General features: G+C 35.7%; 1 protein-coding gene across 2 annotated transcripts; it reads right to left on the reverse strand.

Annotated features, from left to right (window-relative positions):
* Positions 1-4,183: 4,183 nt before the first annotated feature.
* Positions 4,184-43,634, reverse strand: LOC148942003 (uncharacterized). 2 transcript variants are annotated; one of them, XM_089103744.1, is made up of 6 exons: positions 43,550-43,634; positions 22,754-23,384; positions 17,854-17,955; positions 14,547-14,610; positions 10,671-10,841; positions 4,184-6,632 (listed from the first exon to the last, which is right to left on the reverse strand). In XM_089103744.1, the coding sequence occupies exons 2-6, from the start codon at positions 23,342-23,344 to the stop codon at positions 6,157-6,159; spliced, it is 1,404 nt and encodes a 467-aa protein (XP_088959870.1). In that variant the 5' UTR covers positions 23,345-23,384; positions 43,550-43,634; the 3' UTR covers positions 4,184-6,156. The 2 variants fall into 2 exon arrangements, with proteins under 2 accessions (XP_088959870.1, XP_088959869.1); XM_089103743.1 differs by having other exon boundaries at positions 43,389-43,630.
* Positions 43,635-72,089: the final 28,455 nt, after the last annotated feature.

Raw genomic sequence — 72,089 nt, forward strand, 5'->3', positions numbered from 1 at the left:
CAATATCCGGAAGACCGTAAACAGACATGAGATTCCGATTTCTATACCATGGAGGCAGATACAATAGAAAGCGGGAAAACCGGAAATAATATGAATGAAGAGATCTGATGTCTTTTTGGTGAAGAATAGGGTAAATTCCAGACAGAGAAAAAACCAAATGATCTGTAAAAACCAAATATAATTTAGCAAGAGACTATATATTGTATCTACCTCAATTTGCAACAATTTTTGAATAGCATAACTGGATTTTCTTCTGGCAATCAACGACAACGAGCATTCGGAAAGATTTTATTCTTTTACTAACATTGATACCCAGCCACCGGAAAGAAGGAACCGACGGGACAGAAAAAGATCCACAACTAGAGGGGTCATATTATTACTATTAAATGAGAGATATTCACACTTTGAAAGATTAAGAGAAAATCCAATGGTATGAAGTATAGATGCTATTGTTGAGACAGACAGGGAAAGTCCCTTTTTAGTCCTACTGATCAAAAGGATATCATCTGCATCAGCAGGATAAGAGATGTTAACGGAATTAAGAATGCAAGCAGGTGGGATAGAAGAAAGAACAGATGATATACAAAATTTAAAAATAAAAGGAGAAAGGACGGCACCCTGTCGGACCCCACACCGCACTGGAATTTTGCTTTCGGAATAACTCATGTCCGTTTTAATCCGCAAGAAAAGATTGGAATACCAATTTCTTAGAAGAAAAATTACCGAAGTGTTAATACTGTGAGTAAAAAGGGAAAAAAATAGCTCGGGAATGGGCAATGGTATCAAAGGCCTTGGGGAGATCCCAGACGCATAAATGTAACTCGAATCCATTTTTAGTCACCTCAGTAAATACATTCGCCAAAACTCGATGTGCTTGCTGGCAACCTACCCCAGCTGAAAACCCGATCTGGTTTTCACCGAAGCATGCGGAAGAGTTAACTGAAGGGAGGAGAAGATAGTCGAAAATTTTACTTATATTGCATCAGTAGAACTTGACTTGAGCTTCTTTATAGCTAGTATCACCGAAGATAAATAAACTGGAAGGATCTGGTTCTGGCGGAGGTAGGAAGCGCAGAATTAAGAAGCTTCATAAATGTAGCATAAACGAGATGGTTTACGGTATTAAAAGCCTGATCATAATATGTGCACCAAGCAGCAGGGCTAATTGGGGTACTCGTTTAAAAAGAATCATTAACTTTATCCGAATTTACTACCTTTTTCCAATCTAAATTACTTGTCGGAAACTTACAAATTTTAGATTTTGCAGATCGTAAATACTTTTTATACTCTAGTTTAGTGTTCTGTTTAAGCTGAAATACTACGCCATTAAGTGGCCGTCCGCAAAAAAACCATATACACAGCCAAAATTTGGCTTTATTTTTCACTGTTTTTAGACTAGGGTCCCACGACGATTCAGGCTTCCCCTATTAAATTTTACACGGTCCTCGGGAACGGCCACTCTTTCGGCTTCTTTCATACATGATATAATATCAAAATAATATTTGTTCAAAAAATTCTTATCATTTACAAATTTAGATCCAACCTGAAGTAGCTGAAAAGGAACTTTTATAGTAGACAAAAGAGCTGTAAGAGTAGAAATGTAGAGCACCCAATTAGCCTTGTTCCAATTTCGCCTGGTAAACCATCAACAATTGAAATATCTGGTGACAGAGAGATATCAAACGAAAAGGAAATCGGTAGGTGGTCTATATCACTTTCTGTTTCGTGAACAGAAACAACTGAAACCGATAAATTTGGAGAACAAAGAACGTGGTCTATATTAGTATGACTCCCAGAATGATGAATATATGAAAATGAACGATTCTTATCCAGTAGCTTAAACTCGGACAAAGACTGGAAAACCATATCCGACCGGAGGTTTGAATTCAAAAAATCAGCATTAAAATCCCAAGCGACAACAAATTGTTAACCAAAAGATGATGCAGAATCTGCCACTATTTTCAAAACACTACAAGTCTTGGGAAACTTATTCAGTGACTGAACAGATTTACGATCACAAGGAAAATATACATTAATAAAATACAAGATCGGCAATTCGCACGGCCAAGATGTTTTCTTCCCTGTGGAACAGCACTGGCGTCGCGGATGAAAAAGAAGTATGTTTCAAGATACAGGCGAGGGCTCCGGAAGGTCTACCAAACGTAGACCGTGCAGCATTCACAAGCGCAATGTGATTCCCACTCTGTTTCAGCAGATTGGTATTAGCTGATGATAAAAGATGCTCTTGAAGACAGACGATATCGTATTTGCACGAAAGTTCGTCAATAATGTGCTCTTCCCTACGCGTTCCGTTTATATTGTACGAAATAACCGAGAACTTTTGCAACATCATTTTTTTGCAAAGGCCGCAATACGAGATTTGAGCACCGGACACAATAGACAATACGAAGTGTGTGACCCGCCACAGTTCGCACAATAAGGGATGTTAGTACAGGGCGCATCTTTCGAAGAAGAGTGATTGCCTGCACAGTGCGCAAATTTTTCCACTTGACTGTTGCATTTGTTTAGAACGTGATCAGGAGACCTGCACTTAAAGCAACAACGCGGTACACTTATAAAGTCATAAACGCTGAAAATCTCGTATCCGATTTTTACACCATTTTTTATCGCGTCACTTTTACCAAACGAGTCCGAAAAAACAGCTTGATAGTTTGGGACGACCCAAATCGACTTGCGTTCTCGACTCCAGGGTGCATTTTGAATTCACTAGCATTAAATGATAGCGGGATTCCTTTTACTATTCTGAGGTACCGCTTCTGCAAAATCTTCGTGCCATCACCCAAACAACAGACTTCACAGACTCACAGAAATCAGAAGCTACATATTTCTCAATATTCACAAATAATTATCTCTCAACAGCCGAGCACTAGTAATTGAATTATGACCATTTAGTTGGTCGATAAAGTCCTTACGGCTTGTCGGGTCACTAATAGACAGTGGCAATCTAGAGACAACAATAGTAGAGTGGCTATCGGCTGGTTTCGAGGGACTTGCTCCAGACTGTGGTAGTGGCGGAAAATGGTTGGAATATGCCTCGAACTGGTTGGAAATTCTCTTTAATTGGACATGCAGCTCATTCCCTCTCGAAAAAAGAGCAGAATAAGCTGTGGCTGGTATCGATGGCACTTCATTGGGGCTTAGAATAATAAATACTGGGATTTCGAAATCGTTTGTATTACCATTTTTTATAAAGTCCAGAATGTCACCGAGATGGTTCAGTGACGCTTTCGATCCAGTTCGCTTTTGAAATAAAGCTTCTGGATATAGCTTGGTCCCAAGCCATTTCTTCGCCTTCACAATATCATCAACGTCAAAAAAACTCCGAACCAAACTTCTTAATCATTTCATCATCAATTCCTTTCTCAACGTTTTGCTGAACAAAATTGAGCACCGGACAGTAATGCAAAATTTCTTCATCCCTTCCGGACATGATAAACAGGTATAGCGCGCTCACAATAGGTCTTGCTCGTTCAAATGGTAGATGAATATTGAACTAATTAGGGGGAAATCATAGGTGAAAAAATAATTGATGTAATCGGAGTACGGCTGTTAGAATAGGGCCTTCCCAATCCAAAAGAATGGTAAACGCTTGGGAAATTAAGCAAAAGCGCCAGGAACCACTTTAATTAATTGAATATTTTGCAGGTGTTTTCCTTGAGAGAGAAGTAAGGGAAGCGTTGAAGGATGTCTACCTTGTTCCCGCAATTTAAGGGGCAAGCCCAGCGGGTACCACGGCTCTTGTTAACAACTCTCCATCCCTATTCTGCTTATTTTTCTTTCCCCACCTCAATCGTAGCGTAATTGCCTCTAAATATGGGATGTCCTATTTATTTATATTATATTCACACTGATTGATGGCTATTCTCCAATATTATCAATGAAATAATTCGAGTTCAAACCACTTTTACAAAATATAAATAAATGTCCAGGAACTAGGTAAGTAGATTATAACATTTTTAATCCGTATAAAAATGTTTTGAAAAAATGGTCACGCAATTAACACCGGTCACTGAATTAATTTAAGGTTCTACCGAGTTTCAAGTTCATAAAATCCAGAAAAATGTGTTATCACTTTCAAGACTAAATCAAGACAGGCCACAAAGATAAACTTTTAATGAAGAGACTAGAAGACTCATATCCACTATACACAGCAATCTTGTAGCAAAAAGATTTTAATCAGATAAACATAATAACAATTAAACAAGACAATGCTATAAATAACAATACTCAATGGCCTGTAACTTAATTGAACAAAAAAGGAAATAGGTAAAATACAAAATCCTAGATGTATTTTAAGGCATAATCTTGCAATGAATAATTAAAACAAAGGCTCCCTAGCAAGCACACAAAACAATCTCTTACACCTCAAATTATGACTAAAAATCCGGTAACACAATCAGATGAAGGGTACAATTAAGACAGAGCAGAAGAATTAATTGCTTGGAGGGGGGGGGGATGAGAAAGCTTCAAAACCACTGAAATATCCAGAGGGGTTTTACTATTTGTGTGCCTTTGAGTGTAAATTTTCAAGACCAGGCGCATTATTCACAATAATAAAAACATGGTTGCCGTTTCTCCGGATTTTCAGTCTCTGGCATATTTTTTTGTAATAACTTTAACGCCTGATAATCCTTAACTGCGGTGCGCTTAAACGCCCGTTTTATTATGCGCATAATTAGGTCATTTGCTTTAATCTATAAGGTTTTTAGAGCAGATTCATCACCAATTCCTCAGGAGGGTGGAGGTGTATCAGTTATAAGCTTTAAAAACACATACTCGTGTATAATACAGAAGTCCAATTTTGCTCAATTTTTCTCTAGCAACAACCTTCCATGTTCTTTAGTAATACAAAACAGTAAGGATTTGAATACTTTCATTTATTTACGCAATTTAGTGCATTTCAAATGTTTTTAAAGAGGCACATTCTTGAATTCATTAGCTGCTGCATCAACTAAGAGTACTAAGGTGTCGTTTTATATTATTTATTCTAATATATTCTTAATATTTGATAAAGCGGGTGATATTAATATTATGAGCTTGAGAATTGTCTCATTTTTGGTGCTTTTTGTAACTACATTTCTACAATTTACTTCATCTTGCAGTTTTAATTCATCACCGTCAAAACATTCTCACACGGACTGTGATTTACTGTAAAATAAAACACACCTTTCTGTGCTTATTTGATAAGAATGTTGCTATTAAGAAAAAAAAATAATCAAGCTTTACTTAATATTTACCAATTGTAAGTTGGCATTGCTACTTTTGAATGATGATACCGAAATCGTTAAGGAAACTAAACAGAAGATCCATTGCAAAGTGCTCTAGTTTTTGAAGTTTCAAGACAGATCTCTTTTCTTTTTTGTTGTTCACTATTCTTGTTATAGCATTTTTATTCTTTCCACCCCTTTTCTTTAGCATTTTATTCTCTTCGTGTCTTTCTTTTTTTCATCTTTTTCTTGTGATATTATAGGTGTGGACACCTATCCAAGCGTTGCCTTGATTTCCTGGGTAAATTTTTGGATGCTTCGAAATACTGATAATAATTCTTACGACACTGCAGTCTTTAGTTCCTGTTCAAATTGCCTATACAAGAAAATATTTTACTGCAAGATAAACCTTTGGATATTTCATAATCATACAATATTTCTTGTTCTAACTGAGAAGTTTTCATGCAGAAGAATTGCTACGGAGAGCAGTTCAAGTTTACCTCTATGCATCTGATCCTCCATAGCCAGCAGTTCCTCGTAGTGGCCTTCAGTCACATAATATGCCACCTGCTCATGATTTTTATTCAATAGGGCGTCCAAAGGTCTTTTTATACCTCTATTTGGCAGTGACCCTAGATTAGTTATGTTAGTACAAATAACTAGAAAGCCTTTCCAAAACAGCCAATAAAAGGAAATAATTAGAAAAATTAGGAGAAGAGTATAGAGAGAGATAGTGAGAGAACGACAGAGAAAAAGAGAATAAGACAGAAAGAGACATATTTGGAAAAAAATTATCTCTTTCTTGACATTTTTTTTTAGTATAAAATTTTTTTATGTATCTCTTTTTTGTCATTCTTTTAAAATAAAAAATACATTTTTTTTAATCTTTCATACCTCTCCTTGGTATGAACAGCGTTTATAAAACTGTTTATAAACTAGCATGCTTTTTCCTATAATGGGATATTATATGACAATTCAGACTCGATTTATATGAAAATTCTCTTTCGCATAGATCACATTTATATGGTTTCTCACCTGTATGCAGTCTTTGGTGAAGATTCAAAGTGCCTGATTGAGTAAAACACTTTTTGCACAAATGACATTTAAACGGTTTCTCACCTGTGTGCAGTCTTTGATGTGTATTCAAATGAATTAGCTGAGAAAAGCTCTTCTTACATACATCACATTTAAACGGCTTTTCTCCTGTATGAATTCTTTGATGTCTTTCCAATTCTGAATGGAAAGCAAATCTTTTATCACATATTTTGCACTCATTGTCTTTTCTGAACTTTTTCCTAGGCAAGCTAATATTAGAAATTGAAGCTTCCATAAGTGCATTGGTATTACTTGGTGAAGTATCTGTCAAAAGATTCTCACAATTACTTGATGATGTATCTGCAACTCCTACAACAAAATAAATAAAGGGGATGGAAAAAACTAAAACTCTATAATAAGAAATTCTCAATCATATTCCATAGAGTAGGCCTACTGATGCTCAGTAAAAAAAAACGACCAAAACAATAGCAAAAAATCAGATAAATTAAGAAAAAAATATAAAGCAAAACCAGACGCTTGAATAGATTCAAATCTATTACAATAAGCATAAAAAATAACCCTCCCCAATTTTTTATTTACATATTTTACCATTCAAATATTCAAAATATCATTGCAATCTAGTATTAGAATTTGGAGCTTCCGTAAGAGCATTGGTATTACTTGATGATGTATCTGCAACTCCTAAAACAAAATAAATTAAAGGGATGGAAAAATCCTAAAACGCAATAATAAGACATTCCCAATCACATACCATAGAGTAATGATCATAAACGGTTTCAGATATCAACGGAAAAACAATTTCAGATGTCAAGACTGTAGAAAGCAGTGGGAACTTGATTATATTATATACATAAGAATAACTGATCAGCCGATAAGAAATGGGAACAAAGAAAAGGTGATCAGCAGTCAAAATATATGATTTTTAAAGCCTGTAACTTATTGGAAGCAGTTGGAACTTAATTATATATTATATATATATATATATATATATATATATATATATATATATATATATATATATAATGATCAGCAGCCGAAAACGCTTGTAAGCCGTTAGAACTTGATTATATTATGATATTATGTGTAGAAATAAAAACCGACCACTCGACCAGCAGTCGGAATACGTGATTTTTAAAGCTCATAAACCGTTAGAAACAATCGGAACTTGATTCAATTAATGCATATAATAACATCGCTCCTAGGTAGAGAGGGTGTCTTAGCGAGATTAGGCTGTAAATCTGTTTCTGAAAGTTTTATTCACCTACCGAAACAAATTTTCATGAATTAATTACATTTTATTTGCATGTTACGTTCATTGTTTTTTTTTACGTTTTATAGCTTTTATTAAGACTTGACTTGACTTGACTTTTATTTTCAACTAATAATACATCATACTTAACTGGCACTTACAACACATTTTTTGAATAACATTATCAACAAACGTAGAGATGGTAAGAACGTAAAAGATTAAGTATTCTTCTGTCTGCGAAAATCACCATTCTAGAGCAAGTTTTTATTGTAAACTATAAACTAGCAGGCTTTTTCCTGGAATGGATTGTAGGGAGGTGCTTCCTGAGGGGGGGGGGCGCCGCCCCTCCAATGGTTTTGGCATTCGGTAAAATTTTCGTCAAGGCGAAAATTTCAACAGAAATTTAGCAAAATTGCCCGAAATTTAGCAAAATTCTTGATTTCTGCAGAAAATTCTGCATAAATCAGGTAGCGATTCGGTAAAATTTACGAAGATCCCCCCCCCCCAATGAAATGAGTCTCGGGACGTTCCTGATTATAGGATGATATTCAGGTTCGACTGAAAAGAAAATGCTCTTTCGCATAAATCACATTTACGTGGTTTCGCATCAGTGTGAACCCTTCATATATATATATATATATATATATATATATATATATATATATATATATATATATATATATATATATATATATATATATATATATATATATATATATATATATATATATATATATATATATATATATATATATATATATATATATATATATATATATATATATATATATATATATATATATATATATATATATATATATATATATATGATACGATATTTGCACATTAGGGGGGGGGGGTAAAGTATCTGGACAGTGTGAATTTAGAAAAAAATTCTTAGTACATAATATGCATATTGATTGTACCAAACACATTAGGCATGCAGACCCGCTGTACTTTACCCCCACCCCCCCCCCCCCCCCCTAACGTGCAAATATATAGCCCAAATTTGTTTCTAAAGTATTATATTTTTATTGTATTTTGATATATTTCATTAAGATTAAGCGTCAGAGAAACATAATAGAAGAACATTAGGCAGGGCTTTTATCATACAAGTACCTAAAAGTTTACTATACAAGCAGATTTGGCTCCCAATTTTATTTAATTGATGTAATTTTCATATTTGGCTCTTTGGCTGATAAGCTTGCCAACAACTAGCTAAACAGAAAGCAGGTCTTCCGCGGTTAAGATGGGAGGATGTCTTAAAGACAGATTTAAGGGAAATGGGAACTTCATGGGAAGGTGTTAAGAGGAAAACTTTGAATAGATTGGAATGAAGGAGGAGCGTGCGCAGCTGTGTTGGCCCCGGGCGGCTTGGTGCTGAAGTGACTTGCTAGTAGTAGTAGTAGTAGCAGTAGTAGCAGTGTATTGATACAGCTGGTTCGATCCCTGGGCCCCGTATTACCAAGCTGAGGATTGTTACCCTGGCATTTTATGGCCTGAAAAAAAAAAACAAATCTAGATGGGTGAATGAAACAAGAATCAGAAACAAAACAAATTTAATAGCAAATGAAAATGTGACTTAGAAAATAAAAAATAACACAGTAATTATGCTTTTGTAGAGTTTCGATGTTTCAGAAAAATTACGATTGAATAAGGAACGTGTTAAGCAGGATTTACGAAGGAGTTTCTTAATCCAACCGAAATTACTGATTTGCTACCCTATTACTTGAAACTAAAGAACAAAATAATGATTATACCAGTTTAGATATTTCAGAGGGCATAGTCGTTAGATCACCTGATTTTGGATGAATCCGAACAGCTAAAGTAAAGGGAATGAAAATGAAGCGCAAGCGAGATCTGGGGCTAGAAGACAATTGACAACCAATATCACAACGAATATACTCAATCGTAAGTGAAATCTGAAGTTAGAAGAAAAACAACAGTGAGTATCACAAAGATTTCCAGAAGAAAACAAAATCCGAAAAATAGATGATTCTTTGATGCATTAAGAGGAAGGAGGGATTGAATTCACGCCAGACTTTCTTAAATCAATTGTTATTGCTTATTTGATATCTCGTAACTTTAAACAAAAGAATAACAAATCTATATACTCACTTCAAGCAAGCAACGGTGTTTTTTTTAAACATCTTTTTGTTAAAATTAAATGTCTTTTTGGTATTTTTCCAAGGGTGGTTGCATCGAACCTAACCTGAATCCATGACGTCAACAAGGAGACAAGCGACAATCAGAATCAATATATACAAGCCTGCTTCGTGCAAAAGGGCCGTTTTTTAGCACTAAGATCTTACATCTAAGATCTTTCATCTTTCTGCAAAAATTGTAGTTTTTTCAACTCATCTTGTTCTAAGATCTTACAGCTGATGTTAGCAAAAAGCATGAAAGACGCCATCTTTCTGCCATATAGAACAATGATGAGAGAACTTTAATGATATACTCATCATTGTTCTCAGACCGCTGATAAAAGCAGAATGATGAAACAAGTTTGCATAAAAACGACAAAAGATGTAAGATCTTAATTGAAAGATTTCACTTTTAAGCGTTTTCTGACAAAAGATGTAAGATCTTAGCACATTGATGAGTGAAAAACGGCCATAAAGTAGAAGACAAGCGACAATCAAAATCATTCTATGCTAAACATGTATAATAAATATGAGACTCAGTTCTACTGGCTGTGTTAAGAGCACTTATATCAGCAAAAGCGACAAGTCCATCTGCAGAAGACGAGATCTTGTTGAAGGTAGATGCTGGTTGACATAGATGAGAACAAACCGAAAGAGTTGAATTTTCAATTGCATAAATAAGGTAATTAACATAAATTAAAATTAGCATCAAATCAATGACAGATCATTTCTGGTAATTAACTCTATTTCAAAAGATTAACAAAAAAAAGATCAGCCGAAATGACTTTACCAGACAAATAAAAAATAAACTACCTCTTATACAAATTTGTAAATGTTTCAGAAGACAAATCTAGTGCGCTAATGAGTCGAATGCTTTCCGTACATTATGAAAAAGAGCAGCAGGTATCAGACCAGAGTCGAGAGCCGAAAGAAAAAATTCAAAAAAGCTATTCCAAGAAAAGAAAATAAAGAAAAAAAATATTTGAGATGTACCTTGACTGTTAAAAGATGTGGCACCTAATTCTTGGGTGTCAGGTTGAAGTTTACAAGGTCTTGAAAAGCCAGGGAAATTACCCAAAGGAACATCTTCACGTTTAGGAAACAAAAGAAGGTCTGAAACACCAAAGACCTCCTCATTGTGACTTGGTAAAGCATCTTCAAAATCTAAAACAAAATATGAATAAAATTGACATAAAAAAAATTCAACAGTAAAGCTTACTAAACAAATTGAACAAAATGTCTTTTTATTATACGTTAGTCACAAGAATTGATAATAATAATAATAAGCAGCACAATAACAATGTGAGTTTTCAGGCTCTGTGCATTTTTAGTATTTGCTTTTTTTCCCAGCCCACTTCATATGGGAGAAATTGTGGTTGATACTTCGGAGGTGGCTCATTCAAACAGAGAATAATATTTAGAGTGTCCTTTTTAAGAAAAAAAAGCGACAGGTCAACCAGCCGCCCCCTTTAGCTGCTTTTCCTGAAAAGACATCCAAGCAAAACTTTGGATGCAACCATTTTGCTCAAAATGGTAGAACGTTCCTATCACTATGCCTCTACGTGTGAGATATCCCCACCGAAACTTCCGGGCCAAGGCCTAAGAGTTGTACAAGTTGCCCAATGCTTACATATTGGTTTTGTTAATTCGAAAGGAAGGCGGGTGTTATCCTGCTTTCAAAAAGCCAGAATATAATGCGTGCTTTACTAAAAAAAAATTCGAATGAATTTACTGGAAAAAATGTACATTGTCAGTTTAATAAACATATGCTGATATTTATTCCTTAAAATCTTAATTAATCTTTGATTTCTTAAAGTTATAATAAAAATGAAATCATTTAAAAGAATTTTCCTAGTAAAGTACAAATGATATTCTGACTTTAAGAAAGAATAGGGGTTTAGAACCCTACTCATATTAATTTCTGCTCGTTTTGAGTTTGACTCTTATTTGTTTTAATTTTCGTTTGTTTTGGGTTTCATTTATTTATTGATACTGATTTGTGGTAGTTGTATGCTTCGTAGATTATTTGATTCTATTTTTGTTCATTTTTTGTTTAGTGGAGTTCTTTACTTTTTTTTGAAAAATTTATTTTGTGAAAAAAGCTTTTTAATTAATTTCAGTTCGTTTTAAATTGACATAGAAAAAAGACTGAGCTTCTTCTAAAGTTAAACAACCATCCCTTCCATAAAAAACTTAAATACCCCTTGGGCATAACTTACAACCCTTGCCCAATATATCTGGGGTTTGTTTCAACCCTAAAAGCCTTGTTATCTGATATTTAGACTATTTTGAATAGAATAGCTATCTCGAAGTTTCTATTAGATGCATTTTAGGATAATACGACGTGTGTGTGTGAGTGGAGGAGGGGGGGGGGGTAGCTACCTTCCGATTACTTTGACTCCTAAAAAGAGAACTAGAGCGTCTGATTACCAATCCAATGAGCCCCCTCCGATGTTTATATGACCCTACTTTATATGAGGGCTATGGTTGTCATCCTCAAAGACATAATTTCCAGACCTTTCAACTACACTCAAGAAAATGGTCATATCAAAATATTGATTGGAAATGTCTGGGGAAATGATGACGTAGGGGGGGGGGGAGGGCGATTCTCCCCCTGATTACTTTCGACTATTAAAAAGGGCAATAGCCCTCTCAATTTCCATTCGAATGAGTTCTTTTTGAAGTTTTTACGACAACACTTTCTATAAGAACCTTATATGCCTGGGCATAACTTACAACCTTGCCTTGAGGGTTGTGGGGGGGCGGGGAGTTGTCATACTCAAAGACATAATTTCCGTACCCTTCGACTACGTTCAATAAAATGGCTATATCAAAATCTTGAACGCAAGTGTTTGGGGAAATTATGATCACAAAGTTTATGTTTAGAGTATAAAATGTTTAGTTATACATATAATACAGTCAATGTACATGTAACGAGGACAGATACAGAATTCGAACTGGTTCAAATAATCTAAATTGGTAACTTATATTCAGAACACAACGCACATAGACATCAGGACATTTGACAGTACTTCCCTTTTAGTCTGTCAACTTCTAGGAATATATAACAAATATTCAGAATTAATAAAGTCATTAAGGAAATGGGCTTTATCTAGGAAATGTACTTTTGACAGATACTTAGAATTTAATTATAGTTTACAACCCGGAAAAACCTACTCCCAACGCTTACAGGCGTGGTAGGGTGGGGGGGGGGGCATTCACCCTTCGATCGCTTTTGACTATTAATAAGGGCACTAGCCATCTCAATCCCCAATTGAATGAGCCCTTTTTGAAGTTTCTACTATACCACTTTGACTTACAACCTTTGCCCTGAGAGCTGTGGGGGGGGGGGGGGGTTTGTCATCCTCAAAGATATAATTTCCGGACCTTTCAACTACGTTGAACAAAATGTCTATCACAAAATTTTGATTGAACGTTTTCGGGGAAATGGTGGGCGTGAGAGGGGGGTTAGTTGCCGTCCAATCATTTTCGACTAACAAAAAGAGCACTAGCCATTTCAATTTCCCATCGAATGAGCCATTTCTGAAGTTTCTACGACAACACTTTCTATAAGAACCTTATATGCCCCCAGGACATAATTTACAACCCTTGCCCTGAGGGGGGAGGGGGTTGTAATCCTCAAAGATCTAATTTCCAGAAATTTAAACTACGTTGAAGAAATGGCTATCTCAAAACTTTGATTGGATGTGTTTGGGGAAAGGGTGGGCGTGAGAGGGGGGTTAGTTGCCCTCCATTCACTTTCAACTTTTAAAAAGGGCACTAGCCCTTTCAATTTCCAACTGAATGAGCTCTTTTTGAAGTTTGTACGACAACGCTATCCATAAAAACCTTATATACCCCAGGGCATAACTCACAACCCTTGCCCTGAGGACTCTGAGGGGGTTATCATCCTCAAAGACCTAATTTCAAGAACTTTCAACTACGTTGAACAAAATGGATTTTTCAAAATTTTGATTGCATGTGTTTGAGGAAATGATGGGCGTGGAAGGGGTGTTAGTTCCCTTCCAATCACTTTCGGCTATTAAAAAGGACACAAGCCCTTCCAATTTCCAATCGATTGAACCCTTTTCGAAGTTTCTACGACCACTGCTTCGATACGAAGTGCCCTGGTCTAAAAAAAAAATATCGTTCTTTACCTAGGCAGCGCTGTCGTGCTGCCTATGATATTGAACTAAATCAAATGATACGATGTCCTTTAAGTTCGTCAAATGTTTGTATGTCACTCAAGTGTAAAGGATAAATCTTTTATTCGGAAATCATTTTTTCCCAAAAATTTTCAAATTCTAAAGGATTTTGGGATTGTTATCCTGGAAACTAGAAGAATTTTGAGATTTTAAGCAATACACGTGATTCACATAATACATCCAGTGACAATTTTTTGAAGCCCACTAGACGTCATCATTAGGTACATACGTATATAAAAGATATTTTTTGTGAGGGGGAGCCAATAAGGGCCTAGAAGTGTTTAGGCTTTGTTGATTTAGTTCCATTACTATAAAAATACTATCAATAACATCAAGCTTAACAAGAATATTTTAGGAGCTTTAATAAACTGACCAAAGAGTAAAAACCAAATAGGCTATCCTATTTTGTTGTATTTACCCATTTCGTTGACTATTGAATTTTTCTCTTTTTTTTCAGAATTGAAAAACATCAATTAAAATTTTTTTTCAGTAAATTCATTTGCATTTTTTCAGTTTTAAATCAAGTTTAAAAAGAATTTATCAAAACTAAGCACACATCGTTATTCTTATTTCTTATAAAAATCAAAATAAATAAACAAAAAAGGGAAGAACCAACAGTACATTTTGCTTCACCTTACTTTTAATTAAACAACGAAAAACTAACCTGAAAAATTTAAGCTTGCGTTTGGCTTTCTCTCTGTCCTTTCCAAAATTTGATTCTCAATGAGCTAAAAAAAAGGAGAAATAATTACACACGGAAATATGGACATATCTTTAGAGTTGGGATAGACTTGAATTTCCAACACGTAACCACACATTGTTTAGCAATGTCCATTCTGTTATTATTAATGTCAATTTAATTATTATTATTAGAAAACAAACAATATAAAAAACCACAACCCCGAAACTGCCAGGTTATAACACAAAGAAGGGAGGGGGAAATCCATCCATAAAAAAGGTCTTTTTAACACAAAGAAGGGAGGGGCAAATCCATCCATAAAAAAGGTATTTTTTTACTACAGTAGCGACTTCATCAAATAAGTTATTAAAATATCATCAGATGCATTGATTCATTCATACACAGAAAGGGAGAGCTTACCGCCTGTGCACAAATGTGCATGCTGTTGAGGCCCTTCATCATTTATAAACGGAAAGAGGAGAGGAGTATCCTCTTGACTGTGCGTAATTGTGCATGCTTTTTATCCCCTTTCCTTCGGTGAAACACGCTCTAAAGCAGCGGACGCGAACCTGTGCTCCATGAAAATGTTTAGGTGGTATGTAGAAAAGGGGTGGACCATGAAGAAAAGGGATGATTATTAAACCATGTACATTTCGTTGTATTTGAACATAAAAAAGAAGCAAATTTAGGGAAACTTATCATAGATTAAAAATTTTAAAGTTACGTTTAATATTCTAAAGTTTTATTGCGACTCGAAAAGGCTAAAAAAATGCTGTTGTACATTCTTAAATCAACATACATCTATGTAAGGGTATATTTAACTATTTCTAATGCTGTACATTCTTGAATCATCATACATCTATGACTGGATGCATTTCCTTTTGCCTTTTTGTTTCTGCGAACAAAATCTGCGAAAAAATTTCATTCTATTTCAATTTTCAATCCAGTCTCCAGTATTAGTTTGGTTCCTATGAGACTTATACGTTCCTGATTTTCTGTGGCCGGCATAAGCTCCTTGAGCCTTTGAAAGTAAACTAACACTTATGTGAGCTATCAATTTGAAAACTATTTATTTAATGGACTTTACTCAAATTATTTAGTAAGAATAGGCAAGGACCCATAATGAGTGAGAAAAAGCAAGTGAATATCTTCCACTTCTTTGGAAAAAGTAAAGAGAAAGTGATAAAAATAGCAATATTAATCAGCTGATCAGTGAACTAAAAGTACTAGAGCATCCAAAGTCCTCGTCAGACAACATTACAAAAAACATTCAAAAAGGAGGCAAAAAGAAAAACACAAAATATAAAGAAAATATTATTCAGACTTTCTGAAATTTAGATCTATTCAAGAACCTGGTAGTGAGCTGAACCCAAAGCTTCTTTGTGTTATTTATCATGAAACCGTAAAATTATGCCATGAAACCGTCAATACTTAAAATTCACTTGCAATCAAAATTTGGTTGACAAACGACTTGAATATTTTCTAAGAGCACATGAAGGTATGAAAAAGCAAATAGGGGTCTTAAAAAATATGGCTGCTGAAGATAAGTTTTTATTAATGGCTTCCTACTTGATAGCACTCCGAACTGCACAGAATAAAAACCCACATACGATAAGAGAAGACTTAATCAAACTTGCATATTACAAGCCCGTGAAGCTGTTTTGGGAACAGGCTATACGAAAACTGAAGCTGATTCCTATGTCTGCTAACACTTTCAGGAGCAAAATTGAATAACTGCTGAAGATGTTGAAAATCAAGTTATAACAATGGAAAAAAATGAACCGTTTTATCCAATTCAACTTGATGAATCTATAGACGTCAGTAACAAAGTACTTGTCCTTTGTGTTGTAAGGATTGAGTTTCAATTAGAATTACAAGAAGAACTTTTTTTTTCACTGAACTTGCAGGGCAGAGTAACTAAGCTTCGAGATTTTTAAAGCCCTTGATAGTTATTTCCTGAAGCATGACGTTGAGTGGAAAAAAGGTATTGGCATTTGTACAGATGGTGCTACAAACATGACTGGACACTGCTGAGAAGTTGTTGCAAGAGCAGAAAATGTTAGTCACCCAGACTTTTTGTATACCCATTGCATTATACATCGTGAGCAGCTTGTGGTAAAAAAAAAAATGTCACCAGAAATAAGTGAAGTATTATCCAGTGCTATAAAAATTTCGAATGGAATGAGATATAAAGCTCTGAATTCTCGGATGTTTGAAATGCTCTGCGAAGAAATGGGTTTCCAGTACACTCACCTTCTTCTTCATGCTGAGGGGCTATCGAGGGGCTATCGAGGGGCAAAGTACTGAGCCGACTGGCCGTCTTGCCTGAAGAAATTAGATTATTTGTTTCAGCGGCAAAAAAATCAGAAATTTCAAGGAAGATTGTCCGATGATGAGTGGGTAGCCAAGCTGGAATAACCGGCAGATATTTTTCTCTGTTAAATGAGCTAAACATATCTATGCAAGGACGACTTAAGGACGTGTTTACATTACGAGGATAGATAGCCGGTCTTCGAAAGAAAATAACCGTGGGAAACGCGGTTGGCAGATGGGCATCTACAGATGTTTATAAATATTGATGAATATATGGAAGGGAAGGACCCAAACCGTCAAGGGGTATCAAGTCTTCCGAGAAAGTGATATCAAATTTGGTGAAAGTGATCAAAGACAAAGTGAGACTAATTAGAGTAGAGCGAAGACAGATAGTCTCACAAGCAAAGCTGATAGAACTTTTTCAGAGTTGCATAATAATGATTATTTTCACTTTTTCATGACAGTCTATCATTCTAGGTTGAAATTGAGGCAGATACAAAATGCAGTAGGGTAACTACGATAGTCTATCAGATCCATGAGCTATTTGAAGGGTATTGGAGACCAAATATGATTCAAAAATTAATTATGCCCACAGGACTTGCAGGCAAGTGGGCAACTAAGATAAATTCATATCATATAGGCTTTGTCTAATGGGAAAATTCACTGGAATTTGCCACTGCAGCAACAATGATTATTTGCAGCTACAACTAAAAACCTTTTCACTAAATAACTACTTTGTAAAAATAAAAATGTATTTTTTCTTTTTTGATAAGTAGAATAGAATTCTTTTTACAAAGAAGAAAATAAATTAAACAGAAGATAAAAAGTTAGTCATCCTTAACTATTCTTATTGCTGATCTAAAGATAGAAAAAGAACTACCGGTTAGCCAAATGGAGAAACACCTGTTTAAAAAAAAAGCTATGATCAATCTGCACTTTGAAAAAGGCTAAAAAGTAATAAAAGAAAATATATGCTTACTTTTTCACTGCCATAATCAAAATGTTCTTCATCATCTTCAAACTGACTAGAACTGTTCTCCCACCCTTTGTCAATACCTACAGCAAATTCATCTTTGACTTGCTAAAATAAATGAATGTTATCAAAGGATGTTATCATGTTTAATTTTGAATTAAAATCAACTTGGTAGACTGTGATGAAAATTTTGAGAGCCATGGCTAATTAGAGTAAAGCCAAGAACGATAGTCTCAGAGAGAGGCACAGCTGACATAAAACTGTCAGATTTTTTTTTACAATTGAATGAAAATGATGTCATTTCACTTGTTGAATGACATTCCATAATCCATCCTAGGCCAAATATAATCTATCCAAAATAGATATTTTATAGACTAATAAATGAATCTATCAAACATTATGACAAAATTTAGTTTACTTTCTATAGACCTTATTTGATCCTGTTCAGAAGAAAACAGACACATTCTGATAACTCAATAGTTTTTATTACAAAATATATAAGATGAATATCTTTTTCAAATTGGTTATTGTGGATGAAGATAGTTATTCCAGGGAAAGGTGACTGTCAATATCAGAGCAAATTTGCCAGGACACATCTCCCACAAAGAAATAAATAAGTAATTTAGTCTAAGCCTTATAAATCCTTTAATCCTTGTTCTATTAACAATTAATCCTTGCTCAAGGGTGCGAAATTAAAAATCTTTTTAAAAATACAAAGAAAGGACAAAAAAACAGTTGCACATGGCCAGGAGCCTTTGTAAACAAGGAGAAACATTGACCTGAAAATATAGTTTCCTTAGAATTTTAACCTATGCAGTAGAGAGGGTTCTTCTGGTAAATAACACCGCACCTGTTTTTCATACAAGAAAAACACCGCACCTGTGAACTATAACATACAATAAGTTCCCAAACTGAAAACAGTCTCTAAAAGTTGCAAACTTACCAATGTTTGCAAAACTGAAAAATCAGGAGCCTACAAAGAAGCTTTTTTTTTCTTAGATAGGTTTTGAACAAGCGTTCTGGATTTGTTTGTTTTCCTCAAAAGGTTTAAACTGATCATGCATAAAGATGTTTGGCAATGCCTATTTCCAACAAACATTAGTTTACCTTGTGATGAAAAAACATTGAAAGAATTTTTTCACTTAAACCTAACCCTAGGCTTACATTTTTATCTCAGATCATTTCTCTATATATAAATGTTCATTTTATTCAAATAAGTGGTCTAAGATCTTTGATTTAAATATCATTTAACTCCTTTATCATTATCTTACAGGAGAGAAAAAAATAAAGCAGTTTTGGCACAGATCACAGAAGCAAAATAATAGCCTTTTGGCACTTTAAAGTAAACAAAACCAGATTGTGAGAAAAAAGAAATGTCAGATCAAAGAAGAAAATCTTAATAGCAATAAAAGACTTTTTATTTTGTATGGTACTTTTTAACTGTTCAGTTAATTAATTTCTAGCCAAATGTATTTTTCAGGTGAGCCGTCCTAGCAGAGTGGTTAGCGCTCCGGACTTGAAATCCTGAGGTCGGGGGTTCAAGCCCTGATGTCACTGGTTATCTGGTTTGGAACGGGGGTCGATGGTGTGACCCTGTAAGCTCAGCCCGAGTCGACACAGCTCTAAATGGGTACCAGGAGAAATCTGGAGGGAAAACAAGGGAAGCATCAGATGATTTGCCCCCAACCAAGCATTGCACTCCTGGCCAAAGACATTGAATCAGGAGATCGGTAACTGTGTAACTCAGACCTTTGGTTAGCATGCAAGAAAGTTTTTTTTAAAGTTAAGTAAATGTATTTTTCAGGTGGGGATGGAGATTCTAGTGTACAAGTATTACACAAGTACCACCAGGGGTGGCTCGAAGGGGAGGGTAGGGGCTGAGGGGTGTGATCCCCCTGGTTTTTGGATGGTTGGCCCCCATCCTCCCTATGCACTTCCTGGCTGAAGGGCCACGAAATGGAGATCAGCACCGACGGTTTCGACCTTAAGGATCTAGTGCTTTCTTACTTACTACTGGTTTTCGCGAAGTCGTATAAGTCATTTATTTTGACCTTACTGAGGTCCCAGGTGCTCAATTTATAGACAGTCTTAGTTGTATTTCCTAATCCTTAAATACTTTTACATTTTCAAACTTATTGGTAAAGAAACGGCTGATTTTGACAAAACTCAGCTTCAATCATAGATACCAAAAACCAAATTCGCATGTAAATAGAATAGAGTCCTTTTGTTTTATTGTTCAATTTAACTTTTTTTCTTTTTTTAATTTCGTTTTTAAATAGAGGCGTTAAAATTAGACCAGATTTAAAGTGACAGGACTGGTAGCAAGTCATTCCTTAAGAACCTGCTTATGCTCACGTATGATTTGTTTTTGTCTGGCCAGTCAGATCTAACCTCAATTTCTTGTGAAGTCATTTAAGCCGTTTAATTTGGCCACATCTAGTTTCCAGTTCCTTCAATCAGAGACAGTCTATGTTGTATTTTCCTTCTCCCAAAAATACTTCGGGACTTTTAGACTTTTCAGTAGAGAAATGAAGTTCCTTATTTCATGTGGTCCTAATCAACCATAGGTGAGTGTTTTCCCAGTTGATTCTTCAAAATAAGAAGTAAAACAGCTGCGTTTTCATCCGGGACGGTATAAGGATTACCAGTTCTTGGAATACAATATCGAGAAAGATGCTACCTTCTGATTCGTGTGTTTCCTTTTCACTAATGGCCCCAGGAGCGACAAATCCGAAAAAAGCTTGGTTGAAAGACGGTCTTCAGCAATGGCACAAAATAAAGAGCAAAGAAATGCGAAGAAAGAAAAACTGGCAGTCATTTCTCTTCCCGAGTCACAAAAAGCAGCTTTGTCCTATTTTTCAACTTTTTTCACTTCGTCAATAACAGCAGTCATGTGGGTTTCCTACTCGATAAAAGCACTCAAAGTAAGGCTTTGCAGCAAACAAAAAGTGAAGAGACAAAAAAAAAAAATGTGGAAATATTTTTGGACATTGCAAGGACCCAAGCAAGACAGGGTATTGGCTTTAGAAGAACTGAAGAATGGAACGTCAACTTGGTTCAGATTGTTCAACTTCTATCAAGATATGTGACAGCTCTTGATACCCGATATAGACCATACAAATTTACCTATTTATGCACAATTCCTCAGAACAAATTAATTGACTTTCTTTCAGCAGAAGTCAGGGAAAAGATCCTCGACGAAGTCTTGGATTCAGGATTGTATTCTGTGATAGCAGATACAATACCAGATGCTTCATATTCTAATAACCTTGCAGTCAAAATCCGCAAAATCAGCTTGGAAGGGACATCTAGAAAGAGACTTTTAGATGTTATTGAAGCTAATAACAAAACCGGACAGGGCACGGCAGAAAGCATAAACTAAGCAAGTGCAATGTCTTGCCAATTTAATGGAGCCCAGCAGAAAATATCTGAACTTTTTGATCGCCGTGTGCCTTATGCTAGACCTACAGAGTAAGCATTGTTATAGAAGAAAGTTATAATTTATCTCTTTGGATAGTCGAGCTTTTCAACATTCTTGACGACATATACGTGTTCTTCTCTTCATCTACAAAGCATTTTACCACCCTTAAACAAAACCTCTTCAATTGAAAACAGCCTTCATCCCCGAAACTTATCACGGACTCGGTGAACTGCAAGGGCTGAAACAATACAAGAAGTAGTTAATTCGTTTGAAGGAATAGTTTTAGCCATTTACGAAACAAAACAGACAAAGAACACCAATGCGAAGACAAAGGCACAAGCTAGCAGCATTCTGGAAAGGATTCTAAACCTCGAATTTATCGCTTTTTCTTGTTTATGAAAAAAAAAAGTCATGTACAAGATCAGGATAACACCAGAAAAACTTGAAGAAGAGGAGATCAGCATCATCAATGCAATCGAGATGCTTGAAGCTAAGAAGAAACTTTTTGAAAGAATATTGGAGCATGAAAAGAACAATTTCATTGACAGTGCAAAAGTATTTACCAGAATGAGAGAAGTCAATCCAGAGTCAGATTTTGTCAGACATCATTGTCAGCAACATGGACCATCTCTTTTTGAAAGCCAAGCACAGAGTCAATCCAAGATCTCAATGTATCAGTTCTATAGACAACATTCTAGAATATTGCTTGAAAGGTTGACTGCAATGATGGGAGATAATCTCAAAGCTTGCCTTGTCAATTTTCAGCCATTTTGCTCCTAACATCAGCCTTCCTTAAAGAAAAGGTTTCAGTTGCGGATATTGAGCTAGCAACGTTTGTCCAAAACCAAGAAAAACTCTGTTTCAGTTTTGCCATGGCACTACTTGCTTCAGAGAAGTCCTAGGTAAAGGAAACTGCCGGCAACATCAGCTTAAGCAAGCCAATTGCCTATGCGAATTGGCTGTCAAAGCACCTTTTGCAGTTGCTGCTGCCAAAAGAACATTTAGCAAGCTCAAGTTTGTTAAGAATTTGCTGAAAACTGCCATGGTTGATTCTTGACTACATTCACTTGTGTTTTTGGCGAATGAAAAAGACCTCACCAATGCCATTGACTTAAACAAAATTGTCCAGTGGTGGTCCACTTGAAGAAGAGGCAAATAAAAACATAGCTGTTCTTAGTTACGCATTTAAACACAAGGTATTCCGTTTTAGCTTCTTTTTTTGTCTCCGTAGATAAGTATAAAGAATTAATTATAATAAATTTTCTCATGATGTATTGTGTAATCTAGGAGTTGCTTAAATGAAGGGATCTCACCCCTCCCCCCTGGCCTGGGTGCTTTGAGTCACCCCTGAGTACCATGCTACTTTGGAATTCAACCTAGCCTAGTTCCTTCCTGAAATTGAAAGGAAATTAAATACATAACCATATTTTGGTTAACTGACTTTAAATAAAGTGAAGTTCAATAAAAAAACAAAAAAAAACTTACCAGTGATTTGCGTACAGCAATATTTGTTTGATAAACAGAGGAACTGGTTTCAGCAGGATAGTTTACCAACTTATCATTTGAAGTATCTGCTACAGGAGGTTCTAAATTACTGGAAGAATCTTCAGCCAAGAAGTTGTTTTCAGAGGTCGTATCAACTTTGTTTCTCTTTTTGGCAGGTTGAGTAATTGGACTATTTTGAGATAGATAGCTAGGTTTCTGTATCTGGTTAACTGTCTCATCAGGATAAGCAAGACCTTTAACTTTAAGCATATCAACCACTTTTATTAATGAACTAGTTTGAGCTTGTGGAACAGTCACTTCACCTGAATACATAAATTTCACCAAAGCTAGCAAATCATGAAATTTAACATCCTTTAGAATAATAATAGGATGGGGGTGTGAAATCCCTAACAGAAGTGTTTCAAAGTAGGAACTACAAGATGAGAGAACAAGTCGGTGACATTTGATGCTTTGATTGTCACATGATAGGGTGACATCTGTGAAATGTTCACTGTTTAATAGAGATAAAAAAGCTCCACGAAATACATCTAGGTAGTTGTTCCACTTTAAACAAAATTCTTTTTGCTCCATTTCAGAAATAATGACTAAATCCTTGAATGACAAAAACTTGCTGAAATTGATTGAAACATATAAATAAGTATTCCAAATTACAGGCATTAGGGCTGTTCTTTTACTCATCTTTGAGCTAAGATCTTACATCTTTTGACAAAGAACGCTTAAAAGTGAAATCGTAGTACTAAGATCTTACATCTTATAGCATTCTTTTGCAAATGTCTTTTATCATTCTGCTCTGATCAGCGGTCTAAGAACAATGATGAGTACATCATCAAAGTTCTCTCATCATCGTTCTATATGGCAGAAAAATGGTGTCTTTGACACTTTTTGCTAACATCAGTGAGCTGTAAGATCTTAGAATAAAAATGAATTAAAAGAACGGAAATCTTTGCAGAAAGATGTGAAATCTTAGATGTAAGATCTTAGTGCAAAAGAACGGGCCTATTATATGCACTAAAGGTGAAAACTAAGAAAGTACTCTACAGTTATAAATAAAGAGCAACTCAATGCATGTATTTATCTTTCTAAGATTTGACATTCTATTTAAATTTATAAATATACCTAGCTTGATAATGATTCTGTCTCTATGAATGCTGAACAATATGCATTCATGATTTGCAAGAATTCTTAAATCAACATTATCTAATTTAATTTTTGTATGACCCCTGAAGACCCTTGGATTTAACCTGCTAGCTACAGAATCATGTCCTGACATTGTAATATGATGACCAACCATATTTCCAAAACCTTTTAACCACATCACATTTTAGCTATTGTGTTAAAACTCCTAAACAAAAACCAAATAATTTTTCACCAGATTTTAGTGGAAAAGCTGAGAAACTTTATAATTAAATTTTGGGTCATTGAATTAGTCAGAGAAGAAGGTTGTCTCATTAGATAGCTGACTCATGGAATTGCTAAAGGATTATACTTTCTCAAAACTTTTAATAAGGGCACATCAGAAATATAAATACAAAAGTTTGTCAGTCTTGAATTAAACCCTGGAATGTAGTCATTTGTGGTAAAAATGCTGGCTCCTTAGGCCTACTCTTTACTGTGAACTGTGGCTTTTGTCCAAACTTTTAAAGAAAAATTGCAATTGGAAAAAAAATTTCAAAGCACTAAAAAACTTTTGTTTAATGAGCAAGCTGTTAAGAAGGGAGCAGTCCCCCTTATATACAGAGTAATTTCGATTCGTTTTAAGTTTTAAACATGCTCCTTATTTGATTGATAAACCTTTGCTATTTGTTTAATTACAATTCATGACAGTGTAGTTTTATGAATGCAATACTTTTGGTAATACAGAAAAAGAATCAATATTTAAATAATCTCTGTTTGGATTTTGATGTGCAATCAAACAGTTTGTGGTAACAAACTGTAAGTAAAGAGCAAGCTGGCTCAATAGTAACCAAAACTCTAAAAAACAGAATTTTGATACCAATAGACATATGAAAAAAATTGGCTTATTATGCTGATTCCAAATATATATGTTTCATTAAATTTAGTCTTACCCACAAGCCTGAGAAACTTTGTCTGATTTTCAAAAAAAGGGAGAAAAACCCCCAAGAAGTCATATAATTTTAATGAAAATCTCACCATCAGATTCAGCATATCAAAGAACCCTACTGCAGAGGTTTCAAGCTTATATCTGCAAAAATGTGGAATTTTGTAATTTTTGCCAGAAGAAAGATGACAGATGCATGTTTATTTGTTGTTGTTTTTTCCTGGGGTAATTGAATTGACTCAGTAGGTCTAGAACATTGGGAGAGGGCTCATTCTGAAGGAAATGAAAAGTTCCAGTGCCCTTTTTAAGTGACAAAAAAATTAGAGGGCAACTAGGCACCCTCCCATACCACTTTTTTCCCAAATTTGTCCAATCAAATTTTTTAGGAAGCTATTTTGTCCAGCAGTTATATAATTTACCCATTGTTTACATATAGTATTTGTTATTGGGAAGTATGCATACATTTTTTGGGTTATTGTAAGTTATTGAAAGGTGGTTAAAACATATCACTAGTTTATAAATAAGTTGTTCAAGAGTAATATATTCCAAAAATACTTATTTATAACAATTCAAACCTCATTTATTAGGCAACTCAAATATAAACCATTTTCTTACCAGGTTTCAAGTTTTTCAAATGCTATTGACAAAAATAGTACTGAATTTTGCAATTCAAAACTTCATCATCAACAATTCAGGGTATATTCCAATTCAGATTATATATTTGCACATTAGGGGGGTAGGTAGATTTCATGGTAAATTTGCAGTGGGCTTTAAAAATAGCTAGGATGAAAGTGAAAAAATCATTTGATGCTTTTTCAGTATAAATTTACAATTGTGACTAATCATAAGGAGACATGTTAAGAAAACATTTCTTACTTTATAATATGTATAGGCTAATGATCCTAGTTAACATATTATCAAAGGGGAGAACCTTTATCCTAAAATCTTTCCTCTTTTTTCCAACTTAATAGAAAAAAAAATACAATTTTTGCCATGCATTCAAGAAAATGTTTATATATTTTGAAATTTGTGCTATAATTTTTTTTTATAGATGGCGTTTATCCCAGTCATTGTTAGTTCTGTTTAAAAAAAATTAAAGTACAGTTCTTAGACATTCATGAATATCTTATAACCTATATATTAACAGAGTATATACCCCACCCCCCTAATGTGCAAATATATACCAAAAATTGCATTCTGAATCTAAATAGAACCAAATGAACTTTACCCCAACCCCTAAATAAGTCCAAATCATGGTATATATTTGGACATAAGGGGGGTGGGGGTAACATTCATTTGTGATGCAAATGAAAGTTGTATTGAGATTCAGAATGCCATTTTGGGCATTTAATTGCACAGGGGGGTGGGGGTATATACTCTGTTAATATATAGGTTCTAAGATATTCATGCATGTCTTAGAACTCTATTTAAAAAAAAAAAAAAAACAGAACTAACAACAACCAGGATGAACACAATCTATAAAAAAAATATGGCACAAATTTCAAAATATATATACACGTTTTCAAATAAAGCATGGCAAAAATCGTAATATTTTTTCTTTTAAGTTGGAAAAAGAGGAAAGATTTGAGGATAAAGGTTCTCCCCTTGGATAATATGTTAACTAGGATCATTATACATATTATAAAGTAAGAATTGTTTTCTTAACTTGTCTCCTTATGATTAGTCACAGTTCTAAATTTATACCCTTTTTTATGCTTTCATTATTCATATAAAATACCTTAGGGGCCGCTTTAAGGGTTCAAGATGCAATTAGCCCCAGAAATAATTATTGAATTATGAAAGAGCATAAAAAAGGCATCACATGATGTTTTCACTTTCATTTTAGCTAAATTATGTGGCCCACTAGAAATTTATCCTATTCATTACTATAAAAAATCTGATTTTTTTTTCTTGCTCTACCCATATCATATAGAAAAAATTATTGTGAGAAACTAGAAAGGGGTCACTCAGTCACAAATTAGAACTTATATTTTCCTTATTACGGGTTAATATCTATAAGCAGGCAGCCAACAATGGGGCAACACACATTTCTCCCATGTTTTTTCTCTAGGCCTATCCTGCTCTCTTTCCTTTGGTTTCCTTATAATTACTTAATTTAGACCCAAGCACCTATAATAAAATAAGCACAAGCAAGCAATATAAGCAAAAGTATACACAAGCAATATATAAGCAAGCACAAGCAAATATAATAGATAATGCTACATCTCCCTTCTGCACACTTAACAAAGTCTATATATCAAGCTGACTTATTGGCTTAATCACTCTGCCACTGCGGGTCAGGGGTAAGTTCACTGATGCAGAAGGGAGTGGTGTACCTTTCGCACGTACACAGGATTCTGCATGGCGCAGGGAGGCAGGTCTGATGTTTGGTGATGAGTTTGGCGACAGTGGCGCCTCTTCTTTGTGTGACTCCTGATCAATTTTGTGGGCTTCTTCTGTTGGATAAGAATCAATGTGCGGATTTGCTACATGGGAGGTGTCCAGATAGACTGTGTCATTGTTTTTGTTTCAAGTTGTTGGGGTGCCTGGTGATGTGGGGGTAGGGAAACGGCGTTGAGAGATATGGGTTCTGTTTCTTTGCAGCCTAGATCTGTCAGCGGTTTCAACTACACAGGATCTAGGATTTTCATGTCGGGAAATGATTTTGGCTTTTGTCCAAGAGCTATTTGCCATTTTCTGGATAAATACTTTGTCACCCATCTGGAGTTCTGGAGTTGCTTTGCTGATTTGTCATAGTAAGATTTCTGCCTATTCTGTTGAACCAACCTGTGCTGCATGAAAACTTTTGTTGGGACAATTCTGGGTTTTAGCTGTCGGTATGTTGATGGTAGGATTGACTGAAGCTGGCAACTCATTAGAAGCTGGGCTGGAGAAGCATAACTGTCAACTGGGCTATTCCTATATTCCAAAAGAGCAATATGAGGGTTGGCTCCAGCTTCTTTTGCTTTAGTGAGTATTTTCTTGCAGATTTGGACTGACTTTTCTACAAGCCCGTTGGATCTTGGGTATATGGGGCTAGATGTTTTCAAGCTGATTCCCCAGGACTGAGCAAAATCTTTGAATTCCTGAGAGAAGAGTTGTGGACCGTTGTCAGGGGATATGAGCTGGGGAATCCCAAAATGTGAAAAAATGGTTTTCATCTTTTCTATAATGGTGGACAAAGTTTGGCTTTGCAATTTTTCAACTTCAAGAAACCTGCTATAATAATCACTGATTATGAGGTAGCATGCTCTGTTTCACTCAAATAGGTCAATACCAAGGTGTTGCCAAGGGATTGATGGTATCTGGCTGCTTATTAGCGGTTCCTTCTGGTTGTTGGCAGCAAACTTCAAACATATTTCGCAATTCTGGACAAACCTCTCTATATCTGCATTCATCTTTGGCCAGTATACAATCATTCTTGCACGCATTTTAGTTTTGTCTATTCCCAGGTGAGCATGGTGGAGTTGGTTTTGTAGCGATGACGATTCTTATGTGACTATATAAATGTGGCTGTAAAAGGACTGGGCTTAATTGTGGTAATAAATATTGACCGCGTCAAATCTAATATCGTACTTTGAAACTGCGAACTTACAACTTATAATTTCTCCGATAGTACCGCTTATATCACTAAAGATCATACTAATAAGGCCTACGCTACCCTCAAGTAATGAGAGAAAATGAAATGTGTAGCCATATAAATGTGACCTCATCTCTTTGAGCTATCTGGAAAACAGATTACTTGGGAACATGCCTTTGGAGACATGCGAACTAATTAGGTGTCATTAGGCTAGATATAGACATATAAAATGAAATAAACACAGGTAAAAAACAATAGATTTATTGAGACTTACATATTTAGGTGAACAGCAATGAGTCACTTCAAATGACAATAACGGTGACTGAGATACAGAAATAAAAGAATCGCCACGCTCGAATGGCGAAAAAATTCTATCTGAATGGTCCTGATTCCATTGTCATGATCTGACATTGTCATGACTCACAATTAGAACCGTGAACTATGAAAATGTCCGCATTTCATAACTGTGAACATGATAATCTCACAATTAGAATCTTCTGTACTGGTGTTTTTTTTTTTTTTTTAGATCAATATATGCTCGGACCTGGGTCGATTTTTTAATAGAAAATACAAGGATACCGCCCACGCCCAACAAATTAAACGCTGCATGGGCCTTGAGTTCCTCCCAAGGCTTCCCACAAGACATGGTCCAACGCCAGTTGTCGTCCTCAGTAGACCACGAGCTTCCTACCTTTGGTTATTTTCTGTTGCCACCTTTCTCTCTGATCACCAATGTTTTGACATCACTCGTATTATTATTATTATTATAGATTTTCATTAATATTGATTTGCTTAACTTTACTTGCACACTGTTAAATTTATTATGGTTGATCATAAGTTGATTTTCATAAGGGATTTGAAATTTGTCTTTACATTAATTAGGGATATTTCCATCTGTCAGGTTTTTTTACCGTTCTGCCTGACTGTGTCGTGATTTTCTCCTCTGTTTAATGCGTTTTTTTCTTTCTCGGTTTTTATTGAAAAATAATGTCGAACTTTTTGTATTGTTTTTTTCAAAAATTCTTGCCCTTTTATTATAATCTCTTTCGCGTGTGCGGCTGCTGAAGTCGGTCTTGATTTCCCTATTTCTTTGCCTACTATATGGTCTTATTCGCCGTCAGACTCTTCGGAACTAGTTTCTGATGAATCCGGATTAGAACTTTTAGAGGTGGCACTTTTTGAGGTATCACCTGCCCTTCCTTCGTAAATTTCTACTCCTTCGGGACTAGAAGGTTGATTTTCTAAGTCCTCGTCTTGAGTTTTTAACTCAGGAGATTTGAAAGATTCTTAAGAACTTTGAGAGGAATCAAGGGTTTTTGCGGAGTTCCTCCACTGTTTGAATGCCATGTCTTCAGGGGGATGGGGCATTTTTTGCACTAGTGTTTCCCTCCATGAAGTCCACTGTTTAGGCTTGACCTTGGACACAGTTATATCATGATATTGACCTTGCTGGTCATCTTTGGGAGTATTATTCTCGGACAATGTACTTTGACTCGTTTTTATGGGAAAATTTATTAAATCCATAGCTTCTCGCAGGTTTGTTTTAGTTAAATCTTTGGGAGGAGTTTTCTTTACGGTAATACCGGGGGTTTCTACAGCTCTGTTTAATTCTTCCTGTAATGACAGAGGCCTTTCTATTGGTGTTGCAGGGGAAACCATATCGTCTGGAAATCTTGTGGGGGGACAAGGGGTCGAAATTCTATCGGGGAAAAATTGGGTTTTGGAGATATTGTATAATCCAATTCTCCCGCGCTCTCTGATGATGAACTTTTTGAGCCTTTTGGTGTTTTTATTCTTACTGGTATTAGGGATTTTTTCTTTAGAATAACTAGATTTTTCATAGATAAAAATTCTTCTAAGTTTTCCTCGCCGCTCTCATTCTCGAAATAGTCTTACTAGAAATTAAAGGGTTTTAGCTCTGCCAATCTTGAGCTAGGGGGCTCACTTTCTGCTTCTGAGGAATCTATAGAGGATGAACGTGATCCCCATCTCTCTGGAAATTTGGCTCTTTTTATTCGGCTAACATGCGCCTTGTAAGTTCTTCCACTATCGGGGTTTTCCATTTTTCATTTGTCATCAAAAAAAAAAAACACCAGTACAGAAGAGTCTAATTGTGAGATGGTCATGTTCACAGTTATGAACTGCGGACATTTTCATAGTTCACAGTTCTAACTGTGAGCATTGTCAGATCATGACAATGGAATCAGGACCATTCAGATAGAATTTTTTCGCCATTCGAGCGTGGCGATTCTTTCATTGTTGTATCTCAGTCACCGTAATTGTCATTTGAAGTGACCCATTGCTGTTCACCCAAATATGTAAGTTTCAATAAATCTATTGCTTTTTTACCTGCGTTTATTTCATTTTATATGTCTATATCTAGCCTAATGACAGCTAATTAGTTCGCATGTCTCCAAAGGCACGTTCCCAAGGAATCTGATCTCCAGATAGCTCGAAGAGAAGAGGTCACATTTATATGGCTACACATTTCATTTTCTCTCATTAATTGAGGGTAGCGTAGGCCTTATTAGCACGATCTTTAGTGCTATAAGCGGCGCTATCGGAGAGCTTATAACTTGTAAGTTCATAGCTTCAAAGTACGATATTAGATTTGACGCGGTCGATGTTTATTACCAATTAAGCCCAGTCCTTTTCTTTTATAGCTAATAATTTCTTTATAGCACACATAAGAACCTTCATCGCTACAAATGGCGCAGTCGGAAATTGGAGGAAAACTTGCGAACTAATTACGCTATAAATTTTGTAATTTGAATTTAATTATTAGGAACGATACAGACATATAAGTAAAGGCCTATCGCCGCTAAGCTACTACAGGGAAACCCTTTAGATATCTCATAGGAGATAATAGCCTCCCCAAAAATAGGTTAAGTGAAAAAATAAATTTATTTTGAATTGATTAAAAAAAAAATCGCAGACGACCTTAACGACTTATTAATAGTTCAATAGTTAGTCGCGAAAAATATAGAAATAGCAAAGTCTATCCCAGAGTACAATGCGCAATCAAATATTGACGAATTTAATATCCAATTGGCCCAGTTTGTACAACTAACAAAAACAGAGTTAGAAGCGTTAGTCGACATGCTCCTATTACGACTAAAAGGCTAGGCCTAAACCTTTCTAAAACAAATTGAACATACCATAGGCAATGACGCCAACTTGCCAATAAATACGGTGGACAAATTGTTAAAAGCATTTAAAGATAGATTTATCGAAACCAGTTCCATAAATAAATTAAAACACGGAATGGTGAGCTTTGATTATTCACAGAATATAAGAGAATATCTTGATAATATACGCATTTCAGTAGAGGCAAAATATGGAAGAGGTTCAGGAGAACTGTATGAAAAAGTCATACTAAATACCTTTTTGCAAGGGCTACCCCCAAAACTATATAGAGTGGTAATATCCAAAAATATTCAGACGTTGGATCTTGCAGTTCAGGAGGTAGAGCGATTGATCGAAGCTGATACGATGGTCACTAATCACAGTAAAGCAAAAATAAATAGCCTAGGCGAGTCAAACTCAAACCCAACCTTCAAGGGCGATCAGGCGTCTCCCAATTTCTTTTCAAGGGATAACTCCCCAGTGCCACAAAGAAATAAAACGCAAGAACCCGCTAGGCAAAAACAGTACGTTTTCAGCCTGTCAAACAATCTAATTACGAAAATAACCCTACAATAATAAGGTGCTATATTTTTAATAGACCTGGAGATATCGCGAGAGAGTGCCGTTATGTCCCCAATCACATACCAAAAATTGCTGACGGTAGTACGCAAAATTATGGCAACCATTTGTTTGGAAGAACAAATTTTAGCGCCGGTGGTGCGCTAGGCTATAGCCAGAGAAGATTGCGCCAATCAGTACCTTACAACGAGTACAAACCAAATTTTTATAACCCTCCCCCCAATAGACAAATAAATTACCGATTTGAAAACCCAAATAATCGCCAAAGCCAATATAATGCGAGAATGCTATATAGAAATCACGAAAATTTGCCGATGGGACATGAAAATTTTGCAAGCCAACGGCATTAGCAGTCAGCACCAGCAAGCGGTACTGACACAAGACATCCAAGTTACCATAATAATATATGGCGAAGGCAGACAGATATAAATCAATTAGATATGCCTACGGAACCTCATATGTCTGAATATCTATTACAGGCACCGACACATGAAATAAATTCTCAGGGAACCGTTTCAGGCCCCTCAGAAATATGAATTGGACCCATAGGGTGCCCGGAATATTTAATAGGTCCAAAACAATGGTAGTGCCGTCTTGTAGTGATAATAATAATAGGTTGCCTATATTTAAAGATTTTTGTGTAGAAAACGTTTACTTTAAGGCTTTAGTTGACAGCGGAGCTACAGTTAATATTATAAGCTCATGCATATTGAATATGTTGCCTCTGCAAATTAGGCAACAAAGAAATTTTAATAATCCCAATTTAACTAGTGTGACAGGGCATAAATTGGATGCAAGAGGTTCAATTTGCCTAAACGTAAAAAGGGACAATAGGATCTTTCCGACAAATTTGATAATATGCGATAACTTTCCGTACGAAGCAATTATAGGCACACATTTTTTAAGGTCCAATAGAGTACTATTAGACGTAGCAAACGAGAGGCTCGTCTACCCGGCTAAGGTAGGGGAAGAAATTTCTACCTTAAAAAATCGTAACAGAGGTTACGAAGACAACGTAACAGTAAACAAAATTTCTGACAGTATAAGGTCGCAATCTTTTGAACCTCATGTCTTGCAAGGAGGAAAAGGAATAATTGGCAATTTGTCCAATTATTCTGAAAGACATTGCATAGATTAAGTAAATTTAAATAATAAAAGTATTGAATCCGCAAAAATAAAAATAGGAGATATGCGACAGTACAGGTCAAACGAAATCACGAAAATAGCGGAATTACGTAAGAACATAATAAAACACAACGTGACGCTGCAAGATGCCACAATGGCGCGGCATAGGGCCATTATGAGCTTAATAAATAATGAAAGTAAATAGCAATAATACGGGTTCGTAATAAGGAAAACAAAAGTCCCTCCCAAAACAATGCAAAAATTCAAATATCACAGATAATTGAGCCAGTGGTTAGCAAATCCGAAATATGGTTTGCGACCCCATCTGAAATTCCCGAAAATCTGCTATGCGAGGAACAGATTATATCTTATGACAAAGAAGAAGGTTTTATTTGGGTAACTAATAACCACGAAAATGATACAATTACAATAAAAAATGGGACGTGTTTAGTTTAAATCCAGGTTTTAACGGAGAATGATTTAAATAGATGGGAAAATTCTAAAAGAAACGTAGTTAACGGAATTAAAACCTCAAATAACAAATATCCTTTAACTAAATCGCAATTTCTAAACAAGTTTAATGTGGATCATATTACGGGCATGGAACTTAAGAAAAAATTTTGCGAATTATTACGAAATTTTAAGCATATATCTTCCGCATCTGAAGATGACATCAGACTGATACCATTTTATGAACACTATATTTTAACGACTGGTAATCCCGTAGCAAAACAGCCATATAGTGTGCCATATAAGCACAAAGAATGGATAAAAAATAAAATTCACGAATAAGAAAAAAATTAAATTATACGCCCAAGCGTAAGTCTGTATAGTACACAAGTGATCTTAGTACCAAAGAAGAATGGCGACTTTAGACTTCTTATAGATTATAGAACTCTCAACAAACAAGTAGTTAGCTATAAATTTCCTTTAACAAGAATAGATGAAATTCTTTACTCTATTTCAAGCAAGAACAAAAATTTTTTACTTCCTTGGACCTTACCCAAAGCTACCACCAAGTGAAAATAGCCGAAAAAGATGTCCATAAAACTGCATTTTCATCATCTGAATGTGGTTCATATGAATACTTAAGGGTACCATTTGGACTTAATACAAGTTCAAGCGCGCTATGTAGACCCCTATTACACCTGTTAAGAGGATTAAAGAATATCATTCATTTTGTTGATGATGTCATAAGAGTGGAAGAAAACACAGAACAACACTTAGAAACGTTAGCCAAGGTCCTCGAAAAGTTCTGACAGGGCGATTTAAAATGCCAGCCTGAGAAAGTAAATTTATTTCAACCTGAAATTAAATTTTTAAGAGTAGTAGTAACACAAAGAGAGATATCCCTAGACACGGATAAAATAAAATGTGTTGAAAACCTCAAACCCCCCAGAACTATGAAAGAATTAAGGGGAATTTTACGTATTACTGGCTAGTTTAGAAACTTCATGCGCGATTACGCCCAAATTTCGAAACGCCTCACGGAATTAGCTAAAGGGAACTCCCAAAATGTTACCTGGTCCCAGGAATCTCAAACTTCCCTAGACCGTCTCAAAAAGGCGCTCACTTCTGAACCAATTTTATCACTTCCTGATTTCGAAAATGGACAATTTGTGGTCACAACTGATGCTAGTTCAAAAGGCATTGGGGCCGTTCTCTGGAAAATAATTGCCATAGGAAACCATAATCCTTACCAAGGACCTCCGAATCAAAAAAAATATAAAAAGTTATATGCTTTCCGAGTAGATCGCTATTAAAGGGCGAAAGTATTTATTCCACCAAGAACTTAGAATTATCATCTATAATCCACCACTTGGACGAATTTAGATACAATTTAATTGGTAGAAAATTTATACTACGATCAGACCATAAAAGCTTGCAGTACCTGCGCACATTTAAAAACCCCACGGGAGTTCTAGCTAGATGGATTATGAAAATCTAAGACCTAGATTACGAATTTGAACATTTAAAAGGTAAACAAAACGCAGCTTGTGACTTTTTGAGTAGATAACCAGAAAATATTTCGTCGGAAGCTGAGGAAAATGAAGTTAACGCTATCAATGCTAAGAGCAAACATAAATGTAAGAAAAACAAAGTCAAAGACAGTAAAGGAAAATAGGGTTAACTATTGTCCCTTGTCGTTAGAAAATATAAAAGAAAGCAAAAAAAGGACGAAATGTGTTCGGCGCTTATTAATTATTTTGTGAATGACGATGCGTTATCGGATAAATTTAAAACTCTTAGAAAAGAGATAGATAATTTTTACTATGATCTTGATGAAGAAATACTGTGTAGAATAGTGACTGCTGAGACAAATAGAAACCAAACCTCAATAATACCTGTATTACCACAAAACTTAATAGTGCCTGCATTTGAATATTTTCATTCAGATACAGGTGGACATTTAGGAGTAATGAAAACTCCATAAATTAAAACAATATTTTTACGTGCCGTCGGCAATGACAAAACTTAAAGAATTTGTAAGTACATGCAAAGCGTGTAACTTAAGAAAAATCCCCCCAGCTTATCCTAATCCTCCAATGGGAAGGGTCCCGGTAGCAAGGTATACCTTCGATATTATCTCATTTGACTTATACGGGACGAGCGGAGCCTTGCCTGTTTCTAGCAGAGGCAATGCTTGTATTCTTTCAGTTATAGACAATTTTTCCGGATTTACTTTTGCAAAAGCATTAAAAAATCAAAGCGCTTACGCCACAAGTAAGGCGTTAGCAAAATTATTTTTAAAATTTGGCATTCCATATAAGGTTTTGAGTGACAACGGAAGCAATTTTGTTTCAAAAGTAACAAAAGACTTAATGAGTTTTCTTAATATAGAGAAAATGGTGACAGCCCCGTACCACCCAAAAGCTAATGGTAAAATAGAAAATAGGAATAAAATATTTTCAAACTTATTAAGTATTTATACAAAAGGCAATAGGAGCGACTGGGATCAATTGTTACCTTATTTAACTAACGTAATCAATACTGCTTATTCAGAAACAACTAAAGACAATCCATTTTATTTACTTTTTGGTCGTGATTTTAGAATCCCATATGATGAGATTATTGAATCTCGGCAGTATTATAATAACTCAGAGGATTACAAACAAGAATTCATAAATAGGATGAGGAAGACTTATAAAATAGTTAGGCAAGAGTTGGAAAAATGTGAGACAAACCAAGAGCTAAGAAACCAACCCAAAGTCAAGGGGAGTATAGATTTCAAAGTAGGAGACTGCGTCTTCCTAAAGAACGAAGCAAAAACGGAAGGCAAAAAACTTTCCAACAAATATTCTGGACCGTACAGAATAGTCAAAACGTACGATAACGATTATACTTTTAAAATGGAAAACCCCAATAGTGGAAGAACTTACAAGTCGCATGTTAGCCGAATAAAAAGAGCCAAATTTCCAGAGATATGGGTATCACATCCCTCCTCTACTGATTCGTCAGAAGCAGAAAGTGAGCCCCCTAAATCAAGATTGACAGAGTTAAAACCCTTTAATTTCAAGTAAGACTATTTCGATAATGAGAACGACGAGTAAAACTTCGAATAATTTTTATCTATGAAAAACCTAATTATTCTAAAGAAAAAATCTTTAATACCAGTAAGAATAAAAACACAAAAAAGTTCAGAAAGTTCATCATCAGAGAGCGCGGGAGAATTGGATTATACAATATCTCCAAAAACCCAATTTTTCCCCGATAGAATTTCAACCCCTTGTCCCCCCCAAAAGATTTCCAGACGATATGGTTTCTCCTGCAACACCAATAGAAAGGCCCCTGTCTTTACAGGAAGAATTAAACAGAGCTGTAGAAACCCCCGGTATTACCGTAAAGAAAACTTCTCCCAAAGATTCAACTAAAACAAATCTGCGACAAGCTATGGATTTAATAAATTTTACCATAAAAACAAGTCAAAGTACATTGCCCGAGAATAAAACTACCAAGGATGACCAGCAAGGACAATATCATGATATAACTGTGACCAAGGTCAAGCCTAAACAGTGGACTTCATGGAGGAAAACCCTAGTGCAAAAAATACCCCATCCCCCTGAAGACATGGCATTCAAACAGTGGACGAACCCCGCAAAAACTCTTGATTGCTCTCAAGAATCTTTCAAATCTCTTGAATTAAAAATTCATGACGACGACTTAGAAAATAAACCTTCCAGGCCCAGAGGAGTGAAAATTTATGAGGGACTGGTAGGTGACACCTCAAGAAGTGCCATATCTACAATTTTTCACCTAGGGTCATCAGAACCCAGTTCCGAAGAGTCTGACGGCGAATCAGACCATATAGTAGTTAAAGAAATAGGGAAATCAAGACCTACTTCAGCAGCCGCAAAAGCGAAAAAAACTAAATTAAAAGGGGAAGAATTTTTTAAAAAACAATAAAAAAAGTTCGACCTTATTTCGATATAAAAACCTAAAAAGAAAAAACCGCAAGAAACAGAGGAGAAAATAACGACACAGTCAGGCAGAACGGTAAAAACACCTGACAGATGTAAATATCCCTAATTAATGTAAAGACAAATTTCAAATCCCTTATGAAAATCAACTTATGATCCACCATAATAAATTTAACAGTGTGCAAGTAAAGTTAAGTAAATATTAATAAAAAAAATAATAATAATAATAATACAAGTGATGTCAAAACATTGGTGATCAGAGAGAAAGGTTGGACCAGAAAATAACCAAAGGCAGGAAGCTCGTGGTCTACTGAGGACGACAACTGGCGTTGGACCATGTCTAGTGGGAAGCCTGGGGAGGAACTCCAAGCCCACACGGCGTTTAAATTGCTGGGCTTTGGCGGTCTCCTCGGATTTTCTATGAAAAAATCGACCCAGGTCCGAACAAATATTGGTCTAAAAAAAAAAAAAAAAACACCAGTACAGAAGAGTCTAAATGTGAGATGATCATTTTCACGGTTAGAACTGCGGACATTTTCATAGTTCACAGTTCTAACTGTGAGCATTGTCAGATCATGACAATGGAATCAGGACCATTCAGATAGAATTTTTTCGCCATTCGAGCGTGGCGATTCTTTTATTGTTGTATCTCAGTCACCGTTATTGTCATTTGAAGTGACCCATTGCTGTTCACCCAAATATGTAAATTTCAATAAATCTATTGCTTTTTTACCTGTGTTTATTTCATTTTATATGTCTATATCTAGCCTAATGACAGCTAATTAGTTCGCATGTCTCCAAAGGCATGTTCCCAAGGAATCTGTTTTCCAGATAGCTCAAAGAGAAGAGGTCACATTTATATGGCTTCACATTTCATTTTCTCTCATTAATTGAGAGTGGCGTAGGCCTTGTTGGCACGATCTTTAGCGCTATAAGCGGCACTATCGGAGAACTTATAAGGTGTAAGTTCATGGTTTCAAGTTATGACATTATATTTGACGCGGTCAATATTTATGACCACAATTAAGCCCAGTCCTTTTCTTTTATAGCAAATAATTTCCTTATAGCACACATAAAACCTTCATCGCTACAGTTTAGAATGTTAGTTCTCAGCATGTGAGGTATGATGATCTGCTGGCCTTTCAATAGCAGACCATTGTGGACTTTCAGTTCATGCTGGATATTCCAGAAGGCCAAAATTGACATTTTGATGGCCAGCCATCACATACAAGTGTTGCTAGTTGGGCATCTTGGCGTGTCTCATGCTGGATTTCCTCAAGTTTAGAGTTGCTCACTGGTAAGGATTTCATCACTGTATGAACATAATCTTTGATGTCATTCTGTAATTGAGTGTATGTGAAGATGTGATAGTGCATCTGGTATTGGTGTTTCTGCTCCAGGGCTGTATTGGACTTCCAAGTTGTAGGGCTGAATCTGTATCATCATTTGCTGGAGCCAGGCGGGTACATCATGGAGTGGGCGTGACAGGATAGTCTCTAGTGGGTGATGGTCAGTTGTAACAAAGACATTGTGACCAAAGATGTAGTGGTGGAAGTGCTTGCATCCAAAAACGATGGCATACAGCTCTTTCCCCATCTGTGAATAGTTCTGCTTTGTCTTGCTTAGCGCCCATGAAGCAAAACCAAAGATTTTACCTTTCAAGGATAGTTCAGCTCCCAGCCCATGTTTTGATGCATCTACCTTAAGGTTCAGTGTTTTGCAGTCATATTAAAAAAAAGATAAGCTGTCTGATATAGACCTTTTTATTTCTTCCATTGATGATTTGTGGACAGCTTCCCACTTGAATTCTTTGGCTTTTGTCAGGTCTCTCAATGGCTTGTTCTTTGAAGATATATCAGGTATGTATTTTGATAGGAAATTCAACATTCCAAGTAATGTCTGAAGCTCCTCTTTTGACTTGGGATTTGGCATATCCTTTATTGCTTTTATTTTTTCAGGATCAGGCTTTATTCCTTCTTTGGTGATGATATGTCCAAAGTATTTGACCTGATCTTTTGCAAATTCGCATTTGTCTTTGTTGAATCAAATTCCTGTTCTTTAGCTCTGTTGAGAACTGCAGTAAGCCTTTTGTCATGCTCTTTATGGGATTTTCCGTATACTAAGATGTAGCATCCAAATATTGTGCTGAAAGTTGTTAGTTACAAAGATTGGGTAGAGAGTGGTAGTATCCAATAGCCTGAGTGAGCTTCTAACTTGCTGAAAATAACTGCTCCATCTATCTTGGCAACAGCATCCTCAAAGGTTGGGATAGGCTAGTGTGGGCATTTTATGGCCTTATTAAGGTCCATGGGGTCAATACACAATCTGACAGTTCCATCCTTTTTCTCAACTGTTACCATGGCATTTACCCAATCTGTTGGTTCATTAACCTTTTCAATGATGTTAAGGGATTCCAACCTATCTAGTTTGTTTTTAAGCTTTTCTTTCATGCCTAGTGGTACTTTTCTAGCTGGGTGTACAGTTGGGGTTGCATTGTCCTTTAAATGTATCTTGCATTCTGTTTCATCTTTCCCTATGCCCTCAAACACATTAACATTTTCAGCTTCTGGGGACTGTTCAATGTTCAGAACAAGCTTGATCAGGTTCAGGTCTTTGCTTGTTTTGAGGCCAATTATGGGTGTGGTATTTGATTTTACTATGTAGAATACATGTGATTGTATAGGTCCATTTCTGTAGCTGCATACCCCAAGGTAGGGTATGGCTGACCAACAGTAGCTGGTGAGTCGTTGAGTGGCTTTGGCTTTTCTGACAGTTCACTTAAGTATTGAGATGGGAGTATGTTGACCTGAGCACCAGTATCAACCTTAAATTTGATCTTCAGCTCTCTACTGACAAATATTTCTGCAAAAAACCTCATCACTGCTGGAGTCTTTTCCAATTACATATAGAAATACCTGCATATAGAAATACCTTGGTTTCTTCCTGATTTTGTAATTCACTAGTGAAACTAGGGCTCTCTGTTGCACCATTGCCAACAGCATTCAATGCCTTGCTTCTGTAGACTTTGGCAAAATGGTTACTCTTTTTGCACTTTGAGCATGTTTTTCCTTTAGCAGGGCATATATGTTGGAGAGAGTATGTGCCACCACAGAAGTAGCACTCTGCTTTCTTATGAGGCGGATAGTATTTGCTTTTGAAATGGCATCCACTTTTTGCTTGATTTCTTTCTGTTCAAATGTTTTGAGTTGCACTTGGGTTGATTCATGTGCACAACAAATTGTGACAGCTTGGGTAAGTGTGAGACTGTCACCAATTCCCAAGAGTTTCTCGTGCAGTCTAGGATTTGTCACTCCACATACTATTTTGTCTCTCACGATCTCACGTTCATCAGTATATTCACATGGTTTGACTAGTTTTTTAGTTCTTTTATGTATTTCTCAACATTTTCAGTGTCTCTTTGGTCTTGCTTTTGGAAGATGTAGTATGAGAACACTTTGTTTTTCTTAGGGACTGCATACTCTCTGAACTTTTTCAAATACGCCTTGAATTTGTCTTTATCTGCTTCTGTGAGCTCAAATGTGCTGAATATCTCTTGCCCTTGATTACCAATCCATATGAGAAGGTATGCACATAGCACTTTCTTTGACTTTTTAGCAAGGGGACCTTTGTACATCAGTGTTGCATAACTCTTGAACTTGGTCCATTCAGAAGCAAGATCATTGGTGGTTCAGTTGATAGACGGTTGACTTATATCCATGACTTCTGACACCATGTAAAATTCTTTGATTCAATAGTTTAATATAGACCCAAGCACCTATAATAAAATAAGCACATAATAAGCACAAACAAGCAATATAAGCAAAAGCATACACAAGCAATATATAAGCAAGCACAAGCAAATATAATATATAATACTACACTTATTATGGGTTAAAATCTTTAAGCAGGCAGCCAACAATGGGGCAACACACATTTTCCCTTGGTTTTTGTCTAGGCCTATTCTGCTCTCTTTCCTTTGGTTTCCTTATAATTACTTTATAGTCCTGAATGTCCATAGAAATGTGATGGAGAAACTGAGGTAAATTTTTTGTTATTCATATTATTGACTTACAAATAAAGTAAACATACAAATTGATGTCTTTTTTTATGCTCTTTCCAAATATAATAATTATTTTTGTCAGACATGAATTTTACCCTCCACTCCTATATATGCCAATTCAGGGTATATATTAGCACATTAGGGGGTGGGGGGGGAAGTTTAAACTTAGCTCTCATTTACACCAGAAATAAAATGTATGCATACCCCCCCCCCCATGTGCAAATACATACCCTGAAACATACCACTCAATGCTTTTTTTTTATGCTGTTTCCAAGTATAATAATCATTTTTGTTGGGAATGAATTTTACCTACACCCCTATACATACCAATTCAGGGTATATATTTGCACATTAGTGGGGTGGAGGTAAAGTTTAAATTTACCTCCCATTTACATCAGGAATAAAATTTACCCCCCTCCCCTAATATGCAAATATATACCCTGAATTGGTATATATAGGAGTGGGGGTAAAATTCATTTCTGAAAAAAATGATTATTATAGTTGGAAAGAGCATAAAAAAGGCATCAAGTGGCATGTTTACTTTATTTGTAAGTCAATAATATGATTTGCAAAAAAATTACCCAAAAATGATTATTATATTTGGAAAGAGCATAAAAAAAGGCATTGAGTGGTATATTTATTTTATTCATAGGTCAATAATATGAATAACAAAAAAATTACCAAAACTGAAAATACAAGGAAAGAAGGGAAAATAAAGGTTATCGTACTGCAACATATGTTAACTAGGATTATTTGGTAAATATCTACCAAATCATATTATTGACTTACACATAAAGTGAATATACCACTTGATGCCTTTTTTTTATGCTTTTGAAAATTATAGGCCTAGAAATCTTTTATTTTGTAAACTAATGTTCGCCCCCCCCCCTATTTATTCCACATCATATTAATTTTTTCTAACGTAGGGGGGGGGGGTAAAGTTTAAACTTACCTCCCATTTACATCAGAAACAAAATTTGCCGTCAACCCCCTGCCCCTAATGTAGAAATATATACCCTGAATTGGCAAGTATAGGGGGAGGGGCTGAAATTCATTTCTGATAGAAATGATTATTATATTTGTAATCAGCATAAAAAAAGGCATCAAGTGGTATATTCACTTTATGTGTAAGTCAATAATATGATTTGGTAGATATTTACCAATTATTCTGCATAGGCTATTAGCCTATGAAGAAAGAATTGTTTTCTTAATATGCTTCCTTATGTATGGCTGGTCTCCTAGGCTTACATCCCAGCATCAGCTACTACTTCAATTCTCTCACTTCTTATAGGCCTACTGTGAACTTTCCCCCCAGCCCCCTAATGTGCAAATATATACCCTGAATTGGTATAAATAGGGTGGGGGCTAAAATTCATTTCTGACAAAAATGATTAGCCTATTATATTTGTGAAGAGCATAAAAAAAGACATTGAGTGGTATATTCACTTTATTCATAACTCAATAATATGATTTGGTAAAAATTTACCACCAATAAGATTAGTTTACTAGGCTACTACAGTTTGGTGTTTACAAACAAAACCATATGCACTGTGAAAAAATTCAGATTGGAATATTGCCTCAATTTGTGAGACACAGACATTATTTCTATATTCTGTGATTTTTCCCATATTGCATAGACCTAGAGCATTCATTAAATTGTGATTTACTTCAATATATAACCCTGATTACTGTCGTGATGAACGTAGAATCCTCCCCTCTTCCCTGAGGACTTGAGAGGCTTTCCTTCTTCTGAATCAAACTGACATATTTCACTATAGTGTATTAATTCGGTTAATGTCTTTTATGAACTTGAATATTAATTTGAGACCTTCACTAAAGTCTTTTGAAGATCTTTCACTACTTAGTAAATCGTCTGGTACCACTATTCTTCTTTCTTTCATGAACTTCCTTATTTGTTTTCTTTTACTGTTCTTTTCACTCCCCAAGGAATTGAATTATTTGCTGATTATTCTTTGTATCTTGCCCTACCACATTTGAGAATATTTTCGGGCGGAACCGAGAACAATGCGGAGTGGCTAAGACCCGCCAAAACCTCAAGTATCGCCGATAGAAACTCCCGCCAGGAAAAGAAAGATTTCCGGTACTTCATAGTGCATTTGAAAAACAGTTGTACCCTAGATAATTGTAAACATAAGCAAAGAGGAGATATTTTAAGAATATCAACTGAACAAAATCTTCCTTTTTCAGTAGTTGCATCTTCCGTTCAAAAACACCTAAAGTGCAAACTGACAATCGTTCAGTTATAAGTGCTACAAAAAGAGTAAATTACACACCTAAATAAGTCTTACTATGCAAACTCTCCACTTCAAGGCAACCATAAAAATACACATGTATATCCTTCATATGCTCAAGCACTTCATGGTATAATACTTCTCCCCGGAGATTCAAACTGGGCAAATTTCAGTCATGCCCAAAAAGTAGATGATAATGATCAAGTGAATAGCAAAGAATTCTCAAATATTGGAACCTTTATAGTGGTAAGTCATCTTATAAGCACATTCGGACACAAACGTCGCCTGAAAGCGGTTTTGCCGAAAATAACTTTTTTTGGCAAAATTGAGTTACAAACGCTATTTTTTGCAAAAAATTCTCTTTCAAACAGTCTAATTGACATAGCTATAAGACGTCTCTAACTGCTTGTATTTTGCAGTTTTCCTTTGCCGAATTGTATTTTCTTTAAAACGGTTTTGCTGAATCGCATATGGGAGTATAGCATGGTCCGTTTTGCTGAAAGTTGCTGATTTGCTGAACGCGACATTGGATAATAAGAAGACGATCTTTCTTATCTTAGTGAACACAACAGCAACACTTTAAGAAATTTAAAAATAAATTTAAAAGTAAGTTTTTTGTGAATTATTGTCTCGATTTATCAGTAGTTGTACCGAACCAATCGTGCTCAAAATCCTCCTCAGGGCCAAACTGTGGTGTTTTCTTTTGTGGCTGGTGAAGTTTTCCCCACAGTAGTGTGCAGATGGTCTTATATCATATTACTATCTTTTCCTGTTTAGCTTAAAGCTTATTCCAATAGGCATTGCAAAGAAGTCCCCCCAAAAAAAGTCCCTCCGGATCCCACCCTAAATACTAATGAAATGGATCCATTTTTGCCCCATCTTGGCTGGTCAAGCTCTCTATCATAAAGCTCACATGAAAGCTCAAATTCTGAGAATAGGACAATTATCAGTGTTGGAGCTAATGTCACAATAGATGATAATGGATTTCAAGAGGTCCTTTATAGGAGCTCAAAAAAAAGGAACTAAACGTCCCCAATCAAAAGTATTTCCCCTCCCCCTGTCCAAGTTTCTCCTTCCCAAAACTTAGGCATTTATCTCAAAATTTCTCCTAATACCCCCTTTGAAATAACAAAGATTACTACAATAAGGGTTGCAATTTTCAAAATGTTAAAATCAATGTTTTCTCTTAAAATTCACCGTAATGGATCTTTGATAATAGCTGTCCAAGATTAGAAATCAGCAGATATAATACTTAATCTAAAATCTCTTTTGAATACCCCAATCAATTCATCTAAATGGAACCCAAAACAATCCCAAACGAAAATAGTAGTATATAATGTTCCCCAAGAAATACCAATTCAGGAGTTAATAGAAGGGCTCTCAGATAGGGCTGGTAACACAATTCCTGTAGAAGATGTCACTCAACTGGGTAAACCCAACTCTAATGGATTAAAAACAATTAGATCTTTCTTATTTACACTGAAGGAAAAAATTAATATCCCAGAAAAGTTATTCCTATTTGGGCAAATCAAACCGCACAAGGAATACAAGCCAAAGCCTATCCAGTGTCAGAAGTATCTGAAAATGGGACACACAACAAATAAATGCAATGAAATTCTCCTAGATTGTAGTAATTGTAAAGACTCCAATCCTAAAGAGTTGACAACTTGCAACAAAACTCAGCCTACATGTATCAATTGTAAAGGCCCACATGAATCCACCAATAAATAACAATGCCCTGCATATAAGAAAAGAGCACTAACACTCCAAATAGCAACAGAGAAGGCCATTCCATACCCTTTTGCAGCTATGGAAGCAAATGCTGCCCAATCACACCAAATAAAACCTATACTGAAATCAAATAAAACTCCCAAGTCAAACACTCCCAATGCATCAAGTACTCCTTACAAAACACCATTCTTTAAGCCCCCTAGCTCACATCTCTATAAAAAAGAATTACCAAGAAAAGAAGCCTCCTTGCCTAGTGAAGTGAGGCCGGCCTGGCACCCCCTCCCAACAGGAAAAAAACCATAAACACTATCAGAAAGTAAGCTCCTAATTGACAAACTGAATTCACAACAGAACATACAAACCCCGAATACGTACTCATTCATTCTAAACTGCAAAGCAGTTCAGGCCAAGAATATACAACAACAACAGAAAACAAAAATCATTGCTGAATTGGCAAAAATCTACACCCCTAATCATATGCTCATTCAAGCAAAAAAAAAAGATCTTGCTTTACTATTAACAAAGCTAAACATTGATCCACAGTCACATCAAAAATAAATCAACAACTCAACACATATCAATACTCCAGTGGAATGTAAGATCACTTACAGAAAATAAGTTAAATGAACAAATATCTTTCTTGAATAATAATTCCATCAGTATTGCTTGCCTCCAGGAAACTCATTTAATTCAAAATCAACAAATTAAGTCTCTGGGTTACACTATCCTGAGAAAGGATAGATCATCAGAGAGAAAAGGAGGTGGAGTAGCTTTAATAGTTAAAAAAAATATAAAATTCTGTGGCATCAACTTTCCAGATTTTGTAAATGATTTTGATGCAATTGGTATCAGTGTTTGGCTGAATAATACAAAAACTTACATAATAAGCTTTTATAACCCTAATGGCCAAATCACAGTTGTCATGGATTACTTCAGTTATATAAGTAATCCTAACATGTTGAAAAATATCATTATTTGTGGAGACTTTAATGCCCACAGCCTTTTGTGGGGAAATAAACCAGCAAATAAAGCTGGTAAGTTCATTGAACGTATGACTTCAAATAAAAATGAATTAGCTGTTGCTGCCCCTTCAAACCTGAATACATATTTCAACCCCAAAAGTGGCAGTTTCTCTACAATTGACCTACAAACTGTGTTTTTAAATATTTTGAACAAAATTTATATAAATAAAATTGATAGTCTATGTACTGACCACTTTGCTATAGTTTGCTCCCTAAACGAACCTGCTGAAACCCTATCAAATACCTCCAAATATATCAACACTAAAGCAAATTGGCCTATGTTCCAAAATAAGCTAAATGATGAAATTACAAGTTTCACCCAAAATTCATGCATTTCAAACGCAACAGCTGACACACATGCTGAATTTTAGGCATCTTTACTAATAAATACAGCTAATCATGCTATCCCTAAGACAACACCCAGGAAAACCTTCCCTAAACATATTCCCAAAGCATGGTACAAATGAGCGCCAAAATAAATGGAGAACAAAAAAGGCAGCTAGGAGAGCATTCATAAAAAAACCATCAACTAGAACTTATTTAAAAAAAATTACAAGCAGAATCTAATCTAAAAACGATCATAATAAACACTTAATATAACTATAGGAACAATTTTGCAAATAAAATCTCCAGAGAAACACATGAGCCAATTATACATAAAGTCATAATCCACATCTGTGGCAAAAAGACTTCCCCCAACCCACTCTTGTATAAGCTTATACATAATAATACCCATTATGACAATGATAATGAAAAAGCTAAGCTATTTGCCACTCTTTTTGCTAATAAGCTAACATCAAATAATTGTAGCAAAATGCCCCCAATTCCCATGAACCCAAGTTACCAACCTTGCCCAGGATCCGAGTATATAACCAGCCCATTTTCAATCTAGGAAATGAATAATGCAATACATCATATTAGGACCAAGACTAGTGGCAGCTATGACAATATACACCCTACATGGATAAAGAATATCACCCCTTCATACAAACAGGAACTTCAATTGTTATAATCATGCTTGGGCTTCATCTATGTTCCCCAATATCTGGAAATGTTCGTCCCTCCTACCAATCCTAAAGAAAAATAAACCCAAAAATAACCCTGAGTCTTATAGGCCCATAATGATTACTCCTGTGATGGGGAAAATAATGGAGAAAATGATCTATTACCAACTCCTCTGGTTTATTGAAAAAAATAATATGATCCCTCACACTCAAACTGGCTTCAGGAAACATCATTCCTCAACAGATGCTTTCATATTGTTAACAAATGCAATAAATGAATCATTCTCAAAAAATAATGTCCTAGTTGCAGCTTTCCTAGATTTTGAAGGGGCATATGAAAATGTGAACCACCAAATCCTTTTAATTAAACGTGCAAACCTTGGACTACCCCACAAGCTAGTATCTTTTATAAAATCTTTTATAGAATTGCGAAGTTTCATTGTTTGTGTAGGTTTAGCCTTTTCACACCAAAAGACAATAACCAAAGACCTTCCTCAGGGAGCAGTCCTCAGCTGCCTCCTTTTTGCCCTGTATCTCTGGGATATGAACCTCCACCACACGAATCTACAATATGCTGATGATCTGGTGCTATGGTCATCTGGCAACACCTTTGAGATTGCACAGTCAAAGCTGCAAAAGTTACTTTTTGAAAAATTCTCTCAACATTCAGATTTACCCATTGCACCTACCAAGTCAAAAATAATCCAATTTCACCGAAAGCGAAATCATGTTAATGCAAGACTAACTCTAAATGGAACAACTATTCCAGAAGATAATCAAATTAATTACCTAGGTCTCATGCTTGACCAAAAACTTAATTTCCACCTCCACATTTCAAACACAATAAAAAAATGCTCTAGAAAAATAATTATACTAAAAAGACTTCTTTCCACACCCTGGGGATGTAAGGTGAACACCTTACTTCAGTTTTATAAATCACATATAAGACACCATATTCATTATGGGCTCATCGTCTATGGTGCATGTGCAAAGACCCAGATGCAAAAAATTGAAACAATACAAAACGATATAATACGTCTCATATTTGGCCTCAGGATACCCAAAAGCACCAGGTTTCTGCAAATAGAGAGTGGATTAACAATAATAAGGGAGAGACATAGCTTTCTCTTGATAAAACATCTTACAAAAATTGAATCAAATAGCTCACACACCCTACATAATTGGTTAAGAAATCCAGCCATGTATAGAGGCATTGCAGATGAGTATGCCAATATTCAGAAGAAGTTCCCTGTACCCGCAAAGTCTATTGCACCTACTTTTCCCCATTCCCCTCCATGGAATTGGTTAATATCCATAATAAATACTGATTTCTCAAAGTGGACTAAAGATTTAACCCCCATTGCTTTTGTCCAGAAAAAATTTGCTGAACTTAATACAATTACTTCTAAAAACCATTTCCAAATATTTGTTGATGGGTCCAAAATGAATGAGAAGGTAGCAAGTGGTGCCTTCCTTCCTCACCTGAAAATTGCAATGGGTGAGAGATTGTATAATAATGTATCTATAATGTCTGTAGAGTTAAATGCCATAATCATGGCATTAGAACACTTTATGGAAATTAAACCCTTGATTGCTACTTCAAATAATATTATAGTTTATTCTGACTCTTTATCAAGCCTTGAGTTGCTGTCTTCAGCTCCTCAGTATAAGCTGGATATTGACACTTATCATTGTCTTAGTATTATAGATAATCTTGCTTCAAGTGGCATAAGAACTTATCTTCAGTATATTCCTAGCCACTCTGGTATAAGTGGTAGTCATCAGGTTGATGAAATAGCAAAAATAGCTATAAATATTGACCGGCTAAATGGGAAACCAATCTCCATTAGAGATATTTACCGATGGAGACTATCAGATATTATGTTTAATAAGAAAAATCTTACTCTTTCTACTCTTCCCAATAAGTATTTTTCAAAAATTTATCATAGAATTCGTTCTGGAACAAATGGACTAAACTTTCTTGCATTCTTGTATCAGTTTCCTAATTCAAGTGGTACAGTTCCCCTGTCCCCTTTTTGCAGGTATTGTATTTTGAATAATTAAACAATTGACCACTGCCTATTTGAATGTAATATGCTGACGTCTGCACAGCATACCTTGCATTGTAAACTGTTAAAGTGCTTCAAACACCACAAAATCTCACTATCAGCCAAGAGCCTATCCGACTATACCTGCACACAGAGCACAGAAATCGATATCTATCATCTTATATTCGAACTCCTTGAGTCGAAAGATCTACTGAAAGATATTTGAGAATATCTAATAAATAAGAGACAACCAAGCCAGTAGCTCTGTAGCCCACAGAGTGAAGCAAAAGGAAAAGGGCTAAATATTATATACTGAAAAGCCCGCCTGCTGTGAAATAGAAGAAGAAGAAGAAATAATCCAATTTCACCGAAAGCGAAACCATGTTAATGCAGGACTAACTCTAAATGGAACAACTATTTCAGAAGATAATCATATTAACTACCCAGGTCTCATGCTTGACCAAAAACTTAATTTCCACCTTCACATTTCAAACACAATAAAAAAATGCTATAGAAAAACAAGTATACTAAAAAGACTTCTTTCCACACCCTGGGGCTGTAAGGAGAAAACCTTACTTCAGTTTTATAAATCACATATAAGACCCCATATTGACTATGGGCTCATCGTCTATGGTGCATGTGCAAAGACCCAGATGCAAAAAATTGAAACAATACAAAATGATATAATGCGTCTCATGTTTGGTCTTAGGAAACCCACAAGCACCAAGTTTCTGCTTATGGAGAGTGGATTAACAACAATAAGGGAGAGACGTAGCTTCTTGATAAAACATATTAGAAAAATTGAATCAAAAAGCTCACACACTCTACATAATTCTTTAAGAAATCCCGCCATGTATAGAGGCATTGCAGATGAGTATGCCAATACTCAGAAGAAGTTCCTTGTACCCACAAAGTCTATTGCACCTACTTTCCCCCAACCCCCTGCATAGAAATGGTAAACTCCTATAGTAAATACCGATTTCTCAAGTTGGACTAATGATTTAACCCCCATCGCTTTTGTCCGGAAAAAAATTGCTGAACTTAATACAATTACTTATAAAAACCATTTCCAATTCTTTGTTGATGGGTCCAAAATGAATGAGAAGCTAGCAAGTGGTGCTTTCCTTCCTCACCTGAAAATTACAATGGGTGAGAGATTGTATAATAATATATCTATAATGTCTGCAGAGTTAAATGCCATAATCATGGCATTAGAACACCTTATGGAAAACCAACCTCTGATTGCAAATTCTAATAATATTATAGTTTATTCTGACTCTTTATCAAGCCTTGAGTTACTGTCTTCAGCTCCTCAGCATAAGTTGGATATTGACACTTATCATTGTCTTAGTATTATAGATAATCTTGCTTCAAGTGACATAAGAACTTATCTTCAGTATATTCCTAGCCACTCTGGTATAAATGGTAATCATCAGGTTGATGAAATAGCAAAAAATGCAATAATTATCGACCAGCCAAGTGGGAGACCAATCCCCATTACAGATATTTATCGATGGAGACTAGCAGATACTATGTTTAATAAAAAAATCCTATTCTTTCCCCCTTCCCCAATAAGTATTTTTCTAAAATTTATCATAGAATTCGTTCTGGAACAAATGGACTAAATTTTCTTGCATTCTCGTACCAGTTTCCTAATGCAAATGGTTCAGTTCCCCTGTCCCTTCTCTGCAGGCATTGTAATATGAATATTAAAATAATTGACCATTGTCTATTTGAATGTAATATGCTGACGTCCGCACAACATACCTTGCTTTGTAAACTGTTAAATTGCCTTAAACACCACAAAATCTCACTATCAGCCAAGAGCCAAGCCAACTATACCTGCACACAGAGCATAGAAATCGACATCTATCACCTTATATTTGAACTCCTTGAGTCGAAAGATCTACTGAAAGATATCTGAGAATATCTAACAAATAAGAGACAACCAAGCCAGTAGCTCGGTAGCCCACTGAGTGAAGCAAAAGGAAAAGGGCTAAATACTATCGACTGCAAAGCCCGCCTGCTGTGAAATAGAAGAAGAAGAAGATAAAATTATGAGGCCCAAGATTCATGTGGTCAGATTCATGTGTGCTTCAAAATAGTAATCAAATAATGAGCTACATCATACAAGACATCCTGAAGAAGTATTCACAGGTCCAGAGTATAACGATGAAGTATTCTGAGTCTGGCCACTCCACGACTCAGGAGGTAAATGCTCTTCACAGCGTCATTGATAGGTCTTTAAAGCACCAGGAAGTCTTTTCGCTTCTAGACTTGTCAAAAAACATTTGATTGTTTGGCCCCGTGACCCGTTTGTCATTATTCAAATGACCAAGCAGAAGTTTTTTGATTACGTCAAAACGTCCAAATACTATAAATATAGATTAGTGCCATTTTCAAAGGTGAAGTTATTACAGTTTAAGCAAGGACTATGCAAAAGCGTGTTCAACAAAACTTCGTTTGCAGATACCACTCCTTCTGTAACAATGATTGAACCAAAGGCTAGCCCAAGGAGGCCATTGCCCAATATGTCAGCAGTGAATGTCGTGGAAAGGTTGCGGCCTCCTGTACCTTCAAGAATAGTAGTTGAGTGGCCAACAGCAAAAATAAAAGACGTAGAATCACTTTACCGTTTCATGCCAGCAGTAGATCTGGCATATGTGAAAAGTCTTATTAGAAGTTGTAACAGAGCTGAGGTACCTAGTTCTTCGGCTGAAATCACAGCATATCCCGAAGCAGCCTCTGCCGTTAGTGCTCCGAAGGTTTAAACCAGAAATAGTTAATTATCCAGTTAATTATCAAAATTAAAATTTGTCTATCAGATGTAATACGTTTCGCCGAAAGTCGCATTTCCAATTCATGCTGAGCCAATTCCGTTTTACCATATCTTACCTATGTTCCAGAATTTCTGGGTGGTTTTGCCGAAACTAATATTCATTCCATTTTATGTCAGGAAAGGCTCATCTTAGGTCAATAAAAACAAACACAACAATATAACCGATTTTTCATCTTAATTTTGAAACAAAAATCGACGCTCTAGCTATAGCCGATTCTGAGATACAAATGTCAAAGTTTTCAAACTTGTTTTCTCCCGTTTTTGGAAAAAACAGATTCGGTAAAACCGCTTTCAGGTGACGACAGATCAAATAAGAGCTTTTTTGTTACGAAAAGCGATTACTTCATTGCTCGGACAAGAAATACGGAAATCTGCCAATACGGAGCTTCAAAAACTGAAAAAAGATATTGCTATGCCCAGCACTTTCAAAGAAGAAGCAATAAAACCGGATAAGGTTAGTAGAAAACCTAAAAACTCTCCCAGGCTTAGAAAAAAGCTCTAGCTGGCACAAAGAACTAGAAGCAAAGGTAAGCAATCTCCTCCTAAAGATAATAAGAGAGATACAACTTCTGCATCTGATCAGATGGAAGATGGAAGCACAAACAGTGAGTAATTTAAAAATTCAACAATGGAATGTTGTGTCACTGAATAATTTAAGACTGAATGAGCTGATTGATCGGATTGCTTTTAATCCTGTCGATGTCATTTGTTTACAAGAAACTAACCTTCATAGCCTAAGGAGGATGCATTTACCAGGTTTTAATATTTATAGGAAGGATATATCTACCAGAAGGAAAGGTGGAGGTGTTGCAATCCTTATGAAACATTTTATTTCCCATTCATTTATTGTTTCTAAGGTGTATCCCCATGAGATAGACGCTGTTACTATTTGTTTACATCTAGAGACGGAGAGAAAACTGAAAATTGTTTCTTTTTATAACCCTAAGGGTAATAATGATATAACAGATGCCATTCAGGAGATTACATGTGATGGCAATACTATTGTCCTGGGGGACTTTAATGCTCATAGTTTCCTATGGGAAAATTGTACTTCTTAAAACAAAACAGGAAGTTCTATTGAAAACCTAATACTTGGTCCTAAGCCGATTTCTATTTTCACTCCTTATGAGCTTCCAAAACACTACAATGTTGGAGGAAATTTCATTTCTACAATACATTTGCAAATTGGATCTACATGGCTAGACCCAAAGATAGAGATTAAAAGAGTTCCTGAACTTCAGATTGACTATACTGCTCTGCTTTGTGAGATAACATATGAATCCTTGACCCCAAACCCACCAAGATGTAAATTCAACATAAGGAAAAATAACTGAAATCTTTCAAACAACATTTAAATGAAGCGGACTATTCGCCATTGACAGAGGAAGATGACCTAGAATGTCAAGCCATCCTCATTTCACACCATTTAGAAAGAGCAGCTGAAAAGTCTATGGGGCTTATTTCTGATCAAATAAATTTTCCAACAGTTAAGAAACATGCTAAAATATGGTGGAACGATGATTGCAGAAAGGCAGTCAAAAATAATGTAAGGAGGCCTTATTTTGTGTAAATTTCGTAACCAAATTTTATTAAAGCTTGGAATTCCCTTTCGCTTCATAGATCAGAAAAATAGCGAAGATTTCAAATTAGCTTGAATTTGAAAATAACTTCTCTTTGCGTAACTAGTCATAAATCTTGTAGTGACACTCCTTTGTCCAAGAATCAAACGAACTTTGAACCCGTGATAAAAAATTTAAGACCTAATTTAGACCAGTTTTGCAAGGCCTTGAAAGACTAGAAAAGAAACTACTTTTAACAAAAAGTGTTTGATTGGCTGGGAGAGAGGGAAGGTCGCTATGCAGATCAAGAAGCAAAAATAATATAACTTCCGGATGAGAGACAAATAGGGGTAGTTTTGCCTCGGAAACAAGGTAGTCCTTTTTCGGATCAAACAAGGAGTAAGTGTTTTACTTTGTAATTGCGATAGATTACCGCTGTCTGTCTTACTTCCCCTTGGAGACAAAAGTTAGAAGATAAAATTAAAATAAGAAGAAAACCTCTAAAGATTTCTTTCACTTGGAGATAACTTAAAAACGTATATAGGAGAAAATAATAACTAGTGCTGAAATCTAATATTTTTGGTGATTTTGGGTTTATAGTTCAGTAGTATTTCCACTTAGAAGAGGCTTGAGCCATCTGGACAAAATAGCTTATTAAGGTTAGAATAAGCTAAATTAAATTTCTTCCCAGAAATTTAAGCTTTGAATAACTGAAGGTATAAGGAGGAAAGGAATCTTAAACAAGAAGTCAACGTTAGACGAGCCCTTTGAGCTCCCCTTTTCAGCATAGAGCACCATGGGTCTTAGCTTGACTTTATAAAGACCTTATATCCAAAAATTGGAATTATCGGACACCAACATTACTTGCCCCCCCCCTTTGTGCAATCTTCAGACGTTTATACGGAGAGGAACATCGTTCCCTTTTTAATCATTCTTTCATTTCGTTAGACCCTTACTGCATGTTTATACAAAGGTGGCCTTACTGTTTATACAGGTAGGTTAATGAAAAAGGGAACAATATTGTCGACTTAAGAATTTCCAAACCTTTATGTCCAGATATTTTCAATTAAGAGTTTTCCCTGCTTAAGTTAAAGCTTACTAAAGGTCCAAGGAATACACAGCCCTTTTCAAGAAATAATAAGAAGATATCTTGGTTTGGGTTAATGAAAATTGAATTAAAATCAAGTACGGTTATTCTTAGCTCAGCTCAACAAAAGTTTGAACAGAAGGATTTTAGTAACCCAGAACTCAAGCCTTGACTAGCTATTCAAGTGTAACCTTTTTCAGTAGAAACATTTGATAACCTAGAACTAACTTAATCTTTTTCTTTTAGGTAAACATTGGTGGATTAAAAAAGTAGATCATTAGACCTTAGACCTAGAAGAGGTTTGGAAATATTCAACATAATCAGAACTAGAATATTTTTCTTTTTATCTTCTTTTGTAATAAAAATCAGTTGTCACTGAATTCTGAGTACCGATTTCTTACCCAAGCCTCAGTTTGTAACACGCTACCAAATATATTAGCCCTGTTAGTAGGGGCAACCTTACAAATGGTTGCAGCGGTACTCAGGTTCGGTACAACTGGTTGCAGCGGTACTCAAGTTCGGTACAACTGGTCGCAGCGGTACTAAGGTTCGGTACAACTGGTCGCAGCGGTACTCAAGTTCGGTGCAACTTTCGTTTAGGTGGGGGAGGATTAATAAAATTTATAAAATTTGGTAAAATTTAGTCCTCTGATCCTCACAAGGAAGTGTGTGTTCAGTTTTCCAAACCTATCTGAGACAGAAAAGTTTGAAAAAGTGTTCATTAAAGACATTTTTAACCTTAAAGGGAAGTTCAGACAGCCTTTTATCTTCTTAAGATTCTTTCTTTCTTCTCCTTTTCTTTCTCTTTGCTACAAGTTCTAGCGTCCGTATCATCTGTAGCTTGCTTAAATCCTTTTTAAAACTAGTGTCATAGTTAAATCATCTTCAAAAGCGTAATCATAGTATTAGCCTTGATGGTTAATTTGAATCAAGATATTGAGCTAATTCTTACGCAATTTATAAACTAACTCATTTTAGTAGTTTGAAACAATTTAAAGGTTCAAAACGTTTCCCACATTAAGAGTTTATAAGGATAGAACAATCATGAGTTCAAATGAAAAACAAAATCAAAGAGTTAGAAATTGCGCTACAACAAGCGCAGTCTAGAATAAATGCTCTAGAAGCACAATATAGAGATGCCACAGTCACAAGTAGGCTTCAAAGCCTACTTGTGGAGCAAACGCCTTCCATCTCGTTACTGACATACCCAAATAAAATCCATTCATGGATTTCCACCCTTAAACAAATACAAAGGAGTTTAGGGAAAGATGATATTGCTAAAATAAATCAAGCTCTTTGTTATACTCGAGGAGAAATACAAAGATTCGCAACAAGCTTAGATATTCCTAAAATAAAAGATTTAGACCATTTAGAAAAACTTTTAAAAGAAGCCTTTTTACATGAAAAACCAGCCGCACAAAAACTACAAGAACTGCTTTCCGAAAAACAACGACCATCTGAGTTGGTACATCAATTTTACTCCCGAATTAGTAGAAAGGCTCTAGAGTATGCAAAAACTGCTCCTGGTATAAGGGCAGATGACATAACTATTAGTATTTTTAAAAGTGGCATGGTCCCATCAATTGAAAGGACAGTTCATAAACAAACTAAAGGAAAAGACGACATAGATGAATGATTAGCACTAGGAAAGAGATTTCAATCGATCGATTAAATATATTCGGTCTCGTCCGCCATGTCCTTTGGAGCAACGGCGGTTGACTCAGGACACAAGGCTACCCCTGGAGAACAAAGTAGAATAGAAAGTAGAATAGAATACTCCAGAGTAGAATTTCAAAACATAGGAAATTATAAAAATAACCCCAAAAAATGTTCGAACTGTGGAAAGAAAGATATGTCAGGATCAACTAGGGATAATTATTCCAGGTATAAATTTAGTAAAAGAAAAAAGGCTTGCATAAAATGCTGGACTTGCGAGGGTCCACATAGACATTCAGAATTTGAAAAACCTCCAACCTGTATCCGCTGGGGTGAAACAGGACACAAAGCAAGATATTGTTTAGCCCCAGCACCTATAAACCAACCCCAAGAAAATTTTTAGGGCAATTTTTGCCGAAAACACTGCGGCCTCCAAGCGATGGTTAGGGAACCACCGAAAGGCAAAGGCCCAGATTCCGTAGTTTTGTAGATATAGATTAACCGTTAGGAGTAGACCTAATGTGACTAGAAGTCACGGACATGTCATGACAGGGAGTCATGTACTTCAGAGGGAGGTTGAGAGGACACCTCTCAAGGATACAAAAATGGGTTGCTTCCACCTCTTAAGGATGCAAGAAAGAGTTGCGTCTACATCTTAAGGAAGCAAAAAAAGGTTTGCATCCATAGGGATACAAAAAAGGGTTCTATCCCAACGCGCAAAGGCTGCATATGCATATACTCACAAAGTATTCATGATCATGAACCTGGATTGGAGTCTCCCAGGCTAAAAATTGAGACAATGAAAGCTAGCATAGTGCTGAAATGGCTTCTAAAGTAAACAGAATACCGAAATATTTCTAAGATTTGACATTTTGGGTAGACCTCAGAACCAAAAATTTCGAATTTAGGAAAGAAAGGAAATCCTATTTTTTAGGAAAAGGTTAGAAAATTTCCGTTTGGTTCCCGTGAATGGCTTATTGTATACACTGAATGATTCTGACAAGAAAAAAAAGACGTCAATTTAAGATCATTTTATCAAAAAAAAAACTAGTTAATGGAGTCATCCGTTTCCTGCATTCAAGTCCTTTTTTTCAGGGAGCCAAGACGGGAGCTGTCAAAACCTTAAATAAATTAGGACAATATGGTGTCTTTGTATATATGTACTGCCAGGTTGAAAGGCAGTAAAGAATTATGAACTCTGTTTGAGAAGAGTTAAAGTTAGCGTTAGTTACCCCACTCTTTAGGGATAATGATTTCCCTTATGACCTCTTTCACATTCGGTCAAGTGATACCACAGTAAAATTGTGACTTAGCGCGAATGGTGACCAATGCACATTGGTAAGAATATAGTAGTAGCACCATCTAAGGAACAATGATAAAACTAAATCGCATTGCCCATAAGATTCAGAATATTGTTGAATATAAAAGGCACTACCGATAGGATTTAAAATATCCGTCAAATAAAGGATAAGAATGATAGGAATTATATAAGAGACTCCTTATAATACAGCCATACAATAACTTAAAATAGTAATAATTTGTGATTTTCTGTCTCCAACAAAGGAGATGAGTTCAGAATGTTCGACAGGTTCAAAATTTCATAACTCGTAATTTTTTTAAAAATAGAAAACGGGTATAGATTTTTTTCCTTTCATTGTAGAATGTATTTGCCTTTGATTTTTCAAGCTTTACATTGTTACTAGTCCTTTTGGCACCTTTAAATACTCTTTCGAGTATTCAATTATAATTTGAAAAAAAATTGTGAATAAAGTTTGAAAAGGGCCCAAATAAGAATATAGTACTCAGCTGTTCGTAGAGGTCACTTAATATATCTTCTTTTTATTAAAGCTGTGCTCAATTTTAAACTTAAAGTAATCAAAGAGTCGATTTATCTGTGCTTAGCAACACAAGAGCAGGGGTTTGATTTCGGACGCCGCGAAACGACAAAAAAACAACCCGTAGATTAAAAATATCTGCATGAGCTCATAAGGATTTTGGCTGAGAACTTCGCATAAGTCCTACTACATTAGGAAGACAAAATTGAATATTTACTTTTTATTTACTTTTAGAATAGGTTTAGTTCAACCATTGGCCTAGATGAAGTGAGGCAAATGCGAGTTTCCTTACAAGAAGAAAAGGAAAGATGTAACAACATATTGGACATCGACATATAACATTTTTACATTCTTTTTATATATATAATAGGATTTTTTTTTCAGTAGGACTGATATTCAGAAAATTAAGAAATTTTTATACAGGTTATAGAGACCAAAAGTCTCAGGGGTTCAATTTAGAAGAAGTATAAGGAGAAATTGAGTTACACTAGATCTTAGTAAATTTGTGTTTCTTTTTGTTTATTCCTTTTAAAACAAAAATTATACGAAGATTTTAAGTGGTGGAGATTGTAAGGAGGCCTTATTTTGTGTAAGTTTCGTAACTCAATTTTATTAAAGCTTGGAATTCCCTTTCGCTTCATAGATCAGAAAAATAGCGACAATTTCAAATTAGCTTGAATATGAAAATAACTTCTTTTGGCGTAACTAGTCATAAATCCTGTAGTAAAACTTCTTTGTCCAAGAATCAAATGAACATTGAACCCTTGATCAGTATTTTTAAGACCTAATTTAGACCAGTTTTGCAAGGCCTTGAAAGACTGGAAAAGAAACTACTTTTAACAAAAAGTGGTTGATTGGGTAGGAGAGAGGGAAGGTCGCTAAACAGATCAAGTTGCAAAAAGAATATATCTTACGGATGAGAGACAAATCGGGGTAGTTTTGCCTCGGAAACAAGGTAGTCTTTTTTGGATCAAACAAGGAGTAAGTGTTTTTACTTTGTAATTGCGATAGACTACCACTGTCGGTCTGAATTCCCCTTGGAGATAAAAGTTTGAAGATAAAATTAAAATAAGAAGAAAACCTCTAAAGATTTCTGTCACTTCGAGATAACTTAAAACGTATATAGGAGAAAATAAGAACTAGTGCCGAAATCTAACATTTTTGGTGATTTTTGGTTTATAGTTCGGTAGTATTTCCACTTAGACAAGGCTTGAGCCATCTGGACAAAATAGTATATTAAGGTTAGAATAAGCTAAATTAAATTTCTTCCCAGAAATTTAAGCTTCGAATAACTGAAGGTTTAAGGAGGAAAGGAATCTTAACAATGAAGTCAACGTTAGACGAGCCCTTTGAGCTCCCCTTTTCAGCATAGAGTTCCTTGGGACTTAGTTTGACTTTATAAAGACCTTATATCCAAAAATTGGAATTATCAGACATCAATATTACTTGCCCCCCCCCCTTTGTGCAATCTTCAGACGTTTATACGGAGATGAACATTGTTCCCTTTTTTATAATTATTTCATTTCGTTAAACCCGTACTACATGTTTATACAAAGGTTGCCTTAATGTTTATACAGGTAGGTTAGGGGAAAAGGGACCAATATTGTAGACTGAAGAATTTCCAAACCTTTATGTCCAGATATTTTCAATTAAGAGTTTTCCCTGCTTAAGTTAAAGCTTACTAAAGGTCCAAGGAATACACAGCCCTTTTCAAGAAATAATAATAAGATCTCTTGGTTTAGGTTAATGAAAATTGAATTAAAATCAAGTACGGTTATTCTTAGCTTAGCTCAACAATAGTTTGAACTAAAGGATTTTAATAACCCAGAACTCAAGCCTTGACTAGCTATTCAAGTGTAACTTTTTTAAATAGAAACATTCGATAGCCTAGAATTAATTTAATCTTTATCTTTTCGGTAAACATTGGTGGATTGAACAAGTAGATCATTAGACCTTAGACATAGAATAGGTTTAGTAATATTCAACATAATCAGAATTAGAATATTTTTCTTTTTATCTTCTTTTTTAATAAAAATCAGTTGTCACTGAGTTCTGAGTACCGATTTCTTACCCAAGCCTCAGTTTGTAACACGCTACCAAATATAATAGCCCTGTTAGTAGGGGCAACCTTACAATAAGAAAAAGGCAAGAAATAGGTCTAAAACATCCTAGCCAAGAAGCACTGATTTCAATGAGGAGAGCAGAATCTCTGGTCATAAAGACAGTGCTAAAAGCTAAAAGAGGAGTATGGAATAATTTTTCCTTAGAATTAGACGAAAATGTCCCCTCAAAAAAGGTTCATACCTTTATAAATAAAATGATGGGAAGTAACAAAAATACCAGCAGCATAGTCCCGTCATTATGCTGCAGTGACAAACTATTGCATACTGATAAAGAAAAGGCAGAAGCTTTAGCTGTCAGCTTTGGGAAAACTAAGGTTTTGAAGACGATGAAACCCCTCAGTTGCAAACTCCATGCTACTGGCAAGTCAAATGAGGAATTATTGGTGCCTCTGACAATAACAGAGTTGAATGATATTCTGGGGGAAGCCAATACTTCATCTGCAGCAAGTGAAGATGAAATCAGTTATAAATGGATGTTTGAGTCTGGTGACGTTTTTAAAACAAAACTACTTCATATTTATAATCAATCTTGGCAGGGAAGGAGATTTCCGAAGTTATGGAAGCAGGCTATTATTATTGTACCAGTGCCTAAGCCAGGAAAACCTCCCGAAAGAGCGGAGTCTTATAGACCTATCTATATTTTACGAAGTTATGGAAGCAGTTTTTTATTGTACCAGTGCCTAAGACAGGAAAACCTCCCGAAAGAGAGGAGTTTTATAGACCTACCTAAATTTTATGGAAGTTATGGAAGCAGGCTATTATTGTACAAGTGCCTAAGCCAGGAAAACCTCCCGAAAGAGCGGAGTCTTATAGACCTATCTCAATTTTACGAAGTTATGGAAGCAGATTATTATTGTACCAGTGCCTAATCCAGGAAAACCTCCCGAAAGAGCGGAGTTTTATAGACCTACCTAAATTTTACCGGTCCTCAGTGAAATCCTAGAGAAAATAATTCATAAACGACCGGAATGGTTTGTCGAATCGAACCAATTACTACTAAGGTCCCAACCAGGTTTTCGTCGGAGCAGATCCGCTAATATAGTCCTCCTTGAAGCTGCTGTGAGACAATCCACACAGCAAGGAAAGATTTTAATTGCCATGTTGGTAGATTTTGAGGCTGCTTTTGACAATGTTGATATAACTTTACTCTGCAAAACGTCTAAAGACATGGACTTCCCAGAGGGGGTTATCAAATTTTAGATAATTACCTATTAGTTTTATTAGTTTTTAATTACCTATTAGTTTTAATTACCTATAGGTTTCAAAAACATCCTAGCCAAGAAGCACTGATTTCAATGAGGAGAGCAGAATCTTTGTTCATAAAGACAGTGCTAAAAGCTAAAAGAGGATATGGAATAATATTTCCTTAGAATTAGACGAAAATGTCCCCTCAACAAAGGTTCATACCTTTATAAATAAAATGATGGGAAGTAATAAGAAGACAAGCAGCATAGTCCCGTCATTATGGTGCAGTAACAAATTATTGAATACTGATAAAGAAAAGGCAGAAACTTTAGCTGTCAGCTTTGGGAAAACTAAGGTTTTGGCGACGATGAAACCCCGCAGTTGCAAACTCCATGATACTGGCAAGTCAAAGGAGGAATTATTGGTGCCTCTGACAATGACAGAGTTGAATAATATTCTGGGGGAAGTCAATATTTCATCTGCAGCAAATGAAGATGAAATCAGTTATAAATGGATATTTGAGGCTGGTGACGTTTTTAAAACCAAACTACTTCATATTTATAATCAATCTTGGCAGGGAAGGAGATTTCCGAAGTTATGGAAGCAGGCTTTTATTGTACCAGTGCCTAAGCCAGGAACACCTCCCAAAAGAGCGGAGTTTTACAGACCTACCTAAATTTTATGGAAGTTATGGAAGCGGGCTATCATTGTACCAGTGCCTAAGCCAGAAAAACCTCCCGAAAGAGCGGAGTCTTATAGACCTATCTCAATTTTATGAAGTTATTGAAGCAGGTTATTATTGTACCAGTGCCTAAGCCAGGAAACCCTCCCGAAAGAGTGGAGTTTTATAGACCTATCTAAATTTTACCGGTCCTCAGTGAAATCCTAGAGAAAATAATTCATAAGAGACTGGAATGGTTTGTCGAATCTAACCAGTTACTACTAAGGTCCCAACCAGGTTTTCGTCGGAGTAGATTCGCTAATATAGTTCTCCTTGAAGCTGCTATGAGACAATCCACACAGCAAGGAAAGATTTTAATTGCCGTGTTGGTGGATTTTGAGGCTGATTTTGACAATGTTGATAAAACTTTACTCTGCAAAACTTTTAAAGATATGGACTTCCCAGAGGGGGTTATCAAATTTTTAGATAATTACCTATCCGACAGGCATTATAAAGTTAGAGTCCATAGAGACTGCTCTAATGGATATCCAATGCATACAGGAATCCCATAGGGGTCATCACTTAGCCCTTTGTTGTTCACTTTGTTTCTGTCTGATTTAAAGGTCAGCGCTGATAATGCTTGTAAAGCGGAGTTTGCTCCCGATCTTTTGATTTTGAGCTCTGGGTCCAATACAAATTACATGGCAACAGAATTAAACCAAATGATGAACGAGCTATGGGCCTTTCTTATGGCTTTTTCTCTTCTGGTATCAGCATGAAAGATTAAGGCAACTATATTTTACAAAAGAAAAGGATTTGTCCCTCCCAAAATATGAATAAACGGAAATGAAATTGATTATGACCCATCTCCCAAGCTTCTTGGTATCCATTCGGACCAAAGTTTGACTTGGAAAAACTATAATAATTTTGTTAAAAAGTTTTGGATAAAAAGGCTTATTCTTTTAAAATGTTTAGCTACTACTAAATGGGTAAGCTCACCAACTGTTCTGCTAGATTTTTACAAAAGGTTTATCCGGTCAAAGATTGAGTATGTTATTGAAGCATACGGAGGATGTTGCAAAACAAGTTTAGTAAAGTTGGAAACCCTCCAAAACATGGCAGTAAAAATAGCCTTTGGTTTTCATAACCATACCCCAAGTCATAAGATCCGGGCACTAACTGGTATGCAGTCAGTGCAAGAAAGGAGGAACATGCTGGTAATCAAGTATTACACAAAAATCCAAGTAATTAGTTAATTGTATGTTTTTTTTTCAGAAACCTTTAGCAATAATTGTTTAACGAGTAATAGCTGGCATATCCGCTCTTGGATTTTTTTCACTGAACTAGTTCCGAACTGGAAGAATGATGCAGTGATTTGCATTTTACATCTTCAGCCTCCAAATTGGAAGTTTAATCCTACTCAAGTATGCACTGAGCTTATAAGGGATAAGAAGTCAAGCTTTCTCCCCACTCAGATTAAGGTAGTTTTCAGACAGAAAGTCAAATGATTATCCTGATTTCCAACAAATATACACAGATGGTTCAGTAAAATGGCCCAAAGCTGCTTCAGCCGTGCCATTCCCAAGCTACTCTTTGAATATTTGTACAAGGCTGCCAAATGGAGCTTCAATCCTGACTGCTGAGACTAAAGCTATAATCGAGGCACATAAGCTAGTTAAAGCAAAACCTCCACTATCAACAAAGTGCCTTGTCTTTTCAAACTCAAAGTCAGCTTTACAGTTGATTTCTATAATGAACAAACCAGCACTGGACTCATATCTGCATTACCTTCGGAGCCTTCTCTTTGACCTTCAACAGAGAAATATTGTCATACAGTTTCAACACGGTCCAAGTCATCAGGGTATATACTATAATGAAACTGCTGATTGTTAGCAAATTCTACAGTGAATACAAATATTTCTAACAAAGCCAGGTGTCTCACTCTACGTGACACGACCCGACGCAGAATATCCCAAAAACGGTTCTTTTCTAATACCTATTCTGATCTTCCCGTTTCGGGAAACTAATTTTCAGATTTTGTTTAAATGTGCCTGAGACTTTACAATATATAATTTTTGAATGCTACAGCACAGCTTACCTGGCAGAAAATATCAAACGTACATTTGAATGACTGAAGACGAATAAAGACATTGACGAGCTACATAAAAACAATTATAATGCAACAGATGAAAGATACTTGTACAAAAGCATATTCGATTTTCTCGTGGATACTAATATTGTTTGAAGAAAGTGAAGTGAGTGCAGAAGAGAGTGAGAGCGAGTAGCAAGAGCCGAATAGGTACTAGCCAGCCTCCAGGCCTTAAATTGCTGGGAAATGGCAGCTCGAGTACTCGTACTTCCCACAATTCATCCAATTCCATTGTTTATTATTTTCTTTTTTTTCTGTTGTATGAATTGTTTTGTTATATGAAAACCAAGAGTATCACATTCCTTAAGATTTGAAGGAAAAAAAAACAAAAAAAAACAGTGATTGTGTTGATGTCAATGAAACGAAAAAAAAATCTTTTTTGTTTATCTCTGGGTTGTGTTGATTTTCATTGTATTAATTTTGTATTTAGATGAAACCTCTGTGAGAAAATTATCATAACCTGACTAAATTGTAAAAATAGCAAAGCTTTACTTTGACTTTTGGGTAAAGGTAAAAGTAACGAAGCATTAATTCTCTTTGTGTAAGAAAAACAAACCTAACATTGTGAAATCAGATTTGAATAAGAATACCCTTGATTCAACAAGGTCGATAAAATGCAAATAAACCGGACCGTTTCAAAATCAGAGGTCAATGGCTAGAATATTACGTGACAATAATAACATGACAAGATATAGAAGAAAACAGGGTTTTTGAATAGGGAAAGCGGAAACCAACATTTTGAAAAAAGAATTATTATTAGCCTTGTTACTAAAAAGAGGGATTGCATCAAAACTGGTCTCTCGCCAATGTGAGACAAGAATGGCAAAGTAAGACAAAGCTTAAAATAATGGTTCGGGGACGGAAAGAGGGTAGTCTTTTTTTGGAACTAACAACGAGTAAGTGTTTTCTTTGTAATTAAGATAGGCTACCCCTGTCTGTCTGAATTCCCCTTTGAAGATAAAAATATTTTAAGTGGTAAACCTCTGAAATCTTTCTCTCACCTGGATAAACCAGGCTAAGTAATAAATTTAATACGTATTATACGTAATTTAATACGCTCTTTCAGAGACATAAAAAAACTAGTGCTGAAATCAAAGCACGACATTTGATTATAATTTAGTGATTTGGGATATATTGGATTAGAAAGACTTGGGGGACCTAGGTGAAATACAGCAATTTCTAAGGATTGGAATTGAAATAAAATTAGTTCGTCTTAGAAACTTAAACGAGGGAATAACCTAAGGTTTAAGTACAGTATAAACTCCTTGACCTTAAAGAATAAATTAAAGATCTTATGCCTCCTTCTTCCAGCCTAGTGACCTTCGGAATTTACCTAGTGTTGATTAAAATATTATATATAAGAAGATTGAAACTAGAGTACAATACAATACTCCTCCCATAGGGAGTTCTTTAACGTTATACGAAAGAGGGACTCTGAGCCCACCATATATTTACAGTAGGTTCCTCTTATTTCCTATTTACTCCTATTATGAAACCTTTTTCCCGCAACATTTTTTAGGTCTTGGCCCCCATTAATATTGAAAAAGTTTCCTGTTTTAGCCACTTTTGCATTTCAACCCATGCTGATATTATATAGAAGCGGCCCTGATATTTAAACAAAATGGTTAGGGAAGAAAAGAGGAATTAAATTGCTACAATAAGATTTCCAATCTCTTCTGTCCAAAGATTCAATTTTCTCTAGAAAGTGGTAGTTTATCAAAGTTCCAAAGAACACTAACTTCCTTTTCAGGATATAAACCTGAAGCTTGGTTTAATTTATACAACCATTGAGATTTGATAAAAACGTTATTCCTAGGAACAATAGTTTGACGCAAAGAACTTTAATTACACCAGTGCTCCATTTACACCATTTTCCCGTGCCCCAGCCATTTAAACATTTGCCTCTCAATTACTTAGACTATCTGTCTTGGCTTTTCTCTGTCAACAATTACCCAGAGTCTTGATGCAACCTATTGCACAAAATACTTGATAACTTCAATTTGAACACTCTGATTGTTCAAGTGTAGTTATTTCAAGTAGAAGCATTAGATAGCGTAGAATTAACTAAATCCTTTTTTTTCGGTAAACATTTGTGGATTGAACAAGCAGACCCATAGAATCTTAGACAACAGACCTAGAAGGAATTTAGAAGTGTTCAAAATAATTAGAGTTAGAATATTTCCTTCTATTTCCTTTTATAATAAATATCAGTTGTCACTGAATTTTGAGTACCGATCCTTACCCAAGCCTCAGATATAACACGCTACCAAATTTTAGTCCTGATAAGAAGGGGCAACCTTACACCTCCTAGAAGCCGAAAAGAGTCTATTATAGATTCCAGGTGCTGTTTTTCGAAAAAAGAAGAACCAGAGTCTACTTGGAAAACCAGCATTAAAAAGCATGAACAAGTGCATTGTGGAAATTGGATCCAGAGAGGAATAATTTCCTTTAAAAAAATAAATAGTGACAAATTAATCTTATATGTAAAGTGTGTTGACAATACTTTAAAGTGAGTAATTGGAAAGATAGTAGCCTTCTTCTTTTTTTAGAAAAACAGCACCTGGAATCTATAATAGACTCTTTTCGGCTTCTAGGAGGTTTCAGTTAAATACACAATTACTACAACGAAAATCAACACAACCAACAGATAAAAAAAAAAGATTTTTTTTTTCGTTTCATTGACATCAACACAATCACTATGTTTTTGTTTTTGTTTTTTTTTCTTCAATTCATAAGGAATGTGATACTCTTGGTTTTCATATAACAAAACAATTCATATAACAGAAAAAAAAAATGAAAATAAGACACATGGAATTGGATGAATTGTGGGAAGTACGAGTACTTGAGCTGCCATTTCCCAGCAATTTAAGGCCTGTAGGCTGGCTAGTACCTATTCGGCTCTTGCTACTCGCTCTCACTCTCTTCTGCACTAACTTCACTCTCTTCAAACAATATTAGCATCCACGAGAAAATCGAATATGCTTTTGTACAAGTATCTTTCATCTGTTGCATTATAATTGGCTTTATGTAGCTCGTCAATGTCTTTATTCGTCTTCAGTCATTCAAATGTACGTTTAATATTTGCTGCCAGGTAAGCTGTGCTGTAGCATTCAAAAATTATATGTTGTAAAGTCTCAGGCACACTTAAACAAAATCAGAACATTAGTTTCCTGAAATGGGAAGATCAGAACGGGTATCAGAAAAAAAACTGTTTTTGAGGTATTCTGCGTCGGGTTGTGTCACGTAGAGTTAAAGACCTGGCTTTGTTAGAAATATGTGTATCCACTGTAGAATTTGCTAACAATCAGCAGATTCATCATTATAGTATATACCCTGATGACTTGGAGCGTGTTGAAACTGGATGACAATATTTATCTGTTGAAGGTCAAAGAGAAGACTCCGAAGGTAATGCAGATATGAGTCCGGTGCTGGTTTGTTCACTATAGAAATCAACTGTAAAGCTGACTTTGAGTTTGAAAAGACAACACAATTTATTGATAGTGGAGGTTTTGCTTTAAGTACCTTATGTGCCTCGATTATAGCTTTAGTCTCAGCAGTCAGGATTGAAGCTCCATTTGGCAGACTTGTACAAATATTCAAAGAGTAGCTTGGGAATGTCACGGCTGAAGCAGCTTTGGGCCATTTTACTGAACCATCTGTGTATATTTGTTGGAAATCAGGGTAATCATTTAAGACTTTCTGTCTGAAAACTACCTTAATCTGAGTGGGGAGAAAACTTGACTTCTTATCCATTATAAGCTCAGTGCATTCATGAATAGGATTAAACTTCCAATTTTGAGGCTGGAGATGTAAAATGCAACTCACTGAATCATTATTCCAGTTCGGAACTAGTTCAGTGAAAAAAAATCCAAGAGCGGATATGCCAGCTATTGTTCATTGAACAATTATTGCTAAAGGTTTTTAAAAAAAAAAAACATAAAATTAACCAATTACTTGGATTTTTGTGTAATACTTGATTACCAGCATGTTCCTCCTTTCTTGCACTGACTGCATACCAGTTAGTGCCCGGATCTTATGACTTGGGGTATGGTTATGAAAACCAAAGGCTATTTTTACTGCCATGTTTTGGAGGGTTTCCAACTTTACTAAACTTGTTTTGCAACATCCTCCGTATGCTTCAATAACATACTCAACCTTTGACCGGATAAAACCTTTTGTAAAAACATAGCAGAACAGTTGGTGAGCTTGCCCATTTAGTAGTAGCTAAACATTTAAAAAGAATAAGCCTTTTCATTCAAAACTTTTTAACAAAATTATTATAGTTTTTCCAAGTCAAACTATGGTCCGAATGGATACCAAGAAGCTTGGGAGAAGGGTCATAATCAATTGCAATTCCATTTATTCATATTTTGGGAGGGACAAATCCTTTTCTCTTGTAAAATATAGTTGCCTTAATCTTTGATGCTGATACCAGAAGAAAAAAAAGCCATAAAAAAAGACCCATAGCTCGTTCATCATTTGGTTTAATTCTGTTGCCATGTCATTTGTATTGGACCCAGAGCTCCAAATCAAAAGATCGGCAGCAAATTCCGCTTTACAATCATTATCAGCGCTGAACTTTAGATCAGACAAAAACAAAGTGAACAATAAAGGGGTAAGTGATGACCCCTATGGGATTCCTGTATGCATTGGATATACATTAGAGCCTTCTCTATGGACTCTAACTTTATAATGCCTGTCGGATAGGTAATTATCTAAAAATTTGATAACCCCATCTGGGAAGTACATATTTTTAGAAGTTTTGCAGAATAAAGTTTTATCAACATTGTCAAAAGCAGCCTCAAAATCTACCAACACGGCAATTAAAATCTTTCCATGCAGTGTGGATTGTCTCATAATAGCTTCAAGGAGGACTATATTAGCGGATCTATTCCGACGAAAACCTGGTTGGGACCTTAGTAGTAACTGGTTAGATTCGACAAACCATTCCAGTCTCTTATGAATTATTTTCTCTAGGATTTCACTGAGGACCGGTAAAATTTAGGTAGGTCTATAAAACTCCACTCTTTCGGGAGGTTTTCCTGGCTTAGGCACTGCTACAATAATAACCTGCTTCCATAATTTCGTAAAATTGAGATAGGTCTATAAGACTTCGCTCTTTCGGGAGGTTTTCCTGGCTTAGGGACTGGTACAATAATAGCCGGCTTCCATAACTTCGGAAATCTCCTTCCCTGCCAAGATTGATTATAAATATGAAGTAGTTTGGTTTTAAAAACGTCACCAGCCTCAAATATCCATTTATAACTGATTTCATCTTCATTTGCTGCAGATGAAGTATTGACTTCCCCCAGAATATCATTCAACTCTGTTATTGTCAGAGGCACCAATAATTCCTCCCTTGACTTGCCAGTATCATGGAGTTGGCAACTGCGGGGTTTCATCGTCGCCAAAACCTTAGTTTTCCCAAAGCTGACAGCTAAAGCTTCTGCCTTTTCTTTATCAGTATGCAATAATTTGTCAAAGCACCGTAATGACGGGACTATGCTGATTGTATTTTTATTACTTCCCATTATTTTATTTATAAAGGTATGAGCCTTTGTTGAGGGGACATTTTCGTCTAATTCTAAGGAAAAAATATTCCATGCTCCTCTTTTAGCTTTTAGCACTGTCTTTATGACCAGAGATTCTGCTCTCCCCATTGAAATCAGTGCTTCTTGGCTAGGATGTTTTTGAAACCCATTTGTTGCCCTTTTATCATCTTTGACTGCCTTTCTGCAATCATCGTTCATCCATATTTTAGCATGTTTCTTAACTGTTGGAAAATTAATTTGATCAGAAATAAGCCCCATAGCCTTTTCAGCTACTCTTTCTAAATGGCGTGAAATGAGGATAGCTTGACATTCTAGGTCATCTTCCTCTGTCAATGACGAATAGTCCGCTTCATTTAAATGTTGTTTGAAAGATTTCAATTATTTTTCCTTATGTTGAATTTATATCTTGGTGGGTTTGGGGTCAAGGATTCATATGTTATCTCACAAAGCTGAGCAGTATGGTCAGTCTGAAGTTCAGGAACTCTTTTAATCTCTATCTTTGGGTCTAGCCATGTAGATCCAATTTGCAAATGTATTGTAGAAAAGGAATTTCTTCCAACATTGTAGTGAGTTGGAAGCTCATAAGGAGTGAAAATAGAAACGGCTTAGGACCAAGGATTAGGTTTTCAATAGAACTTCCTGCTTTGTTTGAAGAAGTACAGTTTCCCCATAGGAAACTATGAGCATTAAAGTCCCCCAGGACAATAGTATTGCCATCACAAGCAATCTCCTGAATGATATCTGTTATATCATTATTACCCTTAGGGTTATAAAAAGAAACAATTTTCAGTTGTCCCTCTGCCTCTAGATGTAAACAAATAGTAACAGCGTCTATCTCATGGGGATACTCCTTAGAAGCAATAAATGAACCTTTCCTTCTGGTAGATATATCCCTCTTATAAATATTAAAACCTGGTAAATGAATCCTACTTAGGCTATGAAGGCTAGTTTCTTGTTAATTATCAAAGTAACACTAAGCAACTTGCACAATTTACAGCCCTTGCACAGTAAATCGAAGTTACCACGTAAATCACTAAATCCAAGTAGGTATCAAAGTAAACAAAGTATGAAAGTAACAATAATTAAGTTCCATAACCTACACGGGGGGGGGGTCAACCCCGGAAGCATGGTTATTTGGCCTTTGAACTATTTTGAACAAAATGGTTATCTCCAAATTTTAACCCGATGCCCTTTGGGCTAGTTGGCCAGTGATCACTTTTGACTCTTCAAAAGAGCTAGAAGTTTCAATTTCCTATCGACTGAGACCCGTTCCCAAATTAATACGACCACCCCTTAAACAGAACCTTCTGTTCTAATAATGGTCAAATTATACAAGTTACAATACTTGCCCCGGGGGCTAGGGAAGATTTCTCAACCCCTAAGTTATAACAATTTGAATTTTGGATTATTTTAAGCAAAATGGCTATCTCAAAAATTTTTATTGGATGTATTTGGGGGAAAAGGCGTGGGAGGGGGTAGAAACCCTCAAATCACTTTTTATCATAGGCAGCGCAATAGCGCTGTCTAAGTAAAGAACGATGTTGGCAAAATATAATTTTTTTTTCTAAACCAGGGCACTTCGTATCGAAGAAGTTGTCGTAGAAACTTCGAAAAGGGCTCATTCGATTAGAAATTGGAATGGCTAATGCCATTGGCGTAGGCAGC

Source organism: Artemia sp. Qi Xiang Cuo, chromosome 17 (assembly GCF_049724085.1).
Source record: "Artemia sp. Qi Xiang Cuo chromosome 17, ASM4972408v1, whole genome shotgun sequence".
Classification (NCBI taxonomy): domain Eukaryota; kingdom Metazoa; phylum Arthropoda; class Branchiopoda; order Anostraca; family Artemiidae; genus Artemia; species Artemia sp. Qi Xiang Cuo.

Excerpts from the sequence above, each read along its gene's own strand:
- LOC148942003 (XM_089103744.1), bottom strand. The coding sequence starts at position 23,344 with ATGGAGCAAAAAGAATTTTGTTTAAAGTGGAACAACTACCTAGATGTA. Across the intron at positions 17,956-22,753 it reads TTGCTGTACGCAAATCACTG|CAAGTCAAAGATGAATTTGC; the intron begins GTAAGTTTTTTT and ends CATTTATTTTAG. Across the intron at positions 14,611-17,853 it reads TTGATTATGGCAGTGAAAAA|CTCATTGAGAATCAAATTTT; the intron begins GTAAGCATATAT and ends CCTTTTTTTTAG.